General features: G+C 34.0%; 1 protein-coding gene across 1 annotated transcript; it reads right to left on the bottom strand.

Annotated features, from left to right (window-relative positions):
* Positions 1 to 63,144: 63,144 nt before the first annotated feature.
* Positions 63,145 to 70,378, bottom strand: LOC139901091 (kinesin-like protein KIN-12E). Its single transcript, XM_071883829.1, has 20 exons — positions 70,118 to 70,378; positions 69,715 to 69,870; positions 69,551 to 69,634; positions 69,265 to 69,384; positions 68,988 to 69,101; positions 68,683 to 68,775; positions 68,406 to 68,495; positions 68,225 to 68,295; positions 68,041 to 68,115; positions 67,848 to 67,935; positions 67,709 to 67,767; positions 67,242 to 67,305; positions 66,935 to 67,000; positions 66,612 to 66,773; positions 66,355 to 66,459; positions 65,818 to 66,053; positions 65,649 to 65,718; positions 65,502 to 65,558; positions 65,361 to 65,420; positions 63,145 to 64,860 (listed from the first exon to the last, which is right to left on the bottom strand). The coding sequence occupies exons 1-20, from the start codon at positions 70,376 to 70,378 to the stop codon at positions 63,145 to 63,147; spliced, it is 3,747 nt and encodes a 1,248-aa protein (XP_071739930.1).
* Positions 70,379 to 72,089: the final 1,711 nt, after the last annotated feature.

Here is a 72,089-nt window from a genome sequence, read left to right as displayed (position 1 = left end):
TCTGTCAGGTACTTCACTATAAATCCACTCCTTCGTTTCCTTATTTTTCACAACTCACATCCTCTTCTCTTTTCTCCCTCAATTTATACCTTAAAGTATTCTTTAAAATGCTCCATCCCGTTCTGATTCTTGTTATACTTCTAACTTTCATATCTTTTATTCTTCTCTTTCATCTGCCGTCAGAAGAATCTATTCACTTTTATGATTTCCTTGGAATTATAATGTTTCTAATTCTCCCGTGTCTTTACGTTGCAATACGTATTGATATACACGGTTTGTAATTTCTGGAGGGTTATTGGGTTTTATATCTTCCCTTATATTTCGATGTCCCTACTTCTATCTTCTATAATCATTGTCATTCACAGTTAATGCTTTCTCCTAATTGCTGCGATCTATACCCCAATTTCTATTTCGAAGCTTCATTCTTTCGTTTCCTCTTCTTGCGTTTAAACGTCTCTTGTAATGGTCCGAAATTCGTAGGTATGAGATTTGAAATAAACATAACTAATGCTCTAAGATAGAAATGGTAATGGCACGATTTTGATTTGCCAAATTTCCAGAATATCCTGGAAAAGATAGAACTATCAAGATGATATGTTCCTAATACGTTTGGAGATTGGATAGAATGTAAGAGTCGCGTAACATGGCACATGATGATGGTACTGTGAATCATCACATTCTATTAGAAACTTAACATGACTTACTGTAATATAATGACGTTGATCAAGTGTCATTATATTATACTAAATCATGCATCAGTTCCCAACACTACTTCAAAACATTCCTATTTTAAACTCGAAGATTTCAGAATTTAGAAACTAACACAGTTTCTTTTATGTTGTAACGCAGATATTACGGAGAGATCCATGATCTCAGATGAGAATAGTTGTGTAAATATCTCCATAAATATGGAGAATATGTATAACGGAAGATATGAAGATATCTTATAATATCTAAGATAAGATGATGATGGAGAATATCATCTGAAAGGATTTAGAATAAGGAGTAGGGTTCTTACTAATGATTTCAGCAGGCACTGAATCATTTGGATTCTTTGAAAGCAGATTCAGTTCTTGTGATTTATCCACACCTTCCTTCATACTTTGCTCAATCCGTTTTCCAGTTCCAAACCTCCTCTTTTTCTGAGCTTTACCAACACATTATACTTTATCGTCAACTTTTGACTGCTAAATTCGTTTACAGTTTTTGCTGCTTCATCAGCATTTCAAGAACTACTTCATAGTTCAGAGTGTTTTTCAGAAACTTCACATTCGGAGTATGAAATTCTTAGGGATAAACGTTATAGGTATAACTGAAGAAGTTCTGCCAGATTTTCAAAATACTGATTGCGGATTCCGCCAAAGAGATGACAAGCTGCTGGTATATCTGCTGATGATGTCGTGGAATATAAAAGGTTCTTCGATAACGACGGCGAAAGGACAGCGTATATATGTCGAGGTTATAATAAGACTAGTCTTGCTGAGAAATCGAGGTTAACTTGCTGGAGCTGTGACAAAATTTGCGACTTTGAAAAGGAGTCTTAAGGTTGTTTTTGTTAATAAATAGCAAAGGATTCAACACGGGTACGTGTTAAACTATAAATTTGGGTTCAAGAGTTTTTCAGGGGCATAAATCTTTTCTTCCGTAGATGAAGTGCGACTAGTTCATCTTCTCGATCAAGGTGTTTTCAAAAATCATGAAAGATTTGAACGCGGATTGTAATTGTCGGGGTGCAAATGAGGTTTATGACGAATTCAAGTGGCAAACTTGAAGAATTGTTTAGTTTCATATGTTATAATCAATATTTTAATTCATTTTAATTGTCCGAAGTTAGCAGTCCAATAGTCCAATTGTCCAGTCGTCCAATATATATATATAAATTAATATAATATTCGAATTAATTAATACGTATCGTGACCCGTGCACCGGTCTCAGTATTGATCACAACTCAAACCATATATATATTTTGGAATCCACCTCAACCCTGTATAGCCAACTATAGAGTGTCTATGGTCGTTCCGAAATATATATATATAGATGGGTCAATATGATAGGTCGAAACCTTCTATACGTGTCCCGTTATTTAAAGTGCGTAAATTAAATAAATATATATCATGACCCATTGCACAACGTGTTGTCTCAGAATTAATCCGACGTATTGTTGTACATGTGTTCCGACGGTATGTAAAGTGCAGAAATTAAATAACAATAAATAAAATTGCGAGAATGTAAATTGCGATAAATTAAATGTTAATCAGTTAGCTGGGAATAGTTAGCTAGGAACAGTTAGCGTGGAATCTTAACAATATTTCAATTAGTTAATCCGTTTGTTTCTAACAAATTTTATTATATCCAATGTTTTCTTCATTATGCCACTTGTTGGATTTTGATGGATCAAAATCCGAATATGAATTTGAATGAAATAGGTTATTCTGTGGTGCACTGATGTGTATATCGGTGGTTGTAAGTAGGATAGCAATTGACCGTTGAATCAGATTCGGAGAATGTACAATGTAACTTATTAATGTGAAATCCAAATATTCCTCGGGTACTACCTACCCGTAAAAATATTTTTCATCATTAACAGTTTGTACGAAAGGATTTTTAATTACAATCTTTAAGAAAATATACTTGCATATATATTTTCTTCAGATGTAATCATAGATTTAATGAGTCAATAAGATATTAAGCTCATTTGATTTATCGTTAATACTAGATTACATAACCTCTAAAGCATTAGAGATTACATAATCGCCATGTCGAATGAAGATAAATGAGGTAGAACGATACGTAAAGCGAAGATAATCGATGTAGAACGATATGTAAAACAAAAATAAAGTAGATAGAACGATACGTAGAACGGTGATTATGCCCGAGGTATAGTTTGTGACGTTTGAGCTTTACGACGCGGTTGTGGTTTGAGGGTGATAAGAATACCGTTGACGTTGATGATGATGATGCTGTTGATGCTGATGATGATGCTGGTACCGAAGATTGCGTTGTTGATGTTACTGGCGGTACTGGTTACGCTGCCGGTGCTGCTGCTGATGTTTGTATCCTTCGCACAATGTTCTCCAAAACCATCACGCGAGCGCGAAGTTAGTTAGTATTTCTACTAGTACATCGGAATGATTGACGGTTTGAGCGAGAGGATGAATAAGATTCGAACTATGGAATAGTATATAACTGTGACGAGCTATTTTAGAAATGAGAGAGAAAATGGTGTTTCTAACAAGTTCGCCAGTAAGTGCGTCCGGTTCATTGCCAAGAAGGCAATTTAGTGGATGGAGAGGATCTTTGATGTGAAATGATTTTCGAATAAAGGATGATATTCTAACTTCATAGAATATTTATATATATATAGTACTAAAGATTATGTAGACCACGGAGGAATTTACGGCATGTGTCAGGCACTTCTACGGTGACAGATACGCTAAGATATGAATTTTGTCTATGCACTATCAATGCAGTAAATGCAGTAAATGCAGTAAGACGTGTCTAGACTTAAGAATGACAAGCAGATAATTCCCTAAGGATGATAAGCAGATGATTTTCGACTAGATATGATAAGCAAAACTTTTGACATGTAGACACGGTCGAAGTCCAGACTCACTAATGTATCCTAACAACTACCAGTTAGACACACTAATGGGAGACCTGGTTCGCTAAGACCACCGCTCTGATACCACCTGTGAAGACCCGTCCTTATCCACCTGGACAAAGTCTTCAACACTTGGTTCCATCGCGATGATCGACTCCAATTAATGTCTTTAGTATGAGCAAATGCACAGCGGAAGACTTAATTCGTACCTGAGAATAAACATGCTTTAAAATGTCAACATAAAGTTGGTGAGACATATAGGTTTGATGCTAGCAGCGTTATAACTATGGACCACAAGATTTCATATACATACATAATACACTCGCAAGTGTATGGAAAAGTCGTTGAGCACTTGGTAACCATACTTAACATTTAAATCACAGCAGCATATTCTTAAATAAACCCTACACCGTACCAAGTGTAGTAACGAAACGAAGTACTGTGCAACCGTTTAAAACTGGTCGTCCAGGCCGGTTGGGGTTGCCAGGCCCGATAGATCTATCAACAGGATTCGCGTTTACGCTCCTCACATAAATATTAGCTACCAAGTATAAAGAAATATGCCATGGTACAACTCAACGTAGATTTTATTTTTGATCACTTGTGTCCATAACGTAAAACATTTATAGAAACAGCGCATGTATTCTCAGCCCAAAATATTTAGAGTGTAAAAAGGGACTATATACTCACCATACTGTATTTTGTAGTAAAAATACATATAACATCATTGAACAAGTGTAGGGTTGGCCTCGGATTCACGAACCTATATCATTTGTTTATTCATTAATACATGTAATCGTAATCAATAATTTCATATATTATAACTTTATATATTATTTATTTAATTTGTATATATATTTGAAAATGATTATTATTTATATAGTTATATATACATACATATATATTAAAAATATCTAATTTGTTTTATATGAATATTTATATAAAAAAAATGTTAATATAATATATTCATACTTATGTGTATTATTACTTATGAGTATATTTATATATATATATGCTTCATAATATAGTAATTAAAAGTTGTATCGGATTATATTGTTATCATTAATAATAACATTACTTATTTTAATAATTATAATAAGGATCATAGTAATAATAGTAGTGGTATTAATAATAATAATAATAATAATAATAATAATAATAATAATAATAATATTATTATTATTATTATTATTATTAATAATAATGAAAATGGTAATAATAATAATTAAGTAAAGATTAAACTACCTTCAAAGTAAAATAGGCCAAAAATATACAGCCTCAGTCTCAAGAGGGACTCGAACCCACGACCTCTCGTACACCCGACACACAACTAAACCGCCCAAGCCAAACTGTTTTTCTGTTTAGTCTTACAACCCGTTTTCATTTAACCCTTAATTTAATTATTTCCTTTTCATCTTCTACCTCATAACAACAATTCACAGTGAACTTGCAACCATCACCACCAATTCGATTTTTGGTTGTTAAACTGTTCCAACACAATTTATATCTGATATATCTATATATATATTTTTTAAACGCAAACAGGAAGCAAGGAACAGCAATAGCTGTTCGTAAAAAAAAAAAAAAAAAAACTCAAATGCCATTTTTAAAATTTAGGACGTTTTAGCTCAGAGTTTCTGCATAAAGATGGTTTTAAATCGAACGTATAAACTTTATGTAACCTCAATTTAACCTGAAACATAAACAAAATCTCGAATTTCTTTAAGAACAAAACGTTTGACTTTTTAGAAAATATCTTTGACTTCAAAATTAACGATCGATATAACGAATTGGGATTTAAGATTTTTCAGATAGTTTAGGTGTTTGATCTCCAACATATCTACGTTTATGGATTTTAGAAAGGCATTCGAATTCGGAGTTTTTGAGAAAACGACCCAGAACAGAGGACACGGGCTGTGTTCCTCGAATTAAATTTTGATTTTGTTTTTTTTCTTTCCAATTTGTGTTTACAAAGTAATATATAGACATTAGTAAACTTGATTACAGCTAATATAATCCAATCAACGTCTGGTTACTGGTGTAATTGGTACGACCCGTTTGATTTTATCAGAATAAGACAATTGATTCTAACGAAAATTGTTTGTTTGTAGGACTTTTTAGGACTGATTCGTATCTATTTGTGATATTAAAACAATTTGCAACAGAGTTTGATAATGATAGAAACTGCCTATGTGTTTATACATATTTATAAATTTATAAAAATATATAAACTGTATTTGTAACTGTATATATATATGTTCGTATTTGTATATTTCTTTAATTTATATATTTATAAATTATAATCAATATTAATAATACCAATAATAATATAACTAATGATATTGATAATAACTACTATAAAATGTATAATAATATTATTAATAATAATAATACTATATTAACTTATATATAATGACTTTCGTATTTATATAATATTTGATGATATTAATAATATATCTAACACTAATCTTTGATTAATAAAAATATTAATATTATTAAGGGTTCTAATAATATTATTTGTTATATTAATAATATCATAATATAACAACTTATATCTATCAAATTTCATACATGTATATATATATATATATATATATATATATATATATATATATATATATATATATATATATATATATATATATATACTTTATATAATGATATTAATGATACAAATATTAATGTTAACATTAATTTTAATAATGAAAGTAAATAAATAAACGATTATTCTTTAACTTGTAATTACATATAATATATAATCTTTTCATTTTCAAAATTATTAGTTTGTATTTTATTAGTTCAACTTAATATGTACACTTATATTTATATATGTAAACATATATATATAGTTACATATTTATTACCACACAATAGTTAGTGAATCGTCGGAAATAGTCAAAGGTTAATTGATTACACAAATATAGTTTTCAAAGTTGTCAAGACTCAATATTACAAATTTTGCTTATCGTGTCGGAAACATATAAAGATTAAGGTTTAAATTTGGTCAGAAATTTCCGGGTCGTTACATATACTCCTAACTTTCATATCTATCATTCTTATTTTTCATCTGCCGTCGGAGGAATCTATTCACTTTTACTATACTCTTGGCTTTATAGTGTTTTTAGTTCTCCCGTGTCTTTACGTTGCAATACTTATTGATATTTATATTTTGTAATTTATGTGTTTTTATCGGGCTTTATATTCTCCGTTATATTTTGAAGCTTCATGCTTTCGTTCTCTCTTCCCGCCTTCAAGTCAAGCGAATAATGGTTCAGAATTCGTAGGTATGGATTTTTAAATGAACATAGTTAATGTTCTAAGAAGGGAATTGTAATGGCACGATCTTGATTTGTCAAATTACCAGAATATCCGGAAAAGACCGAATCATCAAGAAATATATTTTCTTAATATATTTAGAGATTATATAGAATGAAAGAGTTATGTAACATGGTTCATGATGAGGGTGGGATCTGTGAACCTTTATCACGTTCCATTAGAAACTCAGCATGACTTACTATAATATAATCACGTTGATCAAGTGTCATTATATTATACTAACTCATGCTTCAGTTCCCAACATTACTTCAAAACATCCATTTTTTTAAATTTTTCAGATTTTAGAAACTAAAATAGTTTCTTTTATGATGTAACACAGATAGCGCGAAGAGATGAATGATTTCAGATAAGAATGGGTATGAAAAAAATATCTTCAGAAATATGGAGGATATTTATAATGGAAGATACGATGATATCTTAAAATATTTAAGATAAGATGATGATGAAGAATATTATCTGCAAAGGTTTTAGAGTAAGGAGTAAGGTATTTGCTAATGACTTCAGTAGACACTGAATCATTTGGATTCTTTGAAGGCAGGTTTAGTCTTTGTGATTTATCCACAGCCTCCTTCATACTTTGCTCAATCTGTTTTCCAGTTCCAAACCTTCTCTTTTTCTCAGCTTTACCACCATACTATTCTTTATCATCAAACTTTTGACTGTTAAGGTCGTTTACAGTTTTTGCTGCTTCATCAGCATTGTTCCAATTTCAGAGAACTAGTTCATAGTTTGGGATGTTTTTTAGAAACTTCACATTCGAAGTACGTAAGTCTAGAAGATAGACATTATATGTATATATATAACTGTTGGCGTAGAATTGCTGCGAAATTCGAAATACTGATTGCTAATTCCCGGTAGTTGGTATGGCAATTGCCGTTACAAGATGTAGATGAGTACATGATAGGGTTTCAATGAGTATAAGGATTTTTCGAAAGATCAAGGATCAATGAGGTTGTTGGTAAATTTACTGCTAATGTGGTGGAACATGAAAGGTTCCCCAGTAACAAGAATGTATATGTTAAGATTATAATAAGGCTAATCTGAAAAGTCGAGGTTGACTGGTTGAATGGTTGATAATACTGGATACTTTGAAAAGGGATTGCAAGATTATTTTCGGTAAAAACAATGCTAAAGGATCTTGCACAGTTTTAAAGTCAAAGTATAGTTTTGAAAGATGTAGAGATCTAAGAATGATGTCACCGGTTCAGAGTTATGACTTGGATTCTGATCTGTCAATATCAGAATATGTAATTGAATTTGTATGAAAATGATTGTATATCGTTGTGAGTATTGTTAATAATTTTTTTTTTTGAATCAAAGTTGAAGAATGTACAGTATAACATATTAATTGTGAACTTATATATTTTCCGAGTATTACCTACCCGTTAAAGATTTCACAATTAATATTTTGTACAAAAGAATTTTTATTACCGTCTTTATGAAAATATATGTATGTATATTTTCTTCAGATGTAATACAGATTTAATGAGTTAATATCATATTAAGCTCATTTGATTTTCGGCTTGACTTAGAAATGATTAATCTTTAAAATATTAAAGATTACATAATCTTTGCGGAGTATTTCGCTAATGAAATCAACACTTCATTATTTATTCTTATTGATATTCCTTGGTGAAGGATGTTGGTACTCGTGGAATTTTTGTGAACCTTATAAGGCACAAATGATGTTTTCTGGAAAGTTTCGAGTACATCGGAAATGAAAATGTAAAATCAATTATGTAATTGAATAATACACTTGGTTTATTAGGAAATGGAATTCATTGAGTTGAAACAGAGATTGTAGTTAACGAAGGTTAAGTTGTTAACGAAAGATGTATATTATAGCATATTAGTAATATGAATTAACCAAGTAGTATTTACCCTTTTTCAATTCTTACATAATAGCTTAGTACGAAAAGATTATGATGGTTTTAAAATTTATATATATAAGATATGCATATAAATTCTTTAGAGGGATTGAGTTATTACTTCATAACTCAGTGATACAATATACTCGTTGTTGACTCGTAATATTATCCACAGTGCCTTCTTGAACTGGCAGAGCTTGTGATGTTAGAGGTGATGTTGACATCACTGACTGTGCTGGTGAGGCTAAGGGTACTATTGATGTTGTTGGTAAAACAAGTCTAGCTTGTACCTTACGCACCATTCTTGCCAGGGTTTCTATTCTTCCTTCTATCATCTCTATTCATCTGATTTACGGTTAGAACTGGGATAAATAATCTCTAAGATTTTAAAGATTACCTAATCGCCGTAGAATATTTTTTCGAAGAAGTTATGAATCAATACTTCATTGTTTATTGTTGTTGGTACTCCTTGTTACCTATAGTGCGTATGATGTTGATATCCGAGGTACAGATTGTGATGTTGAGGCGTGTGATGGGGATGTTGTTGTTGGTGGTGGTAATGATACCGTTGGTGTTGATGATGGTGATACTGGTTATGCTGATGGTGCTGCTGCTGGTGTTTGTAATCCTTGCACCATATTCTCCAAAGCCACTACCCGAGTGTAAGACCCGAATATTTCCTTGTTCATATGTGCATTTAGGTTGAATGAATTGTGGGGTTTCTTTGTATATTTTAAAAAGAGAAAAGAATGCTGCACAGGCTATCTGCGCGCCGCGCAGAATTATGGCGCGCCGCGCCATTATGGGCTGACAGCCTAACTCTTGCTTTTAAATTAGATATTTTAAGGGCTTTTTTGTAAATTCACATGGGACCCGACTTTAAGGCTTGGGATCAGTTGTTGGAGTCTCATTAACTCCATTTCCATCTACTTCAACCTCATCCATTCAATTCTAGAGAGAGAGTAAGATCCTTGTGTGAAAAAACTCATTTTGGAGAAGAAGAAGAAGGAATCTTGCTTAAGCTCAAGTTATAAAGTTGTTCATCTACTTCCTAGCTACATTTTGAGTGTAGTGGTATGCTTTAATCTTAATTTCCTTGGTTAATTTGATTAAGGGTTAGGGTTTGGGGTAGATGATGAACTTAAAACCCATTTGTGAGTGAATTGGGTGTTTTGGGTGAAATTGGGTCATGTAGACTCAAAGATTACTAACTAGGGTTTTCAAAGTGTTATATTGATGTTTATGAACTTAAATTAGTTAGTAAATTGCTAGCACACCTATATTTAGGTAAGTGGGCGTTGTGTGGGTTAGTGAATGACCCGAAATGGGTGTGTTGACCTTAAATTGGTCAAATGGGTCAAAATGGATCTAAGTTAGTTAATGTTTGTGATTAATACATAAACCTTGTGTTGAAGTGTGTTTTAAACCTATCTTGGCTAATATTAGGGTTTTGGTGTGAGTTGACCCGATTTTAGGGTAAGTGTCCAAATGGGTCAAAATGACTTAGTAATGGTGAGTGTTGTGAGTTTGACCTACTTGAATGGTTGATTGATTATATGTACATTATAATAGGTGCGTTACCTTGAAGATTCAAGCTTGGTTTATTGATTCACCGAAGGCGTAAGGTGAGTGGAATAAGTATACATGTACGTATATGATGTGTTTACTTGTAGAAATGGATATGTGTTGTCCAAGTTAGTGATATATGCGTTGTACGCTAACGGTTTTAAGAACGGATATATGTTGTCCAATTTAGTGTTATATGTGTTGTACACTAATGATTTATGAATGGATATGTGTTGTCCGATTTAGTGTTATATGTGTTGTACACTAACGATTTATAAACGGATATGTGTTGTCCAAAGGGTTAGTGATATATGTGTTGTGCACTAACGGTTATTATGAAAACCAATGGGAAATTAGAGTACCATTCCTTTTACGATTGGTTAACCATGGTTGTATGAATTGTGCATTAGCATACTTAATTATGAACTATATGCTTTTGTTATTGCTAGCTCAATGTGAATTACGGTTATTGGTATATGCATAATGTTTTGCATGGTTGTCGAATTGCTAGCTTATGTACGGTATTGTGTAAGTGTTTGCAAGTAGATATATTATATATGTATATGTATAATTATTGCATTCACTAAGCTTTGCTTACCCTCTCGTTGTTTACCTTTTTATAGGTTCGGTTGTGGACAAGGGTAAGGGCATTATTTTGGAATAGAGTTCCCGCTTGTTGATAGGGGATGCCTTTTGGAAGTGTTAGCTTTTGGAGTTTGACTGAGGCTTGGGTAGTTTAACCCCAAACACCATGCTCGTAGTGTTGTTTGGTATTTAAATTTAATGTGGTCGAAACTCAAACTTTTGTATGAAACTCGTAAAACGGCCGATGTGGGCCCCGCTTTGTAAAACTTATTTTATGTTTGAATCATGTTAGTTTTACATGTTTGAATATGTGGTTAAAAGCGTTTTGTCTAATTATGTCGGGAAGTGGCCGATCTTTTTCGCAAAAATGGAAAAATGGGACAGGCCAATTTGGCGCGCCGCACGGCTATATGGTGCGCCGCGCCATTAGCTGAACAGATAAATTTTTTTTTTTGTGACATTTTAAGCGGGTTTGTTCGTGGTTTGGTTTGGGTTGTTACACCGAGCGCGAAGCTCGTTGACTTCTTCTATTATACTGGGATGATTGGCGGTTCAGACAAGCGGATGAATAAGATTTAGAATATTGAATATTACGTAGTCGTTGCGAGCTGTTCTTGAAATGAGGGTGAAAATGGTGTTACGAACAGGTTCGCCGGTAAGTGCTTCGGGTTCTTCGCCAAGAGGTGAATGTGGTGGATGGAAGGGATAGCCTTCTTCTTGTCTCCAATGATTAAGTAGATTACGAACCCATCCCCAATTCATCCAGAATAGATGATGGCTAATTGGTTGATCCATTCCGGTTACGCTGTTTTCGGAACTTGAGTGGAAATCCATATTGGAATAGCTGTCAGAATCTAAGGAATTTGAACTAGATACAGGATCCATTTTGTGTAATCAAGGAAAAGATTTTTGGAATGAAATAGATTATAGGACTAATTTGGTACTCCTCAATACATAGTTTACATATGTATTTATAATACCAGAATCCCATAAGTTACGGAGGATTTTACGGAAGATGTCAGGCAAAGTTTACTGTAATAGATATGCCAAGATATGAATTTTGTCTATACTCTATCTATGCAATCAATGCAATAAGACGCGTTTAGACCTAAGATGATAGACAGGTAATTTCCGACAAGAAATGATAGGCAAAACTTTTGACATGCTGACACAGTCGAAGTCCAGACTTACGAATGTATCCTAACAACTATCAGTTAGATACACTAATGCAAGACCTGGTTCACTAAGACCAATGCTCTGATACCAACTGTGACGATCGCTCCAAATCCATATGGACGAACACGTCATTCATCGATTTGGTTGCGAGGTATTTGACCTCTATATGATACGTTTTGTACACATTGCATTCTTTTGAAAAGGCACACCATAAATGAATATTTAAATCAAAGGTTTTCGACATCTGATGATTTCTACATATATACAATCACCGTAAATAATAGTTTACAATAGTACTTCCATTGACAATGCAGTCAAAATAAGATACATGGTGATGATTTGGTGAATGCAACGTTTCCTTGATAAATATGCCATGTAAGACTCCATGCACATAGCTTGTCTAACATATAAGAAAACAGCGGAAGACTTCTAGGAACCTGAGAATAAACATGCTAACAAGTTTCAACACAAAGGTTGGTGAGTTCATAGTTTTAGTGTTTCGCATAATCTGTATATAAAGGTGGATCACAAGATTTCAGTTGTTTCATCCAGAAACATTTATCAAAATATTCTACAAGATAGAGCACCCTGGTAGCTAAACTTTAACGTTATAATAAGTACCCCTGTTTTAACATACATGCAACCAACATGTACAATACACGCAAACCAACGTGTACTAAACTCAAATAGCATACGTCTGTTTAATAGTTCAGGCTAGGGTTTCTATACCTGGAACAGACGGGGATGTCAAGCCCTATGGATCCATATATAACTACTCACGCCCACCAGTTCTTATAACCGGCAGTTACTAGTTACCAAAGCTAAGGGATTTTTGGTTCAAACTCGGTGTAGAATTTAGTATGTACTTGTATCCATTGCGTTTATGTAGTGACCCGAACTTTTCCATGTTTATATATATATATATATATATATATATATATATATTAAATTAAATTGTTATTTACATGATTAAGTGTTTCGAACATATTAAGCAATCAAACTTGTTAAGACTTGATTAATTGAAATAGGTTTCATATAGACAATTGACCACCCAAGTTGACCGGTGATTCACGAACGTTAAAACTTGTAAAAACTATATGATGACATATATATGGTTATATATATAGTTAACATGATATTATGATAAGTAATCATATCATTAAGTATATTAACAATGAACTACATATGTAAAAACAAGACTACTAACTTAATGATTTTGAAACGAGACATATATGTAACGATTATCGTTGTAACGACATTTAATGTATATATATCATATTAAGAGATATTCGTACATCATAATATCATGATAATATAATAATTTAAAATCTCATTTGATATTATAAACATTGGGTTAACAACATTTAACAAGATCGTTAACCTAAAGGTTTCAAAACAACACTTACATGTAACGACTAACGATGACTTAACGACTCAGTTAAAATGTATATACTTGTAGTGTTTTAATATGTATTTATACACTTTTGAAAGACTTCAAGACACTTATCAAAATACTTCTACTTAATAAAAATGCTTACAATTACATCCTCGTTCAGTTTCATCAACAATTCTACTCGTATGCACCCATATTCGTACTCGTACAATACACAGCTTTTAGATGTATGTACTATTGGTATATACACTCCAATGATCAGCTTTTAGCAGCCCATGTGAGTCACCTAACACATGTGAGAACCATCATTTGGCAACTAGCATGAAATATCTCATAAAATTACAAAAATATGAGTAATCATTCATGACTTATTTACATGAAAACAAAATTACATATCCTTTATATCTAATCCATACACCAACGACCAAAAACACCTACAAACACTTTCATTCTTCAATTTTCTTCATATAATTGATCTCTCTCAAGTTTTATCTTCAAGTTCTAAGTGTTCTTCATAAATTCTACAAGTTCTAGTTTCATAAAATCAAGAATACTTCCAAGTTTGCTAGCTTACTTCCAATCTTGTAGAGTGATCATCCAACCTCAAGAAATCTTTCTTATTTACAGTAATATATCTTTCTAATATAAGGTAATACTCATATTCAAACTTTGATTCAATTTCTATAACTATAACAATCTTATTTCGAGTGGAAATCTTACTTGAACTTGTTTTCGTGTCATGATTCTACTTCAAGAACTTTCAAGCCATCCAAGGATCCTTTGGAGCTAGATCCACTTTTCTCATTTCCAGTAGATTTATCCAGAAAACTTGAGGTAGTAATGATGTCCATAACATCATTCGATTCCTACATATAAAGCTATCTTATTCGAAGGTTTAAACTTGTAATCACTAGAACATAGTTTAGTTAATTCTAAACTTGTTCGCAAACAAAAGTTAATCCTTCTAACTTGACTTTTAAAATCAACTAAACACATGTTCTATATCTATATTATATGCTAACTTAATGATTTAAAACCTGAAACACGAAGAACACCGTAAAACCGGACATACGCCGTCGTAGTAACACCGCGGGTTGTTTTGGGTTAGTTAATTAAAAACTATGATAAACTTTGATTTAAAAGTTTTTCTTCTGGGAAAATGATTTTCCTTATGAACATGAAACTATATCCAAAAATCATGGTTAAACTCAAAATGAAAGTATGTTTTCCAAAATGGTTATCAAGATGTCATTTTTTCGACGGAAATGACTACCTCTTTAGTAATTGACATGTAACTTAAATTTCCGACTATAAACCTATACCTTTTCTGTTTAGATTCATAAAATAGAGTTGAATATGAAACCATAGCAATTTGATTCACTCAAAACGGATTTAAAACGAAGAAGTTATGGGTAAAACAAGATTGGATAATTTTTCTTGTTGTAGCAACGTGAAAATTGGTAACAAATCTATATTAATCATATCCTAGCTAAATTATATTGTATTATACATGTATTCTAATATATTATGTAATCTTGGGATACCATAGACACGTATGCAAATGTTTTGACATATCATATCGACCCATGTGTATATATTATTTGGAACAACCATAGACACTCTATATGCAGTAATGTGGGAGTTAGTTATACAGGGTTGAGGTTGATTCCAAAAATATATATACTTTGAGTTGTGATCTAGCCTGAGACGTGTATACACTGGGTCGTGGATTGATTCAAGATAATATATATCAAATTTTTTTTTCTGTACATCTAACGTTGGACAACTAGTTGTAGGTTACTAACGAGGACAGCTGACTTAATAAACTTAAAACATCAAAATGTATTAAAAGTGTTGTAAACATATTTTGAACATACTTTCATATATATGTACATATTTGTTATAGGTTCGTGAATCGACCAGTGGCCAAGTCTTACTTCCCGACGAAGTAAAAATCTGTGAAAGTGAGTTATCGTCCCATTTTTAAAATCTAATATTTTTGGGGATGGGAATACATGCAGGTTTTATAAATGATTTACAAAATAGACACAAGTACGTGAAACTACATTCTATGGTTGAATTATCGAAATCGAATATGCCCCTTTTTATTAAGTCTGGTAATCTAAGAATTAGGGAACAGACACCCTAATTGACGCGAATCCTAAAGATAGATCTATTGGGCATAACAAACCCCATCCAAAGTACCGGATGCTTTAATGCTTCGAAATTTATATCATATCCGAAAGGTGTCCCGGAATGATGGGGATATTCTTATATATGCATCTTGTTAATGTCGGTTACCAGGTGTTCACCATATGAATAATTTTTATCTCTATGTATGGGATGTATATTGAAATATGAAATCTTGTGGTCTATTGTTACGATTTGATATATATAGGTTAAACCTATAACTCACCAACATTTTTTGTTGACGTTTTAAGCATGTTTATTCTCAGGTGATTATTAAGAGCTTCCGCTGTCGCATACTTAAATAAGGACAAGATTTGGAGTCCATGCTTGTATGATATTATGTAAAAACTGCATTAAAAAAAAACTTATTTTGTTGTAACATATTTGTATTGTAAACCATTATGTAATAGTCGTGTGTAAACAGGATATTTTAGATTATCATTATTTGATAATCTACGTAAAGCCTTTTTAAACCTTTATTGATGAAATAAAGGTTATGTTTGTTTTAAAATGAATGCAGTCTTTGAAAAACGTCTCATATAGAGGTCAAAACCTCGCAACGAAATCAATTAATATGGAACGCTTTTAATCAATAAGAACGGGACATTTCAGTTGGTATCCGGGCGTTGGTCTTAGAGAACCAGAATTTTGCATTAGTATGTCTTATCGAGTTTGTTAGGATGCATTAGTGAGTCTGGACTTCGACCGTGTTTACTTGAAAAAAAAAAGATTGCTTAACAAATTTTGTTGGAAACTATATATTTTTAACATGTGAATATTATGTGATATATTAATCTCTTAACGTGTTTGATATTATGTGATAGATGTCTACCTCTAGAACAAGTCCCATTGACTCACCTAATAATAATGAAGAGTCAAATGTAAATTGGAATGATTCGTGGACTGATTCACAAGTTCCCGAAGAGGAACCGGAAGAAGAGTCGGAACCGGAAGAAGAATCGGAACCGGAAGAAGAATCGGAACCGGAAGAAGAAATAGAACCAGTGGGAGAAATAATAAAACGGTTAAGTAGAAGAAAATCCTCAACCAACTGACCAAAGTTAATTATGGTCAATGGTGTTTCCGCCAAGGAAGCAAAGTATTTGGAGGATTACCAATTCTCCGATGAATCGGATCCCGACAAGGATTCCGATGATGTTATAGAAATTACCCCAACATAATTTAATAAGGCAAAAGAGAACAATAAGGGAAAGGGCATAAAAATAAAGAAAGTTGATTCCAAACCCGATGAATTTTATATGTATCGTCAACACCCGTATTTCTTAAGTTGTGACAATAACCCGAGAACCTCTAAACCACCAGGTTTTTCTAAACCAATGTGGAAAACGATGGCTCGTATTAGGGGAACATCATATATCCCTAGAAACTTGGCAAAACGAACCAAAACCGAAGAAGAAGAAACGAGTGAGTCGGAATAAGATAGTTGTATTCGTGTGGTGTAATATATGTAATATAGTGTGCTTATGCTTTATGATATATGTAAAAATTGCTTGTATTAATAAGTATTTTTTTATGAATCTAACTCTTGTCTATTTTACAGTATAAAAACACAAAATGGATAGACAACCCAATATTTTAAGAGACCTACCCGGAGACATGATTGATGAAATCTTGTCTAGAGTCGGTCAGAATTCCTCAGCACAACTATTTAAGGCGAGATCAGTTTGTAAGACATTCGAAGAACGTTCCAAGAATGCCTTGGTTTATAAAAGGCTTTCGTTCGAAAGATGGGGGATATCACATTGGGAAATTCATAAGTTACGATGTGTTTACTTTGACGCATATATTGCGGGGAACCCAAATGCTATTTTACGCAACGGGTTAAGAAATTATTTTGACTCAATATATCCGAATATAGGACTTCGTGATTTAGAAAAAGCGGCTAACATGCAACATAAAGAAGCATGTTATGCTTACGGGTTAGTGATGTTCGCTTCTCACCAAAGTGAGAAAAAGAACATCGGATTACAACTTCTAAATAAAACATTCCCACAAGTGACGGACTCAGTAGTTGGGGTGAGAAACAAGGTTTTTAGATTGTTACGGGACTGTTGGACATTACGTAACCCTCGTCCCTTTGACGACGTTACAACACGCTGTCTTATCAATGGCCATAACAGTTATGTTCCACAAGACCAAGGATGGGAACTAGTCCTAGTAAAACCAGAATGCATGACTTGTTTCTGGACGTATTAATTACGTGTCTTTATTGCCTTTGCTGAACGACTTGTGTACTAGCTAGAATTATCTTCACAACTATCTTGTATCAAAGTTATTGTGTGCTATATTTCATGCTATATGTAAAATAAGCGGTATTGTAAGTTTGTAAAATATTGTGTAAAAGTTTGAACGCGAAATATTATTATAATCAGTTTTTCATATAGAATTGTAGTAGTTGAATTGTATATTAGCTACTAAGTATGAACTTAACGGGTAGGTACTACCCGAATTTAAACTTATAAAACGCTAATATGAAGAAAAAGCTTTTATAAATGAGTTCATATTATGTTATGAGATACTATTGACTACTCTTAATATTCTGTATGATTAACTTGTTTCATTTGACTATTTGAAGGAAATGGCACCGACTACTCGACAAACCATGAATATGAGCGAAGAGGAATTTCGTACCTTTCTTGCTGCAAACATAGCCGCAGTACAGGCTGTGCTACATACCAACAATAACTCCGAATTTAGCAATGCAGCTAACGGCGCAAGAAACCGTGTAGGATGCACCTACAAAGAATTCACTGCCTGCAAACCTTTGGAATTTGATGGAACCGAAGGACCGATCGGATTGAAACGGTGGACCGAGAAGGTCGAATCGGTGTTTGCCATAAGTAAGTGTACTGAAGAGGACAAAGTGAAGTACGCTACGCATACCTTCACAGGTACTGCGTTAACATGGTGGAATACCTATCTGGAGCAAGTGGGATAAGATGATGCTTACGCACTACCGTGGTCAGCATTCAAGCACTTGATGAACGAGAAGTACCGTCCCAGAACCGAGGTTAATAAGCTCAAGACAGAACTTAGAGGGTTACGAACCCAAGAATTTGATATTACCACGTACGAAAGACGATTCACAGAATTGTGCCTATTGTGTCCAAGAGCGTTCGAAGATGAGGAAGAGAAGATCGACGCGTTTGTGAAAGGATTACCGGAAAGAATCCAAGAAGGTATAAGTTCACACGAGCCCGCCTCCATACAACAGGCATGTAGAATGGCTCACAAACTAGTGAACCAGATTGAGGAAAGAATTAAAGAACAGGCGGTTGAAGAGGCCAATGTGAAGCAAGTCAAAAGAAAGTGGGAGGAAAACGGTGATAAGAATCACCAATACAACAACAACAGCAATTACAACAATAATCGTAACAACTATCCCAACAATCGCAACATCAATCGCAACTACAACAAACGGCCCAACAACAACAACAACAACAACAACAACAACAACAACAACAACAACAGCAACTACAACAATCATCCCAACAACAATAACAACTGCAACAACAACAACAACAATCAGAAGCAGCTATGCCAAAGGTGTGAAAAGTATCACTCGGGGTTCTGCACCAAATTTTGCAACAACTGTAAAAGAAATGGTCATAGCGCGGCGAAGTGTGAGGTCTACGGACCAGGGGTTAACAGAACGAAAGGAACAAATGGTGTCGGAACGAGTAATGGCGGAGCAAGTAGTGTCGGAGCAAGTTATGCCAATGTAGTTTGTTATAAATGTGGAAAACCGGGCCACATTATTAGAAATTGCCCGAACCAGGAGAACACGAATGGATAAGGCCGCGGAAGAGTTTTCAATATTAATGCGGCAGAGGCACAGGAAGACCCGGAGCTTGTTATGGGTACGTTTCTTATTGACAATAAATCTTCTTACGTTTTATTTGATTCGGGTGCGGATAGAAGCTATATATGAGTAGAGATTTTTGTGCTAAATTAAGTTGTCCATTGACGCCTTTGAATAGTAAATTTTTACTCGAATTAGCAAATGGTAAATTAATTTTAGCAGATAATATATGTCGGAATCGAGAAATTAAACTGGTTAGCGAAACATTTAAGATTGACTTGATACCAGTAGAGTTAGGGAGTTTTGATGTGATAATCGGTATGAACTGGTTGAAAGAAGTGAAAGCAGAGATCGTTTGTTACAAAAATGCAATTCGCATTATACGAGAAAAAGGAAAACCCTTAATGGTGTACGGAGAAAAGGGCAACACGAAGCTACATCTTATTAGTAATTTGAAGGCACAAAAACTAATAAGAAAAGGTTGCTATGCTGTTCTAGCACACGTCGAGAAAGTACAAACTGAAGAAAAGAGCATCAATGATGTTCCCGTCGCAAAAGAATTTCCTGATGTATTTTCAAAAGAATTACCGGGATTACCCCCACATCGATCCGTTAAATTTCAAATAGATCTTGTACCAGGAGCTGCACCAATAGCTCGTGCTCCTTACAGACTCGCACCCAGCGAGATGAAAGAACTGCAAAGCCAATTACAAGAACTTTTAGAGCGTGGTTTCATTCGACCAAGCACATCACTGTGGGGAGCTCCTGTTTTGTTTGTCAAGAAGAAAGATGGTACATTCAGGTTGTGTATCGACTACCGAGAGTTGAACAAACTTACCATCAAGAACCGCTACCCACTACCGAGAATCGACGACTTATTTGATCAACTACAAGGCTCGTCTGTTTATTCAAAGATTGACTTACGTTCCGGGTATCATCAAATGCGGGTGAAAGAAGATGATATTCTAAAGACTGCTTTCAGAACACGTTACGGTCATTACGAGTTTATGGTCATGCCGTTTGGTTTAACTAATGCACCAGCTGTGTTCATGGACCTTATAAACCGAGTGTGTGGACCATACCTTGACAAGTTTGTCATTGTTTTCATTGATGACATACTTATTTACTCAAAGAATGACCAAGAACACGGTGAACATTTGAGAAAGGTGTTAGAAGTATTGAGGAAGGAAGAATTGTACGCTAAGTTTTCAAAGTGTGCATTTTAGTTGGAAGAAGTTCAATTCCTCGGTCACATAGTGAACAAAGAAGGTATTAAGGTGGATCCGGAAAAGATAGAAACTGTTGAAAAGTGGGAAACCCCGAAAACTCCGAAACACATACGCCAGTTTTTAGGAATAGCTGGTTACTACAGAAGGTTCATCCAAAATTTTTCCAGAATAGCAAAACCCTTGACTGCATTAACGCACAAAGGGAAGAAATTTGAATGGAAAGATGAACAAGAGAAAGCGTTTCAATTGTTAAAGAAAAATTTAACTACGGCACCTATATTGTCATTGCTTGAAGGGAATGATGATTTTGTGATTTATTGTGACGCATCAAAGCAAGGTCTCGGTTGTGTATTAATGCAACGAACGAAGGTGATTGCTTATGCGTCTAGACAATTGAAGATTCACGAACAAAATTATACGACGCATGATTTGGAATTAGACGCGGTTGTTTTTGCATTAAAGACTTGGAGGCACTACTTATATGGGGTCAAAAGTATTATATATACCGACCACAAAAGTCTTCAACACATATTTAATCAGAAATAACTGAATATGAGGCAGCGTAGGTGGATTGAATTGTTGAATGATTACGACTTTGAGATTCGTTACCACCCGGGGAAGGCAAATGTGGTAGCCGACGCCTTGAGCAGGAAGGACAGAGAACCCATTCGAGTAAAATCTATGAATATAATGATTCACAATAACCTTACTACTCAAATAAAGGAGGCGCAACAAGGAGTTTTAAAAGAGGGAAATTTAAAGGATGAAATACCCAAAGGATCAGAGAAGCATCTTAATATTCGGGAAGACGGAACCCAGTATAGGGCTGAAAGGATTTGGGTACCAAAATTTGGAGATATGAGAGAAATGGTACTTAGAGAAGCTCATAAAACCAGATACTCAATACATCCTGGAATGGGGAGGATGTACAAGGATCTCAAGAAACATTTTTGGTGGCCGGGTATGAAAGCCGATGTTGCTAAATACGTAGGAGAATGTTTGACGTGTTCTAAGGTCAAAGCTGAGCATCAGAAACCATCAGGTCTACTTCAACAACCCGAAATCCCGGAATGGAAATGGGAAAACATTACCATGGATTTTATCACTAAATTGCCAAGGACTGCAAGTGGTTTTGATACTCTTTGGGTAATAGTTGATCGTCTCACCAAATCAGCACACTTCCTGCCAATAAGAGAAGATGACAAGATGGAGAAGTTAGCACGACTGTATTTGATGGAAGTCATCTCCAGACATGGAATACCAATCTCTATTATCTCTGATAGGGATGGCAGATTTATTTCAAGATTCTGGCAGACATTACAGCAAGCATTAGGAACTCGTCTAGACATGAGTACTGTCTATCATCCACAAACTGATGGGCAGAGTAAAAGGACGATACAAACGCTTGAAGACATGCTACGAGCATATGTTATTGATTTCGGAAACAGTTGGGATCGACATCTACCGTTAGCAGAATTATCCTACAACAACAGCTACCATTCAAGCATTGAGATGGTGCCGTTTGAAGCACTTTATGGTAGAAAGTGCAGGTCTCCGATTTGTTGGAGTGAAGTGGGGGATAGACAGATTACGGGTCCGGAGATAATACAAGAAAAACTACCGAGAAGATCATCCAAATTCAACAACGGTTGAAAACAGCCCAAAGTCGACAAAAGAGCTACGCTGACATTAAAAGAAAAGATATAGAATTTGAATTTGGAGAGATGGTCATGCTTAAAGTTTCACCTTGAAAAGGCGTTGTTCTATTTGGTAAACGAGGGAAATTAAATCCAAGGTATATCGGACCATTCAAGATTATTGATCGTGTCGGACCAGTAGCTTACCGACTTGAGTTACCTCAACAACTCGCGGCTGTACATAACACTTTCCACGTCTCGAATTTGAAGAAATGTTTTGCTAAAGAAGATCTCACTATTCAGTTAGATGAAATCCAAATCAACGAAAAACTTCAATTCATCGAAGAACCCGTCGAAATAATGGATCGTGAGGTTAAAAGACTTGAGCAAAACAAGATACCAATTGTTAAGGTTTGATGGAATACTCGTAGAGGACCCGAGTTCACCTGGGAACGAGAAGATCAGATGAAAAAGAAATACCCGCATTTATTTCCAGAAGATACGTCAACACCTCCAACTGCTTAAAATTTTGGGACGAAATTTATTTAACGGGTAGGTACTATAGTGACCCGAACTTTTTCATGTTTATATATATATTAAATGAAATTGTTATTTACATGATTAAGTGTTTCCAACATGTTAAGCAATCAAACTTGTTAAGATTTGATTAATTGAAATAGGTTTCATATAGACAATTGACCACCCAAGTTGACCGGTGATTCACGAACGTTAAAACTTGTAAAAACTATATGATGACATATATATGGTTATATATATAGTTAACATGATATTATGATAAGTAATCATATCATTAAGTATATTAACAATGAACTACATATGTAAAAACAAGACTACTACCTTAATGATTTTGAAACGAGACATATATGTAACGATTATCGTTGTAACGACATTTAATGTATATATATCATATTAAGAGATATTCGTACATCATAATATCATTATAATATAATAATTTAAAATCTCATTTGATATTATAAACATTGGGTAAACAACATTTAACAAGATCGTTAACCTAAAGGTTTCAAAACAACACTTACATGTAACGACTAACGATGACTTAACGACTCAGTTAAAATGTATATACATGTAGTGTTTTAATATGTATTCATACACTTTTGAAAGACTTCAAGACACTTATCAAAATACTTCTACTTAACAAAAATGCTTACAATTACATCCTCGTTCAGTTTCATCAACAATTCTACTCGTATGCACCCGTATTCGTACTCGTACAATACACAGCTTTTAAATGTATATACTATTGGTATATACACTCTAATGATCAGCTCTTAGTAGCCCATGTGAGTCACCTAACACATGTGGGAACCATAATTTGGCAACTAGCATGAAATATCTCATAAAATTATAAAAATATGAGTAATCATTCATGACTTATTTACATGAAAACAAAATTACATATCCTTTATATCTAATCCATACACCAACGACCAAAAACACCTACAAACACTTTCATTCTTCAATTTTCTTCATTTAATTGATCTCTCTCAAGTTCTATCTTCAAGTTCTAAGTGTTCTTCATAAATTCTACAAGTTCTAGTTTCATAAAATCAAGAATACTTCCAAGTTTGCTAGCTTACTTCCAATCTTGTAGAGTGATCATCCAACCTCAAGAAATCTTTCTTATTTATAGTAATATCTTTCTAATATAAGGTAATACTCATATTCAAACTTTGATTCAATTTCTATAACTATAACAATCTTATTTCGAGTGTAAATCTTACTTGAACTTGTTTTCGTGTCATGATTCTACTTCAAGAACTTTCAAGCCATCCAAGGATCCTTTGAAGCTAGATCCATTTTTTTCATTTCCAGTAGCTTTATCCAGAAAACTTGAGGTAGTAATGATGTCCATAACATCATTCGATTCCTACATATAAAGCTATCTTATTCGAAGGTTTAAACTTGTAATCACTAGAACATAGTTTAGTTAATTCTAAACTTGTTCGCAAACAAAAGTTAATCCTTCTAACTTGACTTTTAAAATCAACTAAACACATGTTCTATATCTATATGATATTCTACCTTAATGATTTAAAACCTGAAAACAAGAAGAACACCGTAAAACCGGACATACGCCGTCGTAGTAACACCGCGGGCTGTTTTGGGTTAGATAATTAAAAACTATGATAAACTTTGATTTAAAAGTTTTTCTTATGGGAAAATGATTTTTCTTATGAACATGAAACTATATTCAACAATCATGGTTAAACTCAAAGTGAAAGTATGTTTTCCAAAATGGTCATCAAGATGTCGTTTTTTCGACGGAAATGACTACCTCTTTAGTAATTGACATTTAACTTAAATTTCTGACTATAAACCTATACCTTTTCTGTTTAGATTCATAAAATAGAGTTCAATATGAAACCATAACAATTTGATTCACTCAAAACGGATTTAAAACGAAGAAGTTATGGGTAAAACAAGATTGGATAAGTTTTCTTGTTGTAGCAACGTGAAAATTGGTAACAAATCTATATTAATCATATCCTAGCTAACTTATATTGTATTATACATGTATTCTAATATATTATGTAATCTTGGGATACCATAGACACGTATGCAAATGTTTTGACATATCATATCGACCCATGTGTATATATTATTTGGAACAACCATAGACACTCTATATGCAGTAATGTGGGAGTTAGCTATACAGGGTTGAGGTTGATTCCAAAAATATATATACTTTGAGTTTTGATCTAGCCTGAGACGTGTATACACTGGGTCGTGGATTGATTCAAGATAATATATATCAATTTTTTTTTCTGTATATCTAACGTTGGACAACTAGTTGTAGGTTACTAACGAGGACAGCTGACTTAATAAACTTAAAACATCAAAATGTATTAAAAGTGTTATAAACATATTTTGAACATACTTTGATATATATGTACATATTTGTTATAGGTTCGTGAATCGACCATTGGCCAAGTCTTACTTCCCGACAAAGTAAAAATCTGTGAAAGTGAGTTATAGTCCCACTTTTAAAATCTAATATTTTTGGGGATGAGAATACATGCAGGTTTTATAAATGATTTACAAAATAGACACAAGTACGTGAAACTACATTCTATGGTTGAATTATCGAAATCGAATATGCCCCTTTTTATTAAGTCTGGTAATCTAAGAATTAGGGAACAGACACCCTAATTGACGTGAATCCTAAAGATAGATCTATTGGGCCTAACAAACCTCATCCAAAGTACCGGATGCTTTAGTACTTCGAAATTTATATCATATCCGAAGGGTGTCCCGGAATGATGGGGATATTCTTATATATGCATCTTGTTAATGTCGGTTACCAGGTGTTCACCATATGAATGATTTTTATCTCTATGTATGGGATGTATATTGAAATATGAAATCTTGTGGTCTATTGTTACGATTTGATATATATAGGTTAAACCTATAACTCACCAACATTTTTTGTTGACGTTTTAAGCATGTTTATTCTCAGGTGATTATTAAGAGCTTCCGCTGTCGCATACTTAAATAAGGACAAGATTTGGAGTCCATGCTTGTATGATATTGTGTAAAAACTGCATTAAAAAAAACTTATTTTGTTGTAACATATTTGTATTGTAAACCATTATGTAATAGTCGTGTGTAATCGGGCCTAGTTGTAAGATTACTATTTTGCCCTTAAGTTTGTATTGCGTTATTATATGCTTTTATTTCTATTTAATATTTATTATTATTTAATGATGTGGTTAGGACCAGTTTGTGACAAGGGTCACAGAACAGGTTTGTTTATTTTATTTAGACTTCGTTTGGGTCTCCAAATGATGTACGAAAGATATCAAATAACTGATAAATACTTGTGTGTCACACAGTGTGGGAATTATCCACAATTAAGTGACTAGTCTGTGTTCTTTCTTTCCATTTCTAGACCCTTCTTCCCAAACTCTCCCGTACCTTCCCTTCCACCTACAATCAAACCCTAATCCTTAATCTTTAGCTAGAGCTCAAATTGTTCATATCCTTGTGTTCCTTGTGATTCACTGATTCTTTTAAGGTAAGAATCACAAGCTTCCATGCTCTAATCTTTGAGAAATTTAAGGTTTTGTGTTAGTTTTGTAAAAAGCTTGAATTTTTCAAAACAAGTGATTTAAGTGTTGTTATGGTCAAATTGTTATGGGTTTTGAGTCTATAACAAGTAGTGAACAAGTTGTTGTCGATTTTGGTGTTTAAAACGAGCTCTAGATCGAGATTTGAGGATTTCATCGTGAAGTCCGTAGCCTTTGTTCAGTTTCTGATGAAGATGAACACAGTCGGCCGACTGTCGGTCGACAGTCGACCGACTGAGGGTTGAACCGGCCGATTGACGAAGACACCGACCGACTGTTGAGTGAACCGACCGAATGAGATTTACCTTCGGCCGATTGATGTAATACCAAATGAATCGACCGACTGGGAAGGTCAGTCGACCGGTTGTGTAGATAGTCGACCGACTGAGTGTCCAGGGCAGAATATTTTACCTACGTGTTGAGTTTTAGCCGTTATGCTACCCGTTTGTATTTTGATGATATTTATGTAAATTTTGAAAGTGCACAAGTGTTAAGCAAAAATTTTTAGAGGACAGTTTTTGATACAAAAATTTATATATTGCGTTATTTGATGTTAATGAACAGAAACTAACTTGTGTATATGTTTTTTCCAGGAGAAAAGGAGAAAGAGAAGGTTCAGTGATTAGATAGCTGAATACCTTCTCGTTTACTGGTATTTGGTGAGTGGGACTAACTGGAGAATATAGTATATAGACGCATGTTATATTATGATTGCCATGCTTGTTAGATATACTTATTGTTGTGGTTAGTTAGTTCCTTGTGATGACTGCATGTTAGTTGATGCTTGTCTGCTGGAGGTCAGTGCGTCCCTATTGTGTGGTAGCCTCGGTAGGAGAGATCAACCTGCGGGTTGGGTTCCTCTGTGGTAGCCTAGACAGCCGTGGTGTATATATATGTGAATGACGCGTTTGTCGCGTGTGGATTATGTATATACATACGGTGGTGGAGGAACTTCTGGTAAGCCCCAGTCCGATCAGCTGGTGGTTAATGGTTTGGCCGAGCCGCCAGAGTCTCTGTAGACGGCACTTGGGTGATGTTTGTGTGTTAGACTATTGTGACATGATTAGTATAACACTTATGTATGCTATGGCCCGTAGTTAGTCGTACTCACTTAGCTTCGTGCTAATTCCCCTCCATCTCCTCCCTGCAGGTTATTAGCTTTTGTAAATGTCGCATTTTGGGGAGAAGACGGGCATGACGATGTTATGTTTGACAGGGTTAACTCTGATGTGGACTTTTGGAATATGAACCGTGTACTTTTGATAACAGAATGTATTTACGTCTTTTCATGTTAATATGTAATTTGTTTTAATGACACGTGACATCGGTTTGTACAATTGTTGATATCGTATTTAATTAATGTTAATGCTTCCACCACGTATTTAAAAAAAAATATATTTTGCGGTGTCACATTTTACCAGTAATATATGTATTTAATTCGTGATTCATCATAAACTGTTTAACGACGAAATTTAGCATACAAGCATGCATAAACATATATACTCGAGCACTAGACATGGATACACAATTAATATATAAAAGATAAGATATGAATGCTCACGTATCAATATTGTGATTCAATATTGCAGGGAAGTACGTAGACGCAACAGAGATGATAAACACTAGGTTTGATTTGCCAATAATACCCACGTACATTACACATAACCTCCATAGCTATAACCCATAATTTTCTTAGCTCTATCCCGCTCGAAAACCCATTTTGAAAGTGACACGCTCATAACCTCGTCGTAGTATTTTATGTAATAATAATAATAACAATAATAATAATAATAATATTATTAATCTTAATATATATATATATATATATATATATATATATATATATATATATATATATATATATATATATATATATATATATATATATATATATATATATATTAAAGAGACAGAGAGATTGAGAGATAGATTTATGATTGAATTCGTCCGAAAAACTGATCGAGCTTTATAGGCATTCCTGTCCAGCCATCCCATGCGATCGTATGGGTCTGAAGAGGAATGGCCATGCGATCGCATGGCCTGAAGATCCAGCTCACAAACCTTTTAACTTCTAGTTTGTCGACATATTATAATATAATATAATATATAATTTAAATTAATTAATTATATATTATATTATATTCTCGTGCATAGTTAATTTGTAATTTTTGTTCCGATAAGTTGTACGTCATTACGCGACTTATGTCCCGGTTCTGGTTTTTCGAGTGTCCCTTCGTACGCTGAGAAAACTTGTAATTTACATTTTGGGACACGTACCTTTGTCAAAATATAGCCTTAAATTATCCCTTTTTTATATCACTCGAAATATAACTTATACATTTGAGTGTTTTGGTCATTTACTTCTATAAATCATCGTCTCGCTATTTGTTAAAATACATTTTAAAATAGTGTTTTACTGCAGCAAAGTTTTTTACTGTAGCAAATAGTGATTTTCGAAAACACTGTAGCTTTTCGGGTACTGTAGCAATTCGAAAATACTGTAGCAAATTAATGTTTTACTGGTTCATCTTAAACATTTTAGTTAACTTATCTAAATATCAAACAGATAATCAAACCTATAAAGTTAATGCACACTATCATTTTCATAACACTTTGTTACATTTTCAAGTTATAGCATATGTATCTATTTACATATAATTGTTCGCGAATCGTTGAGAACCATCGAAGAGTAATTGAATAGTTCAAAATTTTGAGATTCAGCTTCATAGACTTTGCTTATCGTGTCAGAAACGTTAAAGATTAAGTTTAAATTTGGTCAGAAATTTCCGGGTCATCACATGTTGTATTAGTCATACAACCTTTGCTTAAGATAAGATATATGTAGGATGAATCATATGGAGCTAAGTTTCTACCATTCGTTTAATCCAACCCCTGTACATTATAAACATAAAATATATGTGAACTTTAATAAGATATTGTAATTTTCATAATCGATCCATATCAAGGAACGTGTAAGAAGTCGTTGGTACTAAATTAATTATTTTGATGTATACCCCATAAAATTGTCAAGTGTTCATGATGCCACAAATATATAACATATACAATACAATTTGCATACACAATTACATATATAGTTTCACATTGGTGTATATATGACAATCATGGAAGATTGTAAGCTGCATAACATATATCCAAAAACAACTTTCAAAAATACCATAGAACAACATAAAAAACAAAATTAACAAATAATGAATGCAAATGATAGCTATACCTTCAATAATAACATGAGCAACAGTTGATGAAAAATAAACAACATAATTATCAACATCAATAGTTTGTTGTGCACAATTTTGATTTTGTATAACACGCCGTTTAGCAAGTCGTAATGCAAACACAAACAACGATAACACATCTGCTCCACCAACACCATCAAACGCATAGGAAGAAGAAGGTTCACAAACACTTTTTAGGTAGCATTATATAAATATATAGCTAAAAACTGAAGGAAAAAAACAACCTACAAGAATGAACAAAGCTTTTTTACCGCAACCCAAAACACACATAGCATTATACAACGACTATCAGTTAGCAAAACCGAGAACGAAAAAGGAAAACAGCAAAAGATGAAACAGAACAATACCTTAAAGGGATTAGGAAACCCAGAAACCTTAAACCCGCAATTAACCGAACGCATCAAACAACTGGAGAAAAAAATAGCCAAATCAGGAAATCAAAAAATTACAAAAAAAACCCACCTTCAATCGTTAGAATTGGGAGCAGATGTCGTTTGCACAAAAGTGAATAAATTAGCAAATGATAGAAGATAAAAAAATAAAACAGCCAAATCAGGAAATCAAAAAATTAAAAAAACCCTCCTTCAATCGTTAGAATTGGGAGCAGATGTCGTTTGCACAAAAGTAAATAAATTAGCAAATGATAGAAGATAAAAAAAATAAAACGGAGAAAGAAGAATGTGATTTATAACCTATGAAACTAACAGCAAACCTCGTATTGAAAAACCCAAATCGATGTTGAATCTGAAATTGAAAATATTACCTGTGAATCCGAAAACAATATCAGTAGCTAAATGGGGTCTTGAGTGTTTTTTTTTTTAGGGTTTTGAGAATGGCGATGGAGATAGAAGAATTAGTGAACCCTAATTTGAAAATAAAGAAGGGGGCGTGTGAAATACTCAGTATTTATTTGATAAGTTAATGTTTTTTTATTAAATATTATAATGACATCATCAAGGTATCTTATATTTTTTTCTTTTTCTTTTTTAATTTTTTTCAATGAAGAAAAATGCTTATTTATGACCTCTATATGCGACATTTTTAAAAGAACAACTGCATTTATTTTACATTACAAACCATAACTCTTATTTTAATACAAGCTTTAGACAATAAAAAGATGATTATCGTTTAGCGATAATCTTAGACTTACAAACTTTACATGTGATGATAACAATACGATTTCTAGCATATTTTACATTACAATTCCTCGGATATGCAGTTTTGTTTTTGACACAAATATGCGTACACATGATCTTGCTTAAATTCAACATGTTGCAGCGGAAGCTTTTAGTTATCACCTGAGAATAGACATGTTTAAAACGTCAATATAAAGTTGGTGAGAGATAGGTTTAATGCCGGCAGCGGTATAAATATAGACCACAAGATTTCATATGTAAACATTTTAATAAAAATATTCTAAGTGGTTGAGCACTTGGTAACCATACTTAACATTTAATCACGTCACATATTCCCTTTATTATGAAATCTTACTACACCGTACCAAGTGTAGTCACCGAAACGAAGTACTGTGCAACCGTTGAATACTGGTCGTCCAGTCCGGTTGGGGTTGTCAGGCCCGATAGATCTATCAACAGGATTCGCGTTTACAATACCGCTGTAAATAGTAGTTACCAAGCTACAGGGAAGTATGCCAGTGGTACAACTCAACGTAGAATATATTTTTCAGTTACTTGTGTCCATATCGTAAAACATAAAATACATGTATTCTCATCCCGAAATATTTAGAGTTTAAAAGTGGGACTATATACTCACTTTTGCCTTGAAGATATATATATTTTGACTTGGTCTCCGGTTGATATCACGAACCTATCCATATATAATATATCAATATATTTTCATTTTAAACAATCGTCACGTATATATACTTATAATACTTTTAATGTCTTCTTAGTCCATAGTTAGCAATTCAATTTTAATGGTTCATATTTAGGTGTTTAATAAATAAATAAAACCCCCATCGAAATAAATAAAACCCCCATTGTATTCGTATTGGTCGGGATTAATCTTGACCCATGGTACCTATATTGTCAAGAAGACGTATTGCGTACAATCATGGGATCTTATGATTAATCTTCTCGTATTGTTTACGGGTGATCCTGAAATATATAAAATTAAATTATGAGTACATATATATAAAATATCATGTTATTTTAGAAAGATGTGATTTATTTAATTTTTCTCCAATTATTTTCGTGGCTAAACTAGTTTTGGATATCCGATCTTGTTTTAGTCATAGTTTCTTCGTTACAACTCCGTTTTCGTTGGTTCAACTTGCCACTTCCTTGGATCGAGTCCTTCTTTTAGAATATGAACTGTAAATACCTTAGTTTGTATTCGAAATCACAGGTCATAGGTCAAACTTTGGTGAAACTTATGAAGTTGATCATTTTCCCTTATGCAAACAACATTAAATGATTATTTTTCTAAAAATACTTATACTTTGAGTTAAATCATGAAATTTTTATGTGTTATCATATTCATAGTAAATATCATTTTTAGAGAAAATAAACCTCCAATTCAAGGTTCAAAATAGTTTTTAATTATCAAACCCAAAACAGCCCCCGGTTGCACTCCGACGTCGTAAATTCAGTTTTTAAGGTGTTCTTTGAAAAACCAAGTTATACCTTGTTAAATTAGCATATATTTATGATATATTACAGGTCTTGAAGTATTTTAAAAGTTAAGTTAGAAGGATCTATTTAGTTTGCAAACAAGTTTGAAATCATTCAAACTATGTTCTTGTTGTTAAAATTGTATACCATAAAATAAGATAACTATATATATATGAATCGAATAAGGTTATGAACAAAGTTACTACCTCAAGTTACTTGGACAAGATTGCTGTAAAAGAGGAGTAAAAACCTAGAACCAAAAGAGTGATGGAGTTGGATGAAAGATTGGAAGCAACTTAAGACATAAACTTGAAATGAAAGTTGTATTTTTGTAGTGTTTTTGTTTGATCTTGTTATGGTGGTGTTTAAGGTGATTCTTGAGAGGATTTTTGCTGTAGTTCTTAGATATACATGAAGCTAGTAAGTATGTGTTCCTAACTAGAGAAGTAATGTGGTAAAAATTGAAAATGGATGGAAGTATTTAAGGTGGTGGTGGCGTGATTTATGGTATACAAGGACAAGTTCACATGTTGTAATCTTGTGTAATTAGTCATACAATCATACAAAAGTAATTACCTTATACATAAGGAATGAACAAGGGCTGGTTGGTGGTGATTTGATGTGTATATACTAATAGTAAATACGTATAGAAGCTAGGTATGTTACGGGTACATATACCGTAGATATACGTATAGAAATCTTGTGAAAATGGAACGAGGATTCAAATATAGTTATCTTTTGTGAATATACTTATATTGTTTTATGTATTTAAGTTCTTAAAAAGTGATTAAATACATTACATATACGATATATGTATAAACATTATAGGTTATAAGTATTTATATCAAAGAACGTTACGTATGGTTATTGTTTTGAAAACTTAAGTTAGTAGTTTCAAAATATACATATATCTTATTGTTATTAATACAAAATGAAATATTAAAACATCCTTAGATTATGTTAAATATGTATATATACATATATATACACAAACGTATAATTATCATATATTATATAGTTCGTGATATCATCGGTCAAACTAGACGGTCAAACGTTGTGTAAAACTCTTTTCAAAAACATAAGTCTCAACAATTTGGATTGTTTATCATGTTGGTAAGGTTTAATTTATGTAAATATTAATCTTATAAGTATAGATCAATCGTAAAAGTCCGGGTCATTACAGTACCTACCCGTTAAATAAATTTCGTCCCGAAATTTTAAAATTGTACCTATTTTGCGTCGTCGGGAAACAAGTGTGAATACTTTTGTTTCATTTGATACTCTCGCTCCCAAGTAAACTCGGGACCTCTTCGTGCATTCCAACGAACTTTAACGATCGGTATGTTGCTCTGCTTGAGCCGTTTAACTTCACGGTCCATGATCTCGATTGGTTCTTCTATGAATTGTAGTTTCTCGTCAACTTGAATTTCTTCAAGAGGAATGGTGAGGTCTTCCTTTGCAAGACACTTTTTAAGGTTCGAGACGTGAAATGTATTATGTACTCCGGCGAGTTGTTGCGGTAACTCGAGTCGATAAGCTACAGGTCCGATGCGTTCGATAATTTTGAACGGGCCTACATACCTTGGGTTTAGTTTACCCCTTTTTCCAAAACGTATTACACCTTTCCAAGGTGACACCTTTAGCATAACCATGTCACCAATCTGAAACTCTAATGGTTTCCTTCGGACATCGGCGTAGCTCTTTTGGCGACTACGGGCTGTTTTCAATCTCTCCTTGATTTGTACTATCTTCTCAGTCGTTTCGTGTATGATCTTGGGACCAGTTAATTGTCGATCTCCTACTTCATTCCAACAGATAGGAGATCTACACTTCCTTCCATACAGTGCTTCGAATGGTGCAGCTTTAATGCTCGCATGATAACTATTATTATACGAGAATTCTGCTAACGGTAAATACTTATCCCATCCGTTTCCAAAATCGATCACACATGCCCTGAGCATGTCTTCAAGAGTCTGAATTGTTCTTTCACTCTGCCCGTCAGTTTGCGGATGATATGTGGTGCTCATATCTAAACGAGTTCCTAGGGCCTCTTGTAGTGATTGCCAGAACTTTGATGTAAATCTACTATCACGATCAGATATAATTGAAATAGGTATTCCATGCCTTGAAACTATTTCCTTTATATATAATCGTAATAATTTCTCCATTCTATCCGTTTCCTTTATAGGCAAGAAATGTGCAGACTTGGTGAGACGATCAACAATCACCCAAATGGTGTCGTATCCCCAGGCAGTCTTTGGTAACTTCGTGATGAAATCCATGGTAATACCGTCCCATTTCCATTCTGGAATTTCTGGTTGTTGAAGTAATCCTGACGGTTTCTGGTGTTCTGCTTTGACTTTGGAACAAGTTAAACATTCCCCAACATAAATCACGCCACCAATAATGCGTCTTAAGATCTTGATACATCTTTCCAACTCCAGGATGTATCGAGTATCTTGTCTTATGTGCCTCATTCAATATTAACTTCCTTAATCCACCCAACTTTGGTACCCAAATACGGTTTGCAAAATATCGAATTCCATCTTCCCGCATAATGAGTTGTTTCCCATACTTCTTCATTATTTCATTTCCTATGTTTTCTTTAGTAAGAGCTTCTCGTTTAGCCTCTTTGATTTGTGAGTTGAGATTCATGCGAATTTTTATGTTCATTGCTCGTACTCGAATTGGTTCTCGTTCCTTTCTGCTTAAAGCGTCGGCCACTACATTCGCTTTCCCGGGATGATAGCAAATCTCACAATCGTAATCGTTTATCAGCTCGACCCACCTACGTTGCCTCATGTTCAGCTGTTTCTGATCGAAAATATGTTGAAGACTTTTATGATCAGTAAACACAGTGCATCTAACCCCATATAAGTAGTATCTCCATATCTTCAACGCAAACACGACTGCTCCCAGTTCTAGATCATGCGTCGTATAATTCCGCTCGTGAATCTTCAATTGTCGTAATGCGTATGCAATAACTTTCTTTCGTTGCATAAGAACACTACCAAAACCTTGTGGCGAAGTGTCACAATATATTTCAAAATCATCGTTCCCTTCAGGTAACGATAAAATAGGCGCCGTAGTTAACTTCTTCTTCAGTAATTGAAATGCGTTCTCCTGCTCCGAGGTCCATTCGTATTTCTTCCCTTTTTGCGTTAATGCTGTCAACGGCTTAGCTATTCGGGAAAAATCTTGAATAAACCTTCTATAATAACCGGCTAAACCCAAAAATTGGCGTATCTGCATTGGTGTTTTAGGAGTCTCCCATTTTTCAATGGCCTCAATTTTAGCTGGATCAACCTGAATTCCTTTGCTACTAACAACGTGACCAAGAAATTGCACTTCTTTCAACCAGAAAGCACACTTAGAAAATTTAGCGTATAGCTGTTCTTTTCTCAACAACTCTAATATTAACCTTAAATGCTGCTCATGCTCTTGCTCACTCTTGGAATAGATAAGAATATCATCAATGAAAACAATAACAAACTTATCTAAATATGGACTACAAACTCGATTCATGAGGTCCATGAATACAGCTGGCGCATTCGTTAATCCAAACGGCATGACCAAAAATTCGTAATGACCGTAACGTGTCCGAAAAGCAGTTTTAGGTATATCTTCTTCTTTGACGCGTAATTGATGATAGCCCGATCTTAGGTCAATTTTCGAGTACACACATGATCCTTGGAGTTGATCAAATAAGTCGTCAATTCTCGGTAGTGGATACCGATTTTTGATAGTTAACTTATTTAATTCTCGATAATCTATACACATCCTAAAAGATCCATCTTTCTTTTTAACAAATAGAATCGGAGCTCCCCACGGTGAAGTACTTGGTCGTATGAATCCACGATCCAGTAATTCTTTTAACTGACTCTGAAGTTCTTTTAACTCGGACGGTGCAAGTCTATATGGAGCACGGGCAACTGGTGCAGCTCCTGGTACTAAATCTATTTGAAATTCTACAGATCTAAATGGAGGTAATCCCGGCAACTCTTCCGGAAAAACTTCAGGAAAATCTCTTGCCACAGGCACGTCGTTGATGCACTTCTCTTTTTCTTTCTTTTCGACTTTATTAACATGTGCTAGAATAGCATAACATCCCTTTTCTAAACACTTCTTGGCTTTCAAACAGCTAATGAGTTTTAGCTTTGAGTTACCCTTCTCTCCATAAATCATCACCGGCATTTTATCCTTACAAGGAATGCGAATTGCCTTCTTGGCACACACAACTTCAGCTCCTACTTTGGACATCCAGTCCATGCCGACTATTACATCAAAACTTCCTAATTCTACGGGTATCAAGTCAATTTTAAATGTTTCTCCGGCTAAATTTATTTTACAATCACGACAAATTTTATCGGCTTTAATTAGTTTACCATTAGCTAACTCAATCATGTACTTAGCATCTAGAGGTAATGATGAACAATTCAATTTAGTGTAAAAATTTCTACACACGTAACTTCTATCGGCACCAGTATGAAATATAATAGATGCTGATAAGTTATTAATGGTAAACGTACCCGTAACAAGCTCCGGGTCTTCACATGCCTCTCTAGCATTAATAATAAATGCTCTCCCACGTGCAGGTCCGATATTCTTCTCAGGATTCGGGCACTGGCTCTTATAGTGACCTTGTTTTCCACACCCATAACAAGTAATGGTAGCCAAAGCAGTTCTATTTGCATTGGTGGCAGGAGTCTTGGTACCATTTGTATTTGTAACGAGAGCCCTACAATCTTCAGCAAGATGACCCTTTCGATTACATTTGTTGCATACCACATTACAGTAGCCAGAGTGATGTTTGTGGCATCGGTTACATAAAGGATTTTGTCCTTTGTAACCAAAGCTTAAACCACTACCCGCACCTTGCGTGATTTCTTGTTTCTTAAAAGATTGTTGTTGGTTACCTCGATCATAATTTCCATTCCACTTTCTTTTGTTACCTGATACCTTCACATCATTATTGGATACTTTCTTATCCATGATGACCTGATCCATTAGCTCGTTTTCCATGGTTATAGCTTCATGAATTGTCTTAGGTTTCGATGCTGTAACATTTGCCTTGACCTTTTTGGGCAAACCATCTTTGTACATTTCAATCTTCCGTTCTTCGGTTGGAACCAATTCAGGACATAGCAAAACTAATTCCATGAATCACTGATTGTAGTTGGTGATTTCAGTACCAACAACCTTCAGGCTTCGTAATTCATCTTCCAACTTCCTAACCTCGTTCCTTGGACAATACTCGTTGATTAACATTATTTTGAATTCTTCCCATGGAGTATCATAAGCTACATCTCCTCATACAGCCTTCACATAATTTTTCCACCACGTGAGTGCACTATCTTGTAAAGTGCACGATGCATACTTGGTCATGTCCTTTTCAACACAACCACTGATTTTAAACACAGTCTCCATCTTTTCTATCCACCGGGTTAAACCGATCGGTCCTTCTGTTCCACTGAATGATGAGGGCTTGCAAGCTTGAAAAGTTTTGTAGGTGCATCCTACACGAGGATTTGGGTTAACTGCAGCAGCTCTTGCAGCCTTGACCCATAACATTCTGTCGTTCACTCGCTGGTTGATGAATTCCTCGACTTCTTGTTCCGTCATTCGATTCAATCGCGCCATATTCTTCTATAAGAATGAAAAGAAAATAATTATTCACATGGAATATTATAGATGTAGTGTATATTTATAGTACATTATAGCTTATTAATAATATGAACCAGGTATTATTATAAAAGCCTTTTCTTCTTATTAGCGTTTTATAATTATATCTAGGGTAGTACCTACCCGTTAATGTCCATACTTAATAGCTTAGTACAGAACCAATTACTACCATCTAAATAATACTTAACCATGGAAAATTATTGCATTTCATACTTCACTATTTTACATATGCTTATCTTACATAGAACATTAAGCAAACCACACTAATAATATTATACAAAACATTATATGATCCCATGGTTTAATACGGCAGCGCATCGTTTGGTCTATTTTCTAGGACGTTTAGGTTCAAAGAATCGCTTAACGCTTATCCTGGCTGTCTGCCTATATTTTGGCGGTGTCTCCCTATATTTTGGCTGTGGGGCTGAAGAACTGGATGCCGGGATAGAACGAATAGGAATAGCGGGAATAGGGGTGGTAGTGTCTAGTGGAGTTGGTGCCACATCATCCTCACTAAACTCGGGATTTGAATTTTCTAATTCATTAGCCTTTCGTTTCTTTCCTAGTTCGAACTTGTCTTTTGTAATTTCCTGTATTTCTTCCTCGGGTTCACTTTCCTCCTCGGGTTCACTTTCCTCCTCGGGTTCACTTTCCTCCTCGGGTTCACTTTCCTCCTCGGGTTCACTTTCCGGGTTCTCTATAGTTGGTTCATCCGGAATTTGTGAGTCTTCCCCAAAGATATTATTTTTGTCATCGGATAAGTTAATGACTGGAACACCATCTGAAGATTCTGGTTCGGAGTCGCTGAATGTGATAACAAGTTTTGAGCCCGACATCTATCACACAACAACTAACCCATTAGTACTACATAATATTTACATATAAATTTTAACCAACAATGATAAGCAATGGTTTTTAAATCAGACCCGGTCAAAGTCCAGACTTACTAATGTATCCTAACGACTTATCAGTTAGACACACTAATGCAAACTTGGTTCGCTAAGACCACCGCTCTGATACCACATGTCATAACCCGTCCTTAACCATAAGAACGAGTTAGATAACGTATGATTTCATTGCGAGGTATTGACCTCTATATGCGACATTTTTAAAAGAACAACTGCATTTATTTTACATTACAAACCATAACTCTTATTTTAATACAAGCTTTAGACAATAAAAAGATGATTATCGTTTAGCGATAATCTTAGACTTACAAACTTTACATGTGATGATAACAATACGATTTCTAGCATATTTTACATTACAATTCCTCGGATATGCAGTTTTGTTTTTGACACAAATATGCGTACACATGATCTTGCTTAAATTCAACATGTTGCAGCGGAAGCTTTTAGTTATCACCTGAGAATAGACATGTTTAAAACGTCAACATAAAGTTGGTGAGATATAGGTTTAATGCCGGCAGCGGTATAAATATAGACCACAAGATTTCATATGTAAACATTTTAATAAAAATATTCTAAGTGGTTGAGCACTTGGTAACCATACTTCACATTTAATCACGTCGCATATTCCCTTTATTATGAAATCTTACTACACCGTACCAAGTGTAGTCACCGAAACGAAGTACTGTGCAACCGTTGAATACTGGTCGTCCAGTCCGGTTGAGGTTGTCAGGCTCGATAGATCTATCAACAGGATTCGCGTTTACAATACCGCTGTAAATAGTAGTTACCAAGCTACAGGGAAGTATGCCAGTGGTACAGCTCAACGTAGAATATATTTTTCAGTTACTTGTGTCCATATCGTAAAACATAAAATACATGTATTCTCATCCCGAAATATTTAGAGTTTAAAAGTGGGACTATATACTCACTTTTGCCTTGAAGATATATATATTTTGACTTGGTCTCCGGTTGATATCACGAACCTATCCATATATAATATATCAATATATTTTCATTTTAAACAATCGTCACGTATATATACTTATAATACTTTTAATGTCTTCTTAGTCCGTAGTTAGCAATTCAATTTTAATGGTTCATATTTAGGTGTTTACTAAATAAATAAAACCCCCATCGAAATAAATAAAACCCCCATCGTATTCGTATTGGTCGGGATTAATCTTGACCCATGGTACCTATATTGTCAAGAAGACGTATTGCGTACAATCATGGGATCTTATGATTAATCTTCTCGTATTGTTTACGGGTGATCCTGAAATATATAAAATTAAATTATGAGTACATATATATAAAATATCATGTTATTTTAGAAAGATGTGATTTATTTAATTTTTCTCCAATTATTTTCGTGGCTAAACTAGTTTTGGATATCCGATCTTGTTTTAGTCATAGTTTCTTCGTTACAACTCCGTTTTCGTTGGTTCAACTTGCCACTTCCTTGGATTGAGTCCTTCTTTAAGAATATGAACTGTAAATACCTTAGTTTGTATTCGAAATCACAGGTCATAGGTCAAACTTTGGTGAAACTTATGAAGTTGATCATTTTTCCTTATGCAAACAACATTAAATGATTATTTTTCTAAAAATACTTATACTTTGAGTTAAATCATGAAATTTTTATGTGTTATCATATTCATAGTAAATATCATTTTTCCAGAAAATAAACCTCCAATTCAAGGTTCAAAATAATTTTTAATTATCCAACCCAAAACAGCCCCCGGTTGCACTCCGACGTCGTAAATTCAGTTTTTAAGGTGTTCTTTGAAAAACCAAGTTATACCTTGTTAAATTAGCATATATTTATGATATATTACAGGTCTTGAAGTATTTTAAAAGTTAAGTTAGAAGGATCTATTTAGTTTGCAAACAAGTTTGAAATCATTCAAACTATGTTCTTGTTGTTAAAATTGTATACCATAAAATAAGATAACTATATATATATGAATCGAATAAGGTTATGAACAAAGTTACTACCTCAAGTTACTTGGACAAGATTGCTGTAAAAGAGGAGTAAAAACCTAGAACCAAAAGAGTGATGGAGTTGGATGAAAGATTGGAAGCAACTTAAGACATAAACTTGAAATGAAAGTTGTATTTTTGTAGTGTTTTTGTTTGATCTTGTTATGGTGGTGTTTAAGGTGATTCTTGAGAGGATTTTTGCTGTAGTTCTTAGAGATACATGAAGCTAGTAAGTATGTGTTCCTAACTAGAGAAGTAATGTGGTAAAAATTGAAAATGGATGGAAGTATTTAAGGTGGTGGTGGCGTGATTTATGGTATACAAGGACAAGTTCACATGTTGTAATCTTGTGTAATTAGTCATACAATCATACAAAAGTAATTACCTTATACATAAGGAATGAACAAGGGCTGGTTGGTGGTGATTTGATGTGTATATACTAATAGTAAATACGTATAGAAGCTAGGTATGTTACGGGTACATATACCGTAGATATACGTATAGAAATCTTGTGAAAATGGAACGAGGATTCAAATATAGTTATCTTTTGTGAATATACTTATATTGTTTTATGTATTTAAGTTCTTAAAAAGTGATTAAATACATTACATATACGATATATGTATAAACATTATAGGTTATAAGTATTTATATCAAAGAACGTTACGTATGGTTATTGTTTTGAAAACTTAAGTTAGTAGTTTCAAAATATACATATATCTTATTGTTATTAATACAAAATGAAATATTAAAACATCCTTAGATTATGTTAAATATGTATATATACATATATATACACAAACGTATAATTATCATATATTATATAGTTCGTGATATCATCGGTCAAACTAGACGGTCAAACGTTGTGTAAAACTCTTTTCAAAAACATAAGTCTCAACAATTTGGATTGCTTATCATGTTGGTAAGGTTTAATTTATGTAAATATTAATCTTATAAGTATAGATCAATCGTAAAAGTCAGGGTCATTACATTCACCAACGTTTGGATGGATGGAAAGTGACTTAGGAAAGTTGAAAGATTATTGCAGAGTGTCATCAAAGTGAAGTGGGGTGGTAACGCTAGCAAAAATGCTCCTAAAGTGGTGGCAACATTGGTATGGAGATACTGAAATAGGTATGTGCACAATCAATACTTGGGATGATTTTTTAGAGAACATAAGAATCAATTTTATCCGATGAATGTTAAAAAGTCGTCATCGTAAACTACAACATTTTGGGACAACTCTAGAATATATTAAAGAATTCGCGACCCTTAACCTCTAGGTCCTAGATCTTCTCGATATAATTCATCTCTTCAACTATGTTTTGGTTCGAAACCTTGGCTAAAACGGATTTAGAGAAACGGGAGTCTAAGAGCTAGTCATGGCTATTGCTCAAGCGGAGACGTAATCAACCATGATAGTAGGAAAGATATGTTTAAGTCGGAAGGTGAAGTACAAGAAAGGCGTGGGAGAGAAGTTTGCTCAATCAAGGAACGATAATACATATAAGCCACTAACATAGAAGTTTGCTCAAGCAAATGATTTTTATACATAAAAACGTGTAGCTTTTAACTAGTCCGTATTAAACTAGTTTACAGTGTCATTTAAATCAATTTATAATTTTCAAATACGTTTGTATAATTAAAATTACAACTTTCATCTTATAAGTCACTCCTTAACTCTAGTTAAATGTATTTGTCAACCTTGGCCAACACTTGGTGCAAATAGGCACCAAGTCGTCAACCTGCTTGCCAGCCAACTTGTGACGACCCGAAAATTTCCAACTAAATTTAAACTTAATCTTTATATGAGTTCGACACGATAAGCAAAGACTGTAATGTTGAGTCTCAAAAAAATTTTGAACTATTTTCACATATGCAATTACCATTCGACTGTTCCCGACGATTCACGAACAATTATTTGTAAATATATATATATATATATATATATATATATATATATAAAATGTCCCATTCATATTGATTATAAACGTTCCATATTAATTGATTTCGTTGCGAGGTTTTGACCTCTATATGAGACGTTTTTCAAAGACTGCATTCATTTTTAAAACAACCATAACCTTTATTTTATCGATAAAGGTTTAAAAAGCATTACGTAGATTATCAAATAATGATAATCTAAAATATACCATTTACACACGACCATTACATAATGGTTTACAATAAGAATATATTACATGAAAAATAAGTTTCTTAAATGCAGTTTTTACATAATATCATACAAGCATGGACTCCAAATCTTGTCCTTATTTTAGTATGCAATAGCGGAAGCTCTTAATAATCACCTGAGAATAAACATGCTTAAAACGTCAACAAAAATGTTGGTGAGTTATAGGTTTAACCTATATATTATCAAATCATAATAATAGGCCACAAGATTTCATATTTCAATATACATCTCATACATAGAGATAAAATTCATTCATATGGTGAACACCTGGTAACCGACATTAACAAGATGCATATAGAATATCCCCATCATTCTGGGACACCCATTGAATATGATAATTTCGAAGTACTAAAGCATTCCAAATTTCAGAATGGGACTTGTTGGGCCCGATAGATCTATCTTTAGGATTCGCGTCAATTTGGGGTCTGTTCCCAAATTCTTAGGCTACCAAGCTAAAAAGGGGCATATTCGGCTTCGATCATTCACCCATATAATGTAGTTTCATTTACTTGTGTCTATTTCGTAAAACATTTAAAATTGCATGTATTCTCATCCCAAAATATTAGATTTTAAAAGTGGGACTATAACTCACTTTCACAGATTTTTTACTTCGTCGGAAAGTAAGATTTGGCCACTGGTCGATTCACGAACCTATAACAAATATGTACATATATATCAAAGTATGTTCAAAATATATTTACAATATTTTTAATACGTTTTTGTGACGACCAGGAAATTTCTGACCAAATTTAAACTTTATCTTTAAATGATTTAATGTTTTCGACACGATAAGCAAAGTCTGTAATATTGAGTCTCAAGTTTTGGAACTATATTCATGTAATCAAATATTCTTTGACTGTTCTCGAAGATTCACGAACAATATATATATATATATATATATATATATATATATATATATATATATATATATATGATTTCAAGTTATTTAGTAAACGATAGTAACATTCGATTATTGATTCGATTGATATTTAGATAAGTTAACTAAAACGTTTAAGATGAACCAATAAAACACTAATTTGCTACAGTATCAGTACCCGAAAAGCTACAGTGTTTTCAAAAATCACTATTTGCTACAGTAAAAAAAACTTTGCTACAGTAAAACACTATTTCAAAATGAAAATATATATATGTATATAATACGAGACGGTGATTTATAGAAGCAAATAACCAAAACACTTAATTGATTAAAGCTACACTTCGAGTGACATAGTTTATCAATGATTAAGTCTAAATGTTAACAAAGGTACACGTCACGAAACGTAAAGTACAAGTTTTCTCAGTATACGAAAGGACGTTCGAAAAACCGGAACCGGGACATAAGTCGAGTGACAACGTACGACATATCGGAACAAAAGTTACAAGTTAACTATGCACGTAAATATAATATAATATATAAATAATTATATAAATTAAATATATTATATATATTATATAAAATTATTTCGACAAACTAAAAGTTAAACGAAGTGAGCTGGTGACAGATGGCCATGCGAGCGCATGGCCAAACAACCTCCAAACCATGCGATCGCATGGAAGGAGAAATCAGGCCAACACTATAAAAGCTCGACCATTTCTACTTCTGATTCAATTCATTTTTCTCCGTATTATTATTATTATTATTATTATTATTATTATTATTATTATTATTATTATTATTATTATTATTGTTAATCTTATTATTATTAGTATTATTAATTAGTATTATACATAAAATACTACGACGAGGTTATGAGCGTGTCACTTTCAAAAATGGGTTTTCGAGCGGGATAGAGCTAAGGAAACTATGGGTTATAGCTATGGAGGTTATGGGTAATGTTCGTAGGTATTGTTTGCAAATCAAACCTAGTGTTTATCATCTCTGTTACGTCTACGTACTTTCCTACAATATTGAATCACAATATTGATACGTGAGCATTCATATCTTATCTTTTATATATTAATAGTGTATACATGTCTAGTGCTCGAGTATATATGTTTATGCATGCTTTTATGCTAAATTTCGTCGTTAGATAGTTTATGATGAATCACGAATTAAATACATATATTACTGATAAAAGGTATATGATATGCATGTCGTTGGAAAGCTGGCGAAAAATCAATAACTTTTCATTTAGAAACCGCGTAATTTCGGTGAACGAATTAAAAGTTATGATCAACTGAATTATGATTAACGTTAATTGAAATTGCTTTTGAATCTGCAATTGATATTTAAACAACTTGTTAATAAGATTGATAAAGTGAATTTTTGAATATTACCAGCCGAGTAAATGAATTCTTATATATGACACGTCTCGTTTTGTTAAACAACTGTCAAAATTGACTTTTTGAAACAACTTTGGATAACTTTTGTATGTCGATCTCGAGCATTGGGATTGTGATACACTATGACCTGACCTAGCTTGATAGACATTTATTGACCAACATATGTTCTCTAGGTTGAGATCTACGGTTATTTGGTAATCCGAGTTCGGTCACATTTTGGTGAACGACTTTATATGCTGCTAAGGTGAGTTTCATTTGCTCCCTTTTTAATTGCTTTTGCAATCTATATTTTTGGGCTGAAAATACATGCACTTTATTTTAAACACAATGGACACAAGTACATACTTAATTCTACACTGAGTTTGAACCGAAAATCCCTTAGCTTTGGTAACTAGTAACTGCCGGTTATAAGAACTGGTGGGTGCGAGTAGTTATATATGGATCCATAGGGCTTGATATCCCCGTCCGAGCTAGAGCACTAGCCTTTTAATGGACGTATGCTATTTGAGAAGTGTACACGTTGGTTTGCGTATATTATTAAGATGATTATACAAAGGGTATAAATTATATATACGTTAAGTTTAGTTATCAGGGTGCTCAATCTTGTAGAATATTTTGATAAACGTTTTTGGATGAAACAACTGAAATCTTGTGATCCACCTTTATGTACATATTATGCAAAACATTAAAACTATGAACTCACCAACCTTTGTGTTGACACTTGTTAGCATGTTTATTCTCAGGTTCCCTAGAAGTCTTCTGCTGTTTGCTTATATGTTAGACAAGCTATGTGCATGGAGTCATACATGCTTTATTCAAGAAAATGTTGCATTCACCAATTCATCACTATCTATCTTATTTTGACCGCATTGTCAATGGAAGTATTATTGTAACTCATTATATTACGATGATTGTCTATATGTAGAGATCATCAAATGTCTAAAACCTTTGTTTTAAATATTCATTTATGGTGTGCCTTTTCAAAAGAATGCAATGTTTACAAAACATATCATATAGAGGTCAAATACCTCGCAATGAAATCGATGAATGATGTGTTCGTCCATATGGATTTGGAGCGATCGTCACAATTTTAATGTTTTAAGTTTATTAAGTGTAACATCCCGCCTTTTTCCATTTACTTTTACGTTATACTAATTTAAACTCCGTTATATGTTTATAACATCTCCCGTTGATACGCGTTTTAAATTATCTCGTTTAGGTAATTTACGCACCCGAACGAAAGTTGAGGGACTAAACTTGACAAGGGATCAAACCCTTGACTAGGTCAAAGGGTCAAACCCCTTTCACCCATTCATTACCATCTCCCTATCTCTCTCTCTTTCTCTCTAGCAAGAACACACCCAATTTCCTTTCTCATTCATTCATCATCTAAATCCGGATTAGGGAGCTAGCAACCAAATAAATTACATATTCGTGATCCTCTCTTCATCCTCTTCATTTTGGTACCAACTTCATCTCATTTGGGTAACTTTTTAAAATCACTAGATTTTGTGTTCTTGATGTTTTTAACTTATAAAAGTGTTAATTAGTGTCTATGGCTCAAGTCTAACATGAATATATGATTTATATGCTCGATCTCGTTGTTTTAGTGTAACTAGCATGAACTTGAATTTTGGTGTGTTGTTCTTGAATTTTAGATGATCATATGTTGTAAGATGTTGAAAGTTGATGTTTTAATTGTGTTACTAGCATCACTAGCTTCAATTTGATGTGTAGGTTGCCTTAGAAAACTTCATGAGCTTGATTATTGATTTTTGGTGGAATTGAGTTAGGGTTTGAAGAACTTGAAGTGATTATTTGATGCGTTGATTGCCATGAATTGTTGTTAGTAAGTTGTTAGTTGTATTGTATGCTCCATTACCTACAAAATGGCATGTCACATGTATGCATTGAATGCCCAAATCATTAAATGTGCATTGGTGAGTTTGAAGCATTAATGTGGGCATTGAATGATCACTTGGTTGGAAAACTCGGTTGTTACAAATGAGGTTTTTGATTGTTAAATTGTGTTTAGTTGCATTCTATGTCAAAAGAGCTTTCCAACGATATAAGGTGCGAGTCCTAAGTGTTTGTGGTTTGCGTTTTATGCTTATTTGAAGTTTGGATCAAGTTGGACAAGTGAAACAGACCAGGCACCAGCACCCGCCTATTGTCGCGGCGCGACAGAAGGGTGCCGCGGCGCGGCATAAGCCGTGCCCAGCTTCTGTCTCCGGTGTCCATTTTATGGAAAATGTTTGGCATACTACGGACCTCCGATTCACATGAAACTTGTTCTAACATGTTCATATATGATTAAAAACCTCAGAAAAATAGTTCGGAACCCGACCCGAACGTGTTGACTTTCGTTGACTTTGACCGACCAAAGTTTGACTTTTAATCAAACTTAACCAAATATTTGTGCAATCGTTCTAACATGTTTTTATACTTGTACCTTGCATGAAACATGACAATTTGATTCACATGCTATTATGATCGAGTCTTAACGAGCCATAGGACTAATTGAACATCCTTGACCTATCGTGTTTACCGTTATTGATACAAACCTATTGTTTAGGTCAAGACTAGCATTGTTCTTTGCACACGTTTACTTGTTGAAGTACTTTACTACTCGTGCACTCAAGGTGAGATCATAGTCCCACTTTTACTCTTTTTGAACTTACATTTGGGATGAGAAAACATAAACATTTCTTTACTAAGTGAACACAAGTACAGGAAAACAAACATTCTACATACGAGTTTAGAACAAAATCCTCAATTCGATTATCATTAGTTACACTTGCCGGGTGTAAGCGAGAACTTATGTTGTATGGATCCATATGGGTTTGACAAACCCTCATTCAAACGGTTCGCTACCGTTTACGAATGAAATATATTTTCGAGAAACATTGTATGTTCTAGCACTAAGTGATGGGGTTCAATGGAAGGAAATGTTAAGCATTGATAATTGGGTGCTCGTGAAACAAACTTTTGGAATGTATTACTATTATTTCATTGATGCAAATCTTGTGGTTCACTTGTACTTACTTACTTAAACCTATGATTTCACCAACGTTTTCGTTGACAGATTTCTATGTTTTTCTCAGGTCCTTGAACTATACATGATACATGCTTCCGCTCATTATTTTGATACTTGCATTGGATGTCGAGTATACATGCATACATGGAGCGTCTTTTGGATACTTTTAAATTATGTCGCATAAGATTCATTTGTACTTAAAACTTTGTATCGTAACTTGTGGTGGAACTATTCTTGTAAAACTTGAACAACCTTTACATTTGAAATGAATGCGACATATCTTTTGGTCAAACGTTGTTTTAAAGACTTATGACCACGTAACGGGACCTAAGTAGACGGCGCCGTCAATGACGATTTGGTCGGGTCGCTACAGATGGTATCAGAGCGTTGGTTGTAGGGATTTAGAGTTCATTAGTGTCAACCTCGAGTCATAGGGTACATTGGTGAGTCTAGACTACAACCGGCATATAGACTTGAAGTAGGAATTACTTGACTACTTGTGCATTTATACTCGAACGCTTCTACTCATATCTACTCTTAGTTCATCTTAATCTCACGTTGTTTAATTTGATTGACACGCCACCTTGACTTTATAGAATAATGTCGAATGCACATATGAATCAGGGTAATATAATTTCCGGGATTATATTACGGTGACTCATATGAACATTCCGACATTATGGCATAAAGAATTTAAGGCGAGTCGAAAAAAAAAAAAAAAAAAAAAAAAAAAAAAAAAAACTTCTCTTTATCTTTATTCTATATCACGGTTAGTATTATTGAGAATACTAATCAATGATATTCTTGTGTCTTGAAGGAACAATGGCTCCTCGTCGTGTACGCCGCAATGAAACTCCCGAACAAGCTCTCGAACGGATGATAGCCACCGCCGTAGATGCGGCCATGGCCGGTCACTCATCCAACAACAATAATAATAACAACCACAACAACAACAACAACAACAACAACAACAACAACAACAATGGAGCCGGAAACTCAAACGAGGGATGCTCCTATAAAGCTTTCATGGGGTGCAAACCTCACACTTTTGATGGAACCGGGGGACCGGTCGCGCTCACCCGATGGTTTGAGCAAACGGAAGCTGTCTTTAGCATAAGCGGTTGTCAGGACCAAGACAAGGTCAAATACTCCACTCACACTTTCTCCGGAATTGCTCTAACATGGTGGAACACCTATGTTCAATCGGTGGGTACCGATGAAGCTCATGCCCTCTCTTGGGCCGATCTAAAGGAAAAGATGATTGTTGAGTATTTTCCGCGCGAAGAAACCCGAAAGCTTGAGGAAGAACTAAGAGCTTTGAAAGCGGTCGGAAACGATCTTAAAGCTTATAATCAACGCTTCGCCGAACTATCCTTGATGTGTCCTAATCTTGTTAACCCCGAATCTCAAAGGATTGAGCTCTACATGCTCGGTCTCCCAAAAAGCATCAAACAAGGGGTGATGTCATCCAAACCCACTACTCATCAAGCCGCTATGAACATGGCTCGCCAACTAATTGAAACGGTTGACGAAATCGTAGTTCCAGCACCTAAGGCCGAGGATAAATCGGGCGGCAACAAAAGAAAGTGGGAACCCTCCCAATCAAGCAACAACAACTTTGCTAAGAAGCCTTACACCAACGACGGCAAGAGAGGTTATGCCGGGAACCTACCTCTTTGCAACAAATGCAACAAACATCACTTTGGCGAATGTAGTAAGTTAATTTGCCACCGGTGCCAAGGAGTTGGTCATAAGGCCAACGATTGTAAAAGTGCCACTCCCGTTGTTCGAAAGTGGCCCAATGCACCAAAGACGGGCACTTGTTACGAATGTGGTCAAACAGGTCATTATAGAAATGCATGCCCAAAGAAGAAAGATAACCCCAACACGCGCGGCCGAGCTTTCAACATCAACACCGAGGAAGCCCGGGATGACACTGAACTAGTCACGGGTACGTTTCTTCTCAACAATTCTTATGTCTCTTGCTTATTCGATTCGGGTGCCGATAAATGCTTTGTATCCAAGACTTTGACTCATTCTTTTAGCACTCCACCTCTTCCATTAGATACCACTTATACCATTGAAGTGGCTAACGGGAAACTATTAAGTGCCGACACATATTACCGGGGGTGTACGTTAAACATTTTGGGTAAGGAATTTGAAATTGACTTGATACCCATGGAACTAGGAAGCTTTGATGTAATAATCGGTATGAATTGGTTAGTCAAAACGAAATCTCACATCCTTTGTGATCTTAACGCAATCCGAATTCCTATCGAGAATGGTGAACCTTTGATTGTTTATGGCGATAAGAGTTGCACCAGACTCAACCTCGTTTCGTGCCTTAAAGTTAGAAAACTACTCCGTAAGGGTTGTTTTGCGATCCTTGCCCACGTTAAGAAAGTCGAGTCCGATGATAAGCATATCGATGATGTGCCAATTGTTAGTGACTATTCCGATGTATTTCCCGACGAATTTCCGGGTCTTCCGCCTCATCGACCGGTTGAATTCCAAATCGATCTTATTCCGGGAGCCGCACCCGTAGCACGTGCACCGTATAGACTTGCTCCATCCGAAATGCAAGAATTGCAAAGTCAAATCCAAGAACTACTTGACCGTGGTTTTATCCAACCTAGCCATTCACCTTGGGGCGCTCCGATTTTGTTTGTTAAAAAGAAAGACGGATCCCTACGAATGTGCATTGATTATCGTGAACTAAATAAATTGACGGTTAAGAACCGATATCCTCTTCCTCGCATCGATGACCTCTTTGATCAACTACAAGGGTCTTGTGTATATTCAAAAATCGATCTCCGCTCGGGTTATCATCAATTAAGGGTTAAGGGGGAAGATGTCTCCAAAACCGCTTTCCGGACTCGTTATGGTAGTTATGAATTCCTTGTCATGCCATTTGGTCTCACTAATGCACCGGCGGTGTTCATGGATCTTATGAACCGCGTGTGCAAACCGTATCTCGATAAATTCGTTATTGTGTTCATCGATGACATATTGATCTATTCTAAAAATGAAGAAGAGCACGAACAGCATCTCCGACTTGTGCTTGAACTTTTAAGACAAGAACAACTCTATGCCAAATTCTCCAAGTGTGAATTTTGGTTAAAGGAAGTTCAATTTCTTGGTCATGTTGTAAGTGACCAAGGTATTAAAGTCGATCCAACGAAAATCGAAGCCATTAGCAAATGGGAGACTCCTACTACTCCTACTCACATTCGTCAATTTTTGGGTCTCGCCGGGTACTATCGTAGATTCATCAAAAATTTCTCTTTGGTTGCACGTCCTCTAACCGCATTGACTCACAAGGGAAAGAAATTCATTTGGGCGACCGAACATGAATCCGCATTCCAAATCTTGAAAACGAAGCTAACCACCGCTCCTATCTTGTCACTTCCCGAAGGCAATGATGACTTTGTTGTATATTGCGATGCCTCAAAACATGGTTTTGGGTGTGTATTGATGCAACGAACGAAAGTCATTGCTTATGCTTCTCGACAACTCAAAATTCATGAACGAAACTATACGACACATGATCTCGAACTCGGAGCCGTTGTCTTTGCACTTAAAATGTGGAGACACTATCTTTATGGAACCAAGAGTACTATCTTCACCGATCACAAAAGCCTTCAACACATTTTCGATCAAAAGCAACTAAACATGAGACAACTAAGGTGGATTGAAACCTTAAACGATTACGATTGCGAGCTTCGTTACCATCCCGGGAAGGCAAATGTAGTAGCCGATGCCTTAAGTCGAAAAGAAAGAGCGGTGCCTCTTCGTGTCCGAGCCTTAAACATCACCATCCACACAAACCTTAATAGCCAAATTCGGGTAGCCCAAGATGAGGCTCTCAAGGATGAAAACATCTCTCTCGAACACTTGAACGTCCTCACCTCTCGATTCGAAGTTAAAGAAACCGGACTCCGATATTTCGCCGGAAGAATTTGGGTGCCTAGTTATGGGGATCTACGAAGCCTTATTTTAGATGAAGCCCATAAGTCACGATACTCGATTCACCCCGGTGCCAATAAGATGTACCACGACCTTAAACAACTATACTGGTGGCCGAACATCAAAAGGGACGTAGCTACTTATGTTTCCAAGTGTTTGACATGTTCCAAAGTCAAAGCCGAACACCAAAGACCGTCCGGACTACTTCAACAACCCGAGATCCCGCAATGGAAGTGGGAAAGGATAACGATGGATTTTATCACCAAGCTACCAAAAACGACGGGCGGTTATGATACCATTTGGGTTATTGTTGACCGTCTCACCAAATCCGCACACTTCATTGCCATGAAAGAAACGGACAAAATGGAGAAACTTGCACAACTTTACATTAAGGAGATCGTAGCACGACACGGTGTACCTTTATCGATTATCTCCGACCGAGATGGCCGTTTCGTTTCTAGATTTTGGCGTACATTGCAAGAAGCGTTGGGAACGCGTTTAGACATGAGCACCGCATATCATCCTCAAACCGATGGACAAAGCGAACGTACAATTCAAACCTTAGAGGACATGTTACGAGCTTGCGTGGTTGATTTCGGAAAAGCTTGGGACAAGCACTTACCTCTCGCCGAGTTCTCTTACAACAATAGTTATCACGCGAGTATTAAAGCCGCACCTTTTGAAGCGCTATATGGCCGCAAATGTCGTTCACCTCTTTGTTGGGCCGAGGTAGGCGACGTGCAAATCACCGGACCCGAACTCATTCACGAAACCACCGAGAAAATCGTTCAAATCCGAGATAGGCTTAGGACGGCCCGAAGTCGTCAAAAGAGCTATACCGACAAACGACGCAACGATCTTGAATTTCAAGTCGGTGACCGAGTAATGTTAAAAGTCGCACCTTGGAAGGGTGTAATCCGTTTTGGGAAACGCGGGAAGCTAAATCCGCGGTATATTGGTCCTTTCGAAATCTTGGAGCGTATTGGAACCGTTGCTTATCGTTTAGATCTTCCGCCTCAACTGAGTTCCGTTCATCCTACCTTCCATGTATCTAACTTGAAAAAGTGTCTTGCCGAACCCGATATCGTCATCCCTCTCGAGGAACTTACTATTGATGACAAACTTCATTTTGTGGAGGAACCGGTTGAAATTGTGGACACCTCCGTCAAGACATTGAAACAAAGTCGAATCCCGATTGTTAAAGTCCGTTGGAACGCCAAAAGAGGACCCGAGTTTACTTGGGAAAGGCAAGATCAAATGCAAAAGAAATACCCTCATTTATTCCCAATTCCGGAAACGCAGGATTCCGAGGAAGAAACAACGACTACTACGCTTACTTAAATTTCGGGACGAAATTTCTTTTAAGGAGTAGGTAATGTAACATCCCGCCTTTTTCCATTTACTTTTACGTTATACTAATTTAAACTCCGTTATATGTTTATAACATCTCCCGTTGATACGCGTTTTAAATTATCTCGTTTAGGTAATTTACGCACCCGAACGAAAGTTGAGGGACTAAACTTGACAAGGGATCAAACCCTTGACTAGGTCAAAGGGTCAAACCCCTTTCACCCATTCATTACCATCTCCCTATCTCTCTCTCTTTCTCTCTAGCAAGAACACACCCAATTTCCTTTCTCATTCATTCATCATCTAAATCCGGATTAGGGAGCTAGCAACCAAATAAATTACATATTCGTGATCCTCTCTTCATCCTCTTCATTTTGGTACCAACTTCATCTCATTTGGGTAACTTTTTAAAATCACTAGATTTTGTGTTCTTGATGTTTTTAACTTATAAAAGTGTTAATTAGTGTCTATGGCTCAAGTCTAACATGAATATATGATTTATATGCTCGATCTCGTTGTTTTAGTGTAACTAGCATGAACTTGAATTTTGGTGTGTTGTTCTTGAATTTTAGATGATCATATGTTGTTAGATGTTGAAAGTTGATGTTTTAATTGTGTTACTAGCATCACTAGCTTCAATTTTATGTGTAGGTTGCCTTAGAAAACTTCATGAGCTTGATTATTGATTTTTGGTGGAATTGAGTTAGGGTTTGAAGAACTTGAAGTGATTATTTGATGCGTTGATTGCCATGAATTGTTGTTAGTAAGTTGTTAGTTGTATTGTATGCTCCATTACCTACAAAATGGCATGTCACATGTATGCATTGAATGCCCAAATCATTAAATGTGCATTGGTGAGTTTGAAGCATTAATGTGGGCATTGAATGATCACTTGGTTGGAAAACTCGGTTGTTACAAATGAGGTTTTTGATTGTTAAATTGTGTTTAGTTGCATTCTATGTCAAAAGAGCTTTCCAACGATATAAGGTGCGAGTCCTAAGTGTTTGTGGTTTGCGTTTTATGCTTATTTGAAGTTTGGATCAAGTTGGACAAGTGAAACAGACCAGGCACCAGCACCCGCCTATTGTCGCGGCGCGACAGAAGGGTGCCGCGGCGCGGCATAAGCCGTGCCCAGCTTCTGTCTCCGGTGTCCATTTTATGGAAAATGTTTGGCATACTACGGACCTCCGATTCACATGAAACTTGTTCTAACATGTTCATATATGATTAAAAACCTCAGAAAAATAGTTCGGAACCCGACCCGAACGTGTTGACTTTCGTTGACTTTGACCGACCAAAGTTTGACTTTTAATCAAACTTAACCAAATATTTGTGCAATCGTTCTTACATGTTTTTATACTTGTACCTTGCATGAAACATGACAATTTGATTCACATGCTATTATGATCGAGTCTTAACGAGCCATAGGACTAATTGAACATCCTTGACCTATCGTGTTTACCGTTATTGATACAAACCTATTGTTTAGGTCAAGACTAGCATTGTTCTTTGCACACGTTTACTTGTTGAAGTACTTTACTACTCGTGCACTCAAGGTGAGATCATAGTCCCACTTTTACTCTTTTTGAACTTACATTTGGGATGAGAAAACATAAACATTTCTTTACTAAGTGAACACAAGTACAGGAAAACAAACATTCTACATACGAGTTTAGAACAAAATCCTCAATTCGATTATCATTAGTTACACTTGCCGGGTGTAAGCGAGAACTTATGTTGTATGGATCCATATGGGTTTGACAAACCCTCATTCAAACGGTTCGCTACCGTTTACGAATGAAATATATTTTCGAGAAACAGTGTATGTTCTAGCACTAAGTGATGGGGTTCAATGGAAGGAAATGTTAAGCATTGATAATTGGGTGCTCGTGAAACAAACTTTTGGAATGTATTACTATTATTTCATTGATGCAAATCTTGTGGTTCACTTGTACTTACTTACTTAAACCTATGATTTCACCAACGTTTTCGTTGACAGATTTCTATGTTTTTCTCAGGTCCTTGAACTATACATGATACATGCTTCCGCTCATTATTTTGATACTTGCATTGGATGTCGAGTATACATGCATACATGGAGCGTCTTTTGGATACTTTTAAATTGTGTCGCATAAGATTCATTTGTACTTAAAACTTTGTATCGTAACTTGTGGTGGAACTATTCTTGTAAAACTTGAACAACCTTTACATTTGAAATGAATGCGACATATCTTTTGGTCAAACGTTGTTTTAAAGACTTATGACCACGTAACGGGACCTAAGTAGACGGCGCCGTCAATGACGATTTGGTCGGGTCGCTACATTAAGTCAGTTGTCCTCGTTAGTAACCTACAACTAGTTGTCCATAGTTAGATGTACAGAAATAAATCGGTATATATTATCTTGAATCAATTCACGACACAGTGTATACACGTCTCAAGCTAGATCACAACTCAAAGTATATATATTTTTGGAACCAACATCAACCCTGTATAGCTAACTCCAACATTACTGCATATAGAGTGTCTATGGCTGTTCCAAATAATATATATAGATGGGTCGATATGATATGTCAAAACATTTGCATACGTGTCTATGGTATCCCAAGATTACATAATATATTAGAATACATGTATAATACAATATAAGTTAGCTAGGATATGATTGTATAGAATTGTTACAATATTTCCCGTAGCTACAACAATCAAAAACTATCCAATTTTATTTTACCCATAACTTCTTCGTTTTAAATCCGTTTTGAGTGAATAAAATTGCTATGGTTTCATATTGAACTCTATTTTATGAATCTAAATAGAAAAAGTATAGGTTTATAGTCAGAAATATAAGTTACAAGTCGTTTTTGTAAGAGGTAGTCATTTCAGTCGAAAGAACGACGTCTTGATGACCATTTTGAAAAACATACTTCCACTTTGAGTTTAATCATGATTTTTTGATATAGTTTCATGTTCATAAGAAAAATCATTTTCCCAGAAGAACAAATTTTAAATAAAATTTTATCATAGTTTATAATTATCAAACCCAAAACAGCCCGCGGTGTTACTACGACGGCGTATGTTCGGTTTTACGGTGTTTTTCGTGTTTCCAAGTTTTAAATCATTAAGTTAGCATATCATATAGATATAGAACATGTGTTTAGTTGATTTTAAAATTCAAGTTAGAAGGATTAACTTTATTTGCGAACAAGTTTAGAATTAACTAAACTATGTTCTAGTGATTACAAGTTTAAATCTTCGAATAAGATAGTTTTATATGTATGAATCGAATGATGTTATGAACATCATTGATGTGCGTAGAGGTGTATACGAAATAGTTATATTTTTATTGCGAAATATTATTAAATACGATACAATTTTACACAAATTATTTATTTATTTATAGAGTGGATATACCTAAACCTTGCTACAACACTTATAAGCAGTGTACCTAATCGTACAGTAGTGTAGTTTTTAGTAAGTCCGGTTCGTTCCACAGGGATCTAGCCAAATTTAATGCTATATTTAAAACTAAATTTGTATATAAATATATATATAAATATAAGTAGTATTATTATTATAAAAGGGGGATTTTACCGTTTAATGACCGGTTTGTCGATTTTAAAACTTTAGTTGCAGTTAAAACCTAATGTAAAATATTAAAAATAAATATAACTTAATTTAAAGCGTATAGTAAATAACAATAATTAAAGTGCAATAAATTAAAGTACGGTAAATAAAATAACAATAAATAAAATTACGATAATTAAAAAGTACTATAATTAAAAGTGCAATTAAATAAAATGACAGTAAATAAAAGTGCGATAAAAATATGAAATAAAGGAATTATGCTTATTTAAACTTTCGTAATCATGATGTTTGACGTGTTGATTTTAGTTTATTACCATGGGTTAATTGTCCTTTGTCCTGGATTATTCGATATGTCCATCTGGTTTTTGTCCATAACAGTCCATCAGTCATAAATATAAAGTGCGAGTATCCTCGTCAAATTATCCTTATATCCGAAGTCAAATATTCCAACTAATTGGGGACTTAAACTATAATTACACCAATTTTCCTTGTATGTAATTCCCCCTGTTTTAATAAGTCCATTAACTATTAATCCATTCCCGTGTCCGGTTAAATGAACGATTATTAGTACTTATAAATATCCCGCCCATCGTATCCGATCGAGTATATATGGTTATTTATAGGTACATCCAATTGTAAATCTTTATATTAAATTAACGAACTATCATTCAATTAAACAAATATAAATCCCATTAATAGCCCATAGTCTAATTTCCACAAGTGTCGTTCTTTTGTCCAAACCCCAATTATGGTATAAAGCCCAATTACCCCGTCTTTAATATTTTAGCCCAACATCACGATTACTTCAATTTAAATAAGCATAATAATAACTTAGCTACGAGACATTAATTTAAAAAGGTTGAACATAACTTACAATGATTAATAATAGCGTAGCGTTACACGGACAGAATTTTGACTTACACCCTTACAACATTCACTAACATACCCTTATTAAATTAAAATTAAAATTAAAATTAAAATTATAATATAAATATATATATATATATATATATATATATATATATATATATATATATATATTACGTGAGATAGAGAGTAGAGAAAGATATATGGTACTCGAGCATCAGACTGCCTTTTATAGGAATGTGGCCAAAAAAAGTTGGTCATGCGATCGCATGGGAATTAGGCCTCCAGGCCATACGATCGCATGGAGCAGGAATCCAGCTCACATACTTTGTTTTCTTGTTTGCCGACGGTTTTAATATATAATATAATATATATATATATATATATATATATATATATATATATATATAATTTTTAAGAACTAATTATATATTATATTATATTCATGTGCATAGTTGACTTGTAATTTTTAGTCCGTTGCATCGAGCGTTGAGAGTTGACTCTGGTCCCGGTTCCGAATTTTCGAACGTCCTTTAGTACTATTTAATATCTTGTACTTTGCGTTTTGCGTCTTGTACTCTTGTAATTTTGAGACGTTTCTCATCAATAATTTGAACCTCTTGGATTGTACTTTGTACTTTTTAGCTTTTTGGTCGTTTGCGTCTTCAATTCGTCAAATCTGTCTTTTGTCTTCACCTTTTATTATTTAAACGAATATCACTTGTAAATAGAACAATTGCAACTAAAAGCTTGTCTTTCTTGAGGGATAATGCTATGAAATATATGTTCGTTTTTAGCATTATCAATCATTACTATCTTAATTTTAGTAGGTAAACCTACTGGAAATGAGAAAAATAGATCTAGCTTCAAAGGATCCTTGGATGGCTTGAAAGTTCTTGAAGCAGACATCATGACACGAAAACAAGTTCAAGTAAGATTTTCACTCGAAATAAGATAGTTATAGAAATTGAATCAAAGTTTGAATATGAGTATTACCTTGTATTAGAAAGATATCTTACTGTAAATAAGAAAGATTTATTGAGTTTGGATGATCACTTTACAAGATTGGAAGTAAGCTATCAAACTTGAAAGTATTCTTGATTTTATGAAACTGGAACTTATAGAATTTATGAAGAACACTTAGAACTTGAAGATAGAACTTGAGAGAGATCAATTAGATGAAGAAAATTGAAGAATGAAAGTGTTTGTAGGTGTTTTTGGTCATTGGTATATGGATTAGATATAAAGGATGTGTAATTTTGTTTACTTGTAAATAAGTCATGAATGATTACTAATATTTTTGTAATTTTATGAGATATTTCATGCTAGTTGCCAAATGATGGTTCCCACATGTGTTAGGTGACTCACATGGGCTGTTAAGAGCTGATCATTAGAGTGTATATACCAATAGTACATACATCTAAAAGCTGTGTATTGTACGAGTACGAATACGGGTGCATACGAGTAAAATTGTTGATGAAACTGAACGAGAATGTAATTGTAAGTATTTTTGTTAAGTAGAAGTATTTTGATAAGTGTCTTGAAGTCTTTCAAAATTGTATGAATACATATTAAAACACTACATGTATATAAATTTTAACTGAGTCGTTAAATCATCGTTAGTCATTACATGTAAATGTTGTTTTGAAGCCTTTAGGTTAACGATCTTGTTAAGTGTTGTTAACCCATTGTTTATTATATCAAATGAGATGTTAAATTATTACATTATCATGATATTATGATGTATTAATATATCTTAATATGATATATATACAATTAAATGTCGTTATAACGATAATCGTTACATATATGCCTCGTTTCGAAATCCTTAAGTTAGTAGTCTTGTTTTTACATATGTAGTTCATTGTTAATATACTTAATGATATGTTTACTTATCATAATACCATGTTAACTATATATATATATATATATCCATATATATAACATCATATAGTTTTTACAAGTTTTAACGTTCGTGAATCACCGGTCAACTTGGGTGGTCAATTGTCTATATGAAATCTATTTCACTTAATCAAGTCTTAACAAGTTTGATTGCTTAACATGTTGAAAACACTTAATTATGTAAATAACAATTTCATTTAATATATATAAACATGGAAAAGTTCGGGTCACTACAATATATATATATATATATATATATATATATATATATATATATATATATATATATATATATATATATATATATATATATATATATATATATATATATATATATATATATAAATGTAAGGATATATGATAATTGGAAATAATAAAATATAATTTAAAATAAATATTTAAAACAAGAATACAAAATAATTATGTCGTAATCTATATATCAATAGATATAATTTCTATGTATAATTATTATTAAATGAATGTTGTAATATATATAAAGTAAAATGTATAAATAATAAACATTCAATAAAAATTATTATATAATATATTATATGAATATTAACATATTTAATTATTATTAATATTTATTAGAAAATAATATATTTTATTAATATAAACATTAATAATATTATAATCATCTTTATTATTAATAGTATCATTATTATTTATTATTATTAATATAATTATTATTATTAATAATATATTTAATAATTATTAGTATTAAATATATAAACCATAAAATTAATAAATTCGTACGATCTTGTTACAAGTATCAATCAAATTGTATTAAATTGTTGATTATGTCTCTAATTTGATTTACCTAACAAGAAGTGATTCAACAAGCAAACAAAATCAGTTCCACTAACTATCTGTTTTATATTTTATATACATAATGCATGTACTTCCTATATGCTAGTATCTGATTCCATCTAATGAATTAAACAGAACAATCCAAGAATCCGTTAGCTATCAGTTTCATCTTTCGATTTCTTTCCTTTTGTTGATTGAATTGAATCTGACAGCATCAATCAACCCTTGTTAACTGAATCCATTGTATACTCATTTTATATAAGTTAACTACTACAATTCAAGAGAGAAAAACCAAAAGAAACAGAAAAAGGATCAATTCTGTTTCATGTTCCAATCAAGCTTTATATATTTTGTCTCAATTTTTTTTATACGTCCAAATCAATTTACAATACAAACAATCAAGTTTACTGCATCAAATATTCGATTACTATCTGTAAATATAATTCTATATTCACAATGCAATTGAAATCAAGAACAGAAACACACATAAACAACTCACCACACTTGCACCCTTTTAAATTTTTCTCTGCTTCCTTCTTATTGTCCGAGAATCACTCGCCACCACTTTGGTTCACCATCGACGACCATTGCCATCCACAACTCACACCCATCTTCAATATAACCGAGAACCACTATCTATATACTTTCAAACTCCATCACCATTCTTTTTTTTCTCTTTAATCTCGTTGAGAACCGACACCACCAAAGACAAACAACCAAGTCACCACCCTATAACCATCACCAAACTGTAACCGTTACTGTTTTGATTTATTTTCTTGTTCCGATCAACACAGCCATCGAGACCATCATAATACAATCCATAACACAACATGTTTCTTGTTTTCTGTTCGACAAACATAATCCAACCAATCAAACACCACCCTTAATTCTTAATACTTCGGCTCTTATGATTTTCTTCTCAAATCACCACCATGTTCATCACCCTCACCTTCAACCCGCCGCCACCATGATCGAAACACCACCTTCATCTCTCTCTCTCTCTCTAAATTTTTCTCTCTCTTCTGTTTACAACCGTAACCACAATACTAACAACACAACTATACTTTCTTTAATTGTTTCCTTCAAATCTGTTTCGAGCTAGATCAAACCGCCACTATCACCACTCGAACCCATCCAATAAAAAATTCAATAACTTACAGCTGGTTGACGAGCCTCAAGAAAACTCCACGTTATTTTTTTCATCAAACCAACATAATGAGAGTGAAGAATGAAAAGTAAGGTTATTGTTTTAAATACTAGTACATGTCTTCTTTATTTTGTGGCAGACAACCTAACTTTTGCTTTAATAAAGAATAAAGATTAGGTATTAGATAATAGGTTAAGAGGTGAGGTGTTGTATGTTGGATGATTGCTGAAAACGGGTAGGTAATTATCCAGCTGGGATCCTTTATATAATTGAAAACCAATTGTTGGATGTAAAACAATAAAGTGGATCGTGTAGGTCTTTTCCTTCTTGGCCGACAACCCCACATCATCAATTGATAGATTTAAGTTTAGTATTGATCATAGGTTTATGAACTGTAAACATATACGGGGTATGAATTAGTGATTGGGTTGAGGTCCGTTTCATTTTCCTTAAGGTCGAATTATGCAACTACTGTTGGGCTTATAATTGCTTATAATTGGTCAAAACCTTACAAGGAGACTAATCAGCCTAGACGCACAGACTCACTCACTTTGACTTTGCCCAATTTTAATTGAATAAATTTGATTTTTAAGCGAACAAATATAATGTTGACAGACTATACTTGACATTTAGTTGATTTTACCAACTTGAAGTGTAGTTTACCATCAGTTGACTAGCATTGACGAGTGACTTTAATCAAGTCAGTCAACTTGAACAACACTGATCACATAATAATTGAAATTCAGTTAGCGTATGAGCAGACCATGTAAGTCTAAAGTTAAGACGTTTATAAGGATGAAGTGATGAACCAAATACACAGTAACAAAAACAACAATTCAAAATAAATAATAAACAAATAAGTAACAAGATTAGAAATGACTTGAGGTGAATCAAAACATATATAAACAAACCTAATCACACAATTGACATTAAAAGTACCATTAGTCCATCACATTGTTGAAACAAAACATCCAATTACAATACATAATTCATGTTAGTGAAATAGAGTTACCAAGTGTTAGCTAACAGACCAATCATCGCCTTTCAAGTACTGACCTCAACTCCAGAAAGGATGAACTTAAGTTATCAAGATCAGACAACAACCCTTTCTTCTCTTCCACCAAATCACTCAATTTATGCACCACCTTACTTCTTTCATCTTCTAATTCCTCTTCTTGATTCTCCACCATTTCCATTTCTTCATTCAAAATCTTCAATTCTTCATCTTTCAATCTGCATTCAAACACAAATTGCATAAACTCAACCAGCATCTTCTCAAATTCAGCTTTCCCGCTTTCTATCATGTTTACCACCATCTCTTTTTCTTCAACATTGGTTCGAAGCTTATTCCCCATCTCCTCAGCATCCTTTGTGCATTTCTGAATTTCAAACTCAGCAGCTTGAATATCTTGTTGCAATTTTTCTAACTTCCTGTTCAGTTTTTCAGAATCTTTTTTAACAAACTCGAGTTTTTCTCGTTCTTGATTCATTTGAAGTTGTAGCTTTGTCTTTTCTTCTTCAAATTTGAGTAATTCAGTTGCTTTGCCGCTTTGTTGCCACTCGACATTGTCAATAGCAAGAAGAACTGTTTCCTTTCCAAATTTCTTGTTTTCTTCCTCTAATTTCATCTTCAAACTAGCCACATTGTTCTGCAACTCCACTTCAGTTTGTTTGATCTTTACATGTGCACACTCAGTTTCTTCCTTTACAGTCATAAGACGAGTCAACTCGTTTTTCTTTGAATTCAAATGAGACGACGCAGCATGCGTTCTGGCCTTGGCTTGAGCTTCACGTTGTTCAAAGTAACCGAGAGACTTTGAAAAGTTCGACATCGAAGATCTTAAAGCTGTTAACTTTCTTCCAAACACGTCTTCTTTTTCTTTCAGATCAGACAAAATAAGGTTCATTGACTCGCATTCTTCTTGTTTAACTAAAACATCATCTTTGACTTTTTCAATGTTTCTTGAAAGACAGTCAATTTCACTAATCCCATTTTTAAGTGATTTAAACAAACCGACACTCTCTGAAGACTTCGAAAGCAGTTCTTGTGCTGCATCTAACTTTTCCCGAAGATCATGTATATTATCATCAGCGTTCGTTTTTTCATTACAAAAGCTGAAATCTGTAACGATTTTTGCTTCATCTAGATCGAGAAATTCACTTGTTCTTGGACTGGAACACGGACTTTGTTCTTCCTGCACGTTGACTTCTACTAAATTATTTCCCTCGATTACATCACTCAATTCACAAGACACATCAGCACAATTCTTCTGAATTTCATCCAGTTCATAAACCCGTCTCTTTAGTTCATCTCTTTCTTGCATCGCTTTTTCATACAATCCCAGTAACTTATCATTTTCTTCATGCATTTCCATCAATTGATGCTCGAAGTTTGCATTTTCTTTCTTCAATTCGGCTTCTTTTTGAGCAAACTCAGTTAGGTCAACATGGTTCTTTTGACTTTCTTCGGCTCTGGTAATGTTCTGTTGACCGTCTGCAACAGCACGCTCATAAAGTTCAATGAGTTTATTGTTGTCGTCGATTAACATTTTAAGCTTTATTCTCAACTCATCGTTTTCTTTAGACAGTATAATTGCAGTTTCATGAGCTTCTGCTTCTCTTTGACTTGCAGTTGCGATAGCATCAACCATTGTTTGCAGCTCTCTTTGATCACTTACGTTAACATTCGGGGTGGTTACTAAAGGAAACTCGAATTGCGTTTTCTCGGTGTTGCGGGGAGTTACAGGGTCCTGAAACAAAAGCATGCATCGGTAAGAATTAATCAAATATTCAAATCTATTGACATTCATCTATCATAATTATGAAAAATTTGTAAATAGGTTAACAAGGCAGTAGTACTCATTCATACTTGAATAAAACTCGGTCAAACTTGGTCAAAAGTCGAGTTTACTAGGAAAATTGGTCAAAAATCTGCCAAAACTCCAGATTACTCGGGAAATCAGTCAAAACTTGCTCAAATCGGTCAAAGTTAAACTTGGCCAACATCCGAGTATTCCCCGAGTTTCCGATTACTCCTTAAAAAGTCCCGATCGAGTACTCCTCAAGTAGCAAATTTTGCAACGAGTAGCCCTTTATACATAAGTCAATTTATTTTACACATAAATTCAAGTGTGTTGCAGGAAATATGAAACTTATTATCTCAAATCTGATAATTAAAGACACAATTCTTTAATAACACACGGAAAAAAATAACTTATTACAACCCTTAAACTAGGAAGAACAGATATACCTTAAGGCTGAAAAAGTCACCATCTCTTTGACTATCCATCGTAAAGTCAAAACTTGGTTCCTGGTTCAGTAAATATAAAGATTATGAAAATACAATCATGAAGAGAAGAAACTGTGAAATTTTAAATAGCTTAATTATTACCTTATTGTGTGAGGGCTCTGTTTCATGCATAAGTTTCCAGTCAAGTGCCTCCAGCAACTGCATATTTCAATATATAAAATTATACGGACCTAAATTTTAACATAAACTAGATAAAGTATTAACAAGATAAATCATACGATCATAAACCTTATTCTCAAGTATCATGATCTGTTCATTCATCTTTTCTTGCTCCCCTTCCTCATAAAACGCCTTTAATCTGTATTTAAAAGCATGTATTTAGAACATTCAAAAAAGATTCTTGTTAAAGAATGAAAGATAAGGAATAAACAAAATACTATTGTATATAGCCACACACCTTCGTATTTCTTCTTTTAATCTCAAGTTTTCCATAGCAAATCTAGTCACTTCTTGGTTTCGATCAACTTGTGAACGTAAAACTTCGAGTTCCTTTAAATGTTCTTCCTTTTCTTTTAGCAAGTGTGTTTCTGCAGATATTTTCCCAGATGCAACGCCTTCAAGCCTCTTTATTGCAGCCTCGCGAAACCTTAATCTCAATTTCAGGCCTTTTATCTCATCCTCCCGTTGTTTTGCCTACACTTCCCAAAAAATGAATGATTAAACTTCTACTTAGAGGTGGCAATTTAGGCAGGTTGAAATTTGGGTTGACCCGCAACAAATTTTTTCAACTCTATATATTTTGACAAATAGCTGAATTAAGATTAGAAAAAATGTTTAAATAATCTTGTGAGGTTGCCCGCCATCAATAAAACATTTACCTGCCCGGCTTAGGATAAAGTATACCCTAAATCAACCATTTTCACATGTAAATGGACCGACCTTACAAGTACTAAATGAAAATACAAAGCTAAAACAGATTCTTGTGGTTAAATACCAATTGCAGGGCAGCCTGAGTTTCAGCAGTTAGTGCCTGCAAGGTAATATCTTTATCCTTTTCCCTCCTAAAAGCACCAACAAGTGCTACTTCATACTCTTTTTTCTGCAATTACAAACAACATGACTGTCATTAAAAATGCTCACAACTATATAAATAAGGAGATTTAACTTCTCAAAGCGCTGTTAACAGTATGTTTCTGAAAATATTTCAGTTAAAAAGAAACGTTACACTATCCAAACACTCATAACAAGTACCTGTGACATTCGTTTAACAGCAGTAACTGGACTAAAAGAAGCTCCTTGGATCCCTTCCCATTTGAAAGACCCTGGAGATCCAGAAAAGGACACGGCCCACGCATCATCTCCATTGTTACCAGTGCCTCCACTAATCACAGTTTGCAAGCGAGAAACCTCTTTCTGATGAGAAGAGAGTTGACATCATTAATAATTAATAATAAAATATAAATAACAATAATTAAGATTAAAATTAAATTTCATTGATATTGAAAAAATCTTGGATTATTTGCAAGGATATCCAAAATATTGGTCAGCAAAATATTCTGAAATTCAGGTAAAACCTTCAGTTGTTGAATCTGCATCCTCATAGCAAGAACATCTCCAGAAGCATCTTCATTTATAGTAGCCTGAAAAGCTCAATTTCAATCCCATAAAATGTCAGTAATATGTTCAGAGAATAGGTAAACAATACACACACACACATATTAGTTTCTACGACTCAAGCAGTTGAACAGCACATCCCATATAGGGCATATGTTCAATGCACATTTGACAACTTTCAAGAAATTGATATAACGATAAGTTTTTTTTCTTCAAGATAGTCAAAAACATAAAATATATGACTTTAAACGGAGAGAAAGAGCATACATGATTTTTGATGAACTTCGCACGTTGAGCAAACTTAAGTGTGCTTAACGTCTCCAATGAATTGCTGTGAAATCATACATGAGTTAGTTCACACAAAGATTTGAAACAAAGATATTTAAAAAAGCAAATATATGTCAGTGATGTTTAAGGGTGATAGCAATTTGAATAACTAATTAACGATCTCTCAAAACACAATAAAATATATTTATACTTGCATAACTTTTCAGTTTTCGCCATTGAGCATGGTTTGCTTCCACAACAATATTTCTTGTGGAAATGATTACTTTATGAGCATTATTAGGATAACTTTGAAAATCTAGTTAAACTGATGTCTGATGATCATTAAAATAAAAATGAGACACACTTAGACTAACTTTTTGTTCATTGTCAAGAAAAGCTGTTGTGCATATTAGTTATAAAGAGAAGAGAAAATATGTAAAGCCTGATAAGCTTCTAGATGCACTCACCAACTAGATGGACTAATATTTGCAATTATAGTAGTTTTTGAATTTCCTCCAAGAGAATCCTGCAATTCATGCAACCATTCATATTAGTATTTCATGTCAGTAGCTATAATATGTTCAAAATTCATGAGACTGAAAGAACCTGAAGTAAAAATGTGAGCTTTGAATCACGATATGGGACATGGAGAGATTTCCCATTTGATAAACTAACAAGATTCATGATGACAAGTCTGCATTTACAGTAGACAATCAAGTTAAAAATGCAGTTACTTAAAAGAGATAGTCATACGTTATCAGCTTGAAGATGTGAATACAAAAAAGTATGAGTAAACTACCCTAGTGTAGAAAGAGATTTATTTATATTGGTGGCTTCTTTTAATCGTTCTCCTTCAGCACCAGAACTTTTCTGCCTGCATTATGCAATTATATTTATTAAATTTATATATTTAAATATTATCTGTCATCATAAATTCCAGTTCCAGTAACTTCTAACATATTCAATTAAATAATTAAATCTACCTCTCAGAGCCTGCTAAATCCACAAGATTAAGACGGGAAAAACGATGATGGGTCACACCTTGAGAGTTCCACTGTATGCAAAAAGCTTAGTCAGAATTGAAGACAAATGAATGATAACAAAAAAATACATCAGAATCTAATCATCTTCACCATCATAATGATATATAATAAGATTACTAACTTTGCTTTCTATTATGCAAGTAAACACACTGTGAGAGCGACTGCTAGCACGATTCATGTTAGTAGAAGCAACCTTTCTATTTGCAGCACCCTGAAATGTATTAAACATTATTAGCTAACAAATGATGTCATACAAATGTTGGTCATATTTATCTTTAAATAATTATCATCAAATAAAATAATTATCTTCAAATAACTTTATTCCAACTTTTTCTCACAAACCTAAAGGACCATGATGTTAATGCAATTTTGCAGCTAAGTTGTAAGTTTCAACAAACCTGAATTAGTTGTTGAATCACATCTCTAGCGCTCGTAACTTCAATCTCCTTCAAATTTTCGACATATACCCCTTTTTTAGTGTCTTCTCTTATCTGGAAATAAACTGAACTTTAAGAAACTTCTAACTGAAAATGGGAGCTTTACGCTACATTAATACACATGATTTCTAAACTATATTATCCTGTCTGCAATTTTACATGCAGCATACCTTTTCCATAATCAGGGAATGGCAACTACTAAGAAAATAAAGTAATAGCAGTTGAAGGTACTAAAAAATAGGAGACCAAATCAAGGTAACTGTGACCTGTAAATTGGCAGATGAAGGATCCAACAGGTCAAGTATTTGCTCGTTGTATATCTCCAAAAATGAGCATTTACAGGTATATTGTATTTTTTCTTCCCTTCGAACCTCCCTATCCTGAAACACCTCGGTTGACAGTAATACATTAGATTATAATCACATATGGTTGTGAGGAGGTTGAAAATGAGATTAGAATAACCAACACAGTTAAATCCAAGTCGTACAACTTATAAGTGGTGCAGTCTCATAATAAAACGCAGAAACAAATCATGAATATTACCTTTTGAATACGTGTAAACAAATACTCAAACACCCTGGGTGTCATTCCTGAATTGACGCTGTGTCTACGCGAGCCACCATCAATATCACCGAGCATGGTATGCGTCTTTCCACTACCGGTCTGCACACAAAACAGTTTCAATTCATGTTACAAATATCAAGTTATGGCCACCATTTTGATTAACAGAAACTAATAATATTCAATCTATAAACATTAAAAACAAACCACGTTCATATTGAAGAAGTAGACATCGTTCCTGAGAATAACATAAGTAAAGCAAACTTACTTGCCCATAAGCAAACATGCAGCTATTATAGCCTCCCATACAATTCTCGACCATCGGTACTCCAGCCACTTTAAATAGCATTTCCTGCAATATACACGGTCGATGAGCTTAAACACACTTTTTTTTTAATACAAAAAGCTAAAAAAATAAAATGATTAGTTTACCTGGCTGACATGTTCGTCAGCAACATGGTCGAACGTAAATCGAGCTTCCGGAGGTCCAATCCATGTTATTGTCTGACTACTTCCCTGCTTGACGCATCTGCTCGGTCCTTGAACCGCTATTTCGGAATTGCTAAGAGGCCTAACTCGTATAATGACCTATATAAGTTAAACAGGTTAGCAAAACAGCTTAAAAAAGAACTCATCAAACATCTCCTCAAATAATTTTTAATTACTGAAGCTTCAAAAGCACTTACAAAGTAACAACCATTCAAGTAAGTAACAACCATTCAAGTGTGCCAAAATCATCATTTTTAGGTCAAATACATTTAAAAATTGTATAATTACTAATCAATCGAACAACACTTAAAATATCGAAAACAAAACCCTAGGTATTTTGCAGTACCTGAACATTGTGGTCTTTCCAAAATGAAGGATCTTCACAGAACTCAAAACCTTCGTTTAGGTTAACCGCAACAGATGAGTAATCCGATCTATCTCTGAAACTCGAAACAGCAGATGAATTATAAGGTGTTTCTCTCATTACCGATTTTGAAAGATCCGGTGTGTTTCGAACTGGTGGTGGCATCGATTGAGATGGATTGCAATGTTGTTGGTAACCAAATCGAGTTTTGAAATCACTCGATGCTTCAGAGTTGTGTTGCATTACTGTTAGCTGATGATTTTGTGTGGTTGAAAGATTTAGGATTCAAATTGATGAACGCGGTATTGGTTGGTTTGGGGGATTTAAGATTTCAAAATTTTTGAATGTGAGAGTGTGCGTTTGGTTTGAATGTATTCATAAGTGATATATTGCATGTTTAGTCCTTTAACTTTTGACTTTTTTCACTTTAATCGTCTTTTACTTTTAAAATTACACCCATATTAAATTAATTATTAATTAATATTAATATTAATATTAATTAATATTAATAATCCCTATTTTTTGAAAGTTTGTACTTTGGACACCCAATCAAACAGGGAGTGGCGAAGCTAAGAATATTAATTACTGGTGTCACTGATTATAAAAAAAATTACTAGATAACTTATTTTAATATTGTCATCTAAAAAAATTTACACTATTCATCCATAGTGGAGGATCTAGAATTTTTTTTAACGGGAGCAAAATATTTTTATTTAAAAACAAGATTAGAAATACATCAAAATGTTAATATGTTAGTAAAATTCCCAATGTATTAATTAATATTAATATTAATAATCCCTATTTTTTGAAAGTTTGTACTTTGAACACCCAATCAAACAGGGAGTAGCGAAGCTAAGAATATTAATCACTGGTATCACTAATTAAAAAAAAAATTACTAGATAACTTATTTTAATAGTGTCATCTAAAAAAATTTACACTATTCATCCATAGTGGCGGATCTAAAAAAATTTTTAACGGGAGCAAAATATTTTTATTTAAAAACAAGATTAGAAATACATCTAAATGTTAATATGTTAGTAAAATTCCCAATGTATAAGACATTTCATAATAAACATAAACATAAACATAATTTAGAGAAAGTACTTACCTGTTTACTTTTTTTTTATTAAGTTCTGTATGGATATAGATGACAATATGAATAATGAAAAGTTATGTGCAGTAAGAAGAGAATAACAATTGTTGTTTATTTTTTATGTTGAATGTAATATCCCGCCTTTTTCCGTTTACCTTCCGTTATACTATTTTAAAGTCCGTTATATAATTATAACATCTTCCGTTAATACGCGTTTTAAAATATCTCGTTTAGGTAATTCACGCACCCGATTCAAACTTGAGGAACTAAACTTGCCAAGGAGCCAAACTAGTTGACTAGGTCAACTAGTCAAGCTCCCTCCTCCATTCATTCTTTCACCCAATTAATACTTCCACCTCCTTTTTGCTCTCAAACATTCAAACAAAGATTCATCATCTATTCAAGATCTAGCAAGCATCAATTTAAACAAATTACATATTTGAAATCCTCGCATCTTCCTCTTCGAATCCATACTAATCTCATCTCGTTTGGGTAACTTTCTAAAAACACTAAATCTTTTGTTCTTGATGTTTTTAACTTATAAAAGGGTTAATTAGTGTCTATGGCTCAAGTCTAACATGAATATATGATTTGTATGCTTGTTCTTGTCATTTTGATGTAACTAGCTTAAACTTGAAATGGGTGTGTTTGATCTTGAGTTTTGATTGATCATATGTTGTTAGATGTTAAAAGTGCATGTATTAAATGTGTTACTAGCATCACTAGATTCAATTTGGTATGTAAGTTGACTTGGAAAAGTCTCATTAACATGATTAAGGATTTTATGATTGTTAGTTAGGGTTTGGTGGCCTTAAATGTGATCTTTGATGCATTAAAAGCCTTGCAATATTGTTTGTAAG

The sequence above is a fragment of the Rutidosis leptorrhynchoides genome, chromosome 3 (assembly GCF_046630445.1).
Source record: "Rutidosis leptorrhynchoides isolate AG116_Rl617_1_P2 chromosome 3, CSIRO_AGI_Rlap_v1, whole genome shotgun sequence".
Taxonomy (NCBI): Eukaryota; Viridiplantae; Streptophyta; class Magnoliopsida; order Asterales; family Asteraceae; genus Rutidosis; species Rutidosis leptorrhynchoides.
This window is presented reverse-complemented; position numbering and strand designations above follow the sequence as displayed.

Bases quoted from the DNA above. Each gene is read 5' to 3' on its own strand.
- LOC139901091 (XM_071883829.1), bottom strand. From the start codon at position 70,378: ATGCAACACAACTCTGAAGCATCGAGTGATTTCAAAACTCGATTTGGT. The intron at 66,054-66,354 runs GTATTTAACCAC...TGGGAAGTGTAG, and splicing joins CTCAGGCTGCCCTGCAATTG to GCAAAACAACGGGAGGATGA. The intron at 65,421-65,501 runs GTAATAATTAAG...TTACTGAACCAG, and splicing joins CAGAGCCCTCACACAATAAG to GAACCAAGTTTTGACTTTAC.